The 72,089-nt window shown below is 43.4% G+C and overlaps 1 long non-coding RNA gene across 2 annotated transcripts; it reads left to right on the top strand.

The window, feature by feature from the left end:
* The first annotated feature begins 19,555 nt into the window (after positions 1 to 19,555).
* LOC123367364 lies at positions 19,556 to 34,511 on the top strand. 2 transcript variants are annotated; one of them, XR_006578426.1, is made up of 5 exons: positions 19,556 to 19,667; positions 31,279 to 31,398; positions 32,511 to 32,689; positions 33,248 to 33,418; positions 33,901 to 34,511. It is a non-coding gene; the product is annotated as an uncharacterized LOC123367364 (long non-coding RNA). The 2 variants fall into 2 exon arrangements; XR_006578425.1 differs by having other exon boundaries at positions 33,245 to 33,418.
* Positions 34,512 to 72,089: the final 37,578 nt, after the last annotated feature.

Here is a 72,089-nt window from a genome sequence, read left to right as displayed (position 1 = left end):
CATCACAGTGTTCACTCTGTTTGTGTGTTCTCCATCCCCTTCCCCTCCCCCACACTCTGGGTCTGTCTTGTATATTTAGATTGTATGCTTTTGGGGGCAGGGACCGTCTACTACTGCCTGTACAGTGCCTAGCGCTCTGGGGCTCAGCTCTTGGTTGGCCCTCAGGCACAACTGTAATAAACATGGTTATTAATAATATGGGGAGTCTGGGTATTTGGTTATTCGGCCTGCCCCAAGCAGCCATTTTCTCTCACTTGTGGAAGCTGTGTCCCTGAGAGCAAAACTATGGGAGCAAAGTTGCTGGATGGTGCATGATGATTGAGGCTGTCACTCCTAAACTGCACCCTCTGGGGCATACATGCAGTGGAATCTGACTTCTATACCGCTGCTACAGTAACGTTTCAAGTGGCTGGGAAGTTCAGCTTAAGCACAACTATGAAGTTCAAGGTGGCCATGTAAATATGTAAAAAGACTATTACTGCTCTAATAGGAAATTTAAAAATGCAAGATGTTCAACAAATGTTAGAAGCAGCAAAGAATCCTGTGGCACCTTATAGACTAACAGACGTTTTGCAGCATGAGCTTTCGTGGGTGAATACCCACTTCTTCGGATGCCAAACAGAAGTGGGTATTCACCCACGAAAGCTCATGCTGCAAAACGTCTGTTAGTCTATAAGGTGCCACAGGATTCTTTGCTGCTTCTACAGAACCAGACTAACACGGCTACCCCTCTGATACTTGACAACAAATGTTAGGGATCTTAAAGAGCTATTTTGCCATCATTTTGGTATTGCTACAGCAGTAATGCAAGAAATACAGTAAATACAGCTCTGATGAAGAGCTACTCTCAGTTGCTGAATTTTTTGGTTGCAAAATTTCATGTAGATTTACTTTGCCTTTTGGCAAAGGCTGAGAATTGAAATGCCAAATCCAAACTCTCCTCCCCACAAACATTTCCAAACTCATGGGTTGTTTCAGTAGCAACTTCTATGTATCTAAGGGACTGCAATTTGCTCTGTCTATCCATCTCTCTGCTATGTAACATGGAGAGGGTAATACATCCTGTCAAGCTGTCCTGCTGTGCCATAAGAGCCTAGGTACCAACCTCAGGGCAGACAGTTAGGAAACAGGGCACAAACCTCAAATTGATTGTGACTTCTATACTTAGATTTCACCAACCAACCATCAAATATGAACGCCTCACGCACTATAATAGCCTTAACATGGAGTCACAGACAGTCCCCATATTGGTACTCCAATCTGTCTTGCCACCCAGGCAAGCTTGCCTTTGTGATAGATGGTCCCTTATACCAAAGATCTCAGCAGTGTTCAGGTTACTCCCAGTCCCAAAAGACTAGTCACTTACCCCAGGTCAACTGCATCTTAGATTTCAAACCAAAGACAACACTTGCAGCCAATCCTGTAATAAACTATCTAAAGATTTATTTTATAGGAAAAGGAAACGAGTTATTTACAAAGTTAAAGGTAGACGTATACACACAGAAAGGAGTTCCAATCTTAAGTTTCAAAAAGTAGTAGAAGCTTCTATGATAAGCAAGCTCTATATGTCCTTTAGGACTGTGATACATGGGGCAGGGGGAGGAGTAGCTTCCTTTGATTGACACACAGCCAGCCAGTGAGGTGTAAAATCCCTCTTGGTCTGCCCAAACAAGCAGAGAACAGACCAAGAGGGATTTTACAGCTAACTGGCTGGCTGGGTGTCCATCAAAGGGAGCTACTCTCCCCACCCCACCCCAAATCATTTATCACCAGGGCTAACCCAGGCTAAGCACTGGGAATCTTTTGATTATGCTCAGTAATCCTTGCCCCTCTGATATTCCACAAGGTTCATCTGGTGTTGATGGGCCTTCTTTGTTGGGCAGGACATAACTAGTATTTCACATTTGTTAATGCTTCTTCCATATCTAGTGATTTACATAGTTACAGAGGCTTACAATGCAAACGCTCAAATATTACCTTGCAGTATGGGATACAGATGTTATAACTGAGATTAATGCATGCAGTAACTTACAAGCATTCAGTAACGCCTAACCACTAAGCACATTTTTATAACTCTAATACCTATTTTACCAATACTAACACACAGGTGAACCAGATTGATTCCAGCTATGTCAGGGGTTCCCAAACTTGGTTCACAGCTTGTTCAGGGTAAGCTCCTGGTGGGCCGCGAGACGCTTTGTTTACCTGAGCGTCCACAGGTAAGGCTGCAGTTCGCCATTCCAGGCCAATGGGAGCTGCGGGAAGCGGCGCAGGCTGGGCCACCACTTTCCACAGGTCCCATTGGCTGGGAATGGCAAATTGAGTTTGAGAACCCCTGAGCTATATGTTTGTCAGTATCCAAATGAGACATGGGGAACCTTGGCATAAACTAGCACCTGGTTTTTCAGCATCACACACCCTTCAAAAGCAGTGAATTTTCACAAGCTGGCGAGGACATATAATCTTATTTTTATACATATAAAATTGCTCCTTTTCCATCAAATGTCAGACATACCAAAACAAACACATTAAGTGTTATGGATTATGGGCATTATTTTATTCAGGAGTCTCCTCCTTTTGTTCCATCCAGGGTGAGGTACAGATCTTTTACATTTCCTTGATAAACTCCATACATAGGGTATTCACAGGCTATTAAGCAACTCTACAAACATACGTCTGAGTAGCGCAAACCCTGGCAAAAGGATGCTTAATGGGCAGGGTTGAGTTTGTAGTTCCTTGTGAATTGTACAGATTATGGTGATGTTTTTTACTGAACTCACTCAATTACATGTTATGCAATGGAGGAAAAAAATAGTCACAGCTGGAGCTCGGTGCACTGTACAAAATGTAACACTGGAGATTTTGTTATCTGTATACATCTTGTAAACACATCACACAACTCTCTCTCCTGCCTACAATTCCAGTTATTGCCAACGTTAGTAGAGGGACATAAATCATTTCACCTTGTTTACACTAAGCTCGAGACAGAGCATCTGTTGTATTTTAGATTATGTCAGCACTGTGGTGAGATGGGGTCTCTCTCCAAGCATCTCTCAGCAGACATTGAGAACTATGATGTATTTCTTTTTATAAACAGCCACAGCTTCCAGAGTCTAATGAATGTCTTACTAGAATCACAGGCTTTTCAATGATTGCTCTAAAGGACCTGTAATTTGTTTAATGCAGTAGCCCCTCCTACTCTTGCCCAAGAGCATCTTGTGGGCTCGAACCCACCAGGGGATTTCCTAATTGGGAGTGTCCCTTAAAGAAGGCCTCGGTGTCCTCCACAATGGATAGATCAAGCAGTGGCAGCTCTCAGCTGTGGGAGGAGGATGGGGCTGACTAGCCAAGTGTTTCCTGCTCCCAAACTCTGTAAAGCTAGGATTTTAGGGCTATGTGCCTCTCCCCACAGCAAGTAGTGTTTTGGACAGTGCCTTCACATTCTTGGAAGCCCTAGTGATGTCAGCAGTTCCAAACTCTGAGAGCTGTTTTGTAAGATGGTGGGGTAGCTGAGTTTCTAGGGTTGCCAACCATCCAGGATTGTCTTGGAGTCTCCATGAATTAAAGATTAATCTTTAATTAAAGATAATGTCATGTGATGAAACCTCCAGGAATTTGTCCAACCAAAGATGGTAACTTTAACTGAGTCAGGAATAGGTGATGGGAAGGGCAGAGTGGTGCCTTCACAGCCCAGAACTCTATGACATAAATATTGTCCTGCTAGGAGTGCAGGGGATTGGACTAGATGACGTCTCAAGGTCCCTTCCAGTTCTATGATTAAGATATTAGACATGCACATTCTTAAGGGCTAGTTCTGAAGTCACACTGGCTTTTCATTGACTTCAGTGGGATTACTCCTGATGTACACCACCGTGAGAGCAGAATCAAATCTGTAGATGTCCAAACTACCCCTATTACATTAACTGGAAGTAAATCCTAACGTTTGTTATGCTGATCACAAACAAAAACACAGAGTGAGCAATTCCTTTAGGGATCATAGCTTTGTAACATTGGAGCTAGGGAACCATGGATCCCTTACCTGGAGGGAAAAGGAAAGATAGCAGCAGAGAGGCTGAGGCTTTGCTGGTAGAACTGGGTGGGAAATTGTTTTCTTGTCCCATGAAAATACTGATACATTGAAAAAAAAATCCTGAATTGGAATGAATAGTAAAAGCTTAATTTTTTGCTCACCAAAAATTCCAAAACTTTTTTTGGTTTGAATCAGTCAAAATGTTTTTGCTTTGATCATTTTGAAGAGTTTTGTTTTAATTTTGACCATCTTTAATCTTTTGTGAAGTCTAAATTTACTAATGCTTTCAAACTAAAAATTATTGACTCAGAAAATACAGAAACTTTGTTTTGAAAAGGTTGAACAAGGCATTTCCCCCATTCTGACACACTCCACCCATCTCCCTCCCCCAACCCTGAAAGAATTTTTTTAGTCTGGAGATTTAGTCGTTGCAACAGGCCCTGTTTTGTGAACAGTTTTGGTTTTGACCAAATCAGTATTTTTGGCCAAACCAAAAACCCTCCAAAAAAACAAAAAACAGTTTGTCAAAAAAATCACGCCCAGCTGTGGTTGATAGGTGTTTCCACGATGGGAAGGGGCAGCCTAAGCATCCCTGCAGCTTTGGGGGAGGAGATGGGAGCAGAACAGCACATATCCTCCTTTCCCTTTAACAGGAGGGGAGAAAGGAACAGAGCTGTGGCACCAACACTCTCCTTTTCTGAAGGGGAGCAGGATCAAGGAGCAGAGCAGCCCAGGTGGAGAAGAGTTGTTGCAAGGCCAAGGGCTGGAGGACATTGAAATATAGCCCTAGTGTGCAGCTGCAGTGACACCTTTCCTTGATGCGCTCTTTATCTTGTTTACAGCAATTTTCATTACACTCAGCACTGGCATGAACAGATGCATGGTGGAAATTTCCCAAGAAGCTGAGGATTTGTAAAGCTAGCAGGGCCCCTTTTCACACCGTGTTTTACAGACAGAGGGCCAGATTCTCTGTGCTGCTACACCAGCTTTATGCTGCTGTAACTCCACTGAAACGTGATGTAACTACACTCAACCCTATTTTACACCCACCGCAGGTGTGGGGTAGGGTGGCGGCTGATTGGTACCAGGAGCACTGCCCAATGGTGTGTTTTCGGACTGAAAGAGAAGGATGTACCCAAACTGAAGTCACATAGGGGACGTGAGTTAGGAAAGCAGAATACAAGTGCCTGAGTTAGAATTTAGCCAGGCTATAAGGGCTACTACTTCTATTTTAAATATCTTCTGGTAACAAGGTAATTTCTTTTAAAAAGTGGGCGTTAGTGAGTATTTTGAATGTTAAATCCAACAGCAGTCTGTTGGTCTCTGAAATCTCACTCTGATTTGAAAGCCAAATTCAAAAATTGTAATGACTCAGTAAAATGTGACAGAGAATTCTGTAGCCATTCTCGGGCAATGTTAGACACCCGACCATTTCATAATTCCTTTTTATGCATTTTATTCACATAGCTATTCGCTTTGGGGCATCGTTAATCAAGCAGCTGGAATTCATGCAAGGTGGAATGGGAAAAGAGGTGAATTAAAAAAGAAAAAAGGCTTATTCTGGAATAATAAAAGAACTCCTTTTATATCTCCAAGAAGATGCCTCACAAACTGCCTTTGTGTTGTCAGTGTTAAGATAATACAGATGGTTTTGTTTTCCAGATGTCAGCCCTGGTGCTTGCATTCCCTGAGTAAGTAGGAGAGAGTTCAGATGGTTTGTTTTTGCCAAATAGCTGGCAAATTTCAGGTACCGTGTGAATGAGCCTTTCACAAGTGTTTGCTTAGATGGCCAGGAGTTGCAGGCAGTTACAGTGCAGGGGATGGAGGGTCTGTGAAATTTCTCCACCATTGGACATATTTGTGGCTCCTTATATCATGGTCCCCATGTCAGTCACATAGGCTTTTACTGCTGCCAGCTGTGCACATTCTGCTGCAGAATGTAGGGGGGCACCAGACCTGTTGTAGAATATTATCAAGAGGTTATCGCCTCGTGGGCCAAGATGACTTGACCTCCACAGAATTGAGGGTAAGGGACGAATGGAAGTCAGAGAATGCAGCAGTTCTGAAAATACAGGTGCATTGGTATTTATTTTACCACAATTTTACACCCATTCTACTTTTAGTCCCAGATTCTATAAGATCTGCATGCTCCATGTTTCTCAAGTGCCATTAGAGTCTCTTTTCTTCCAGGAACCCAAAGTTCAAGTTGTTAAAGGGAGGCAGATCCAGTATATGCCCAAATTCTCCCTTGGTCAGTACCTTCCTTTCCAAGGGTCTGCCCTGCTCCTGGGCCCCTTTCTAGCCTTCCTGGTTTACTGGCCAGTCTCCACCCAACCAGCTTTCACCAGGCCATTCTTCAGAAAACAACAACAGCACCCTTCTAGAAGCAGAAATCTCCCTCTATCCCCTTTGGAATAAGATGGGTCTTCCTTATAGAGGCCCCAGACCACTCCCCCCAGTCTGAGGGGATTTTGGTTGATTAAAGCCAGCTGGACCACCTACAGATGCTTGGTTTTCTCCTGCCCTTGTGTGACAATTCAGTCTGTCACAAAACACTCTCTAACTCCTAGCTACTCATGTCATGTTCACAACAAAACTAGCTGACTCTTATGGGAAATTACTATGGCTATAGTTAACTCACACAATTAACTAAAAAAAATTAATCATGATTAATTGCACTGTTAAACCATAGAATACAAATTGAAATTTATTAAATATTTTTGGATGTTTTCAAATATATTGATTTATATTACAACACAGAATACAAAATGTACAATGCTCACTTTATATTATTATTTTTTATTACAAATATTTGCACTGTAAAACAAAAGAAATAGTATTTTTCAATTCACCTCATACAAGTACTGTAGTGCAATCTCTTTATTGTGAAAGTATAACTTTAAAATGTAGATTTTTTTTGGTTACATAACTGTGCTCAATACTTTAGAGCCTACAAGTCCATTCAGTCCTACTTCTTGTTCAGCCTGTCGCTAAGACAAACAAATTTGTTTATATTTATTGGAGATACTGCTGCCTGCTTCTTATTTACAATGTCACCTGAAAGTGAGAACAGGTATTCACATGGCACTTTTGTAGCTGGTACTGCAAGGTATTTATGTGCCAGATAAGCTAAACATTCGCATGCCCCTTCACGCGTTGGCCACCATTCCAGAGGACATGCTTCCATGCTGATGATGCTTGTTAAAAAAAAAAGTGTTAATTAAATTTGTGACTGAACTCTTTGGGGGAGAATTGTTTGTCTCCTGTTCTATTTTACCCGCATTCTGCCATATATTTCGTGTTACAGCAGTCTGGGATGATGACCCAACACATGTTTGTTTTAAGAACATTTTCACATCAGATTTGACAAAATGCAATGTGAGATTTCTAAAAATAGCTACAGGACTCAACCCAAAGTTTAAGAATCAGAAATGCCTTCCAGAATCTAAGGGACAAGGTGTGGAACATGCTTTCAGAAGTCTTAAAAGAGCAACACTCCAGTGCGGAAACTACAGAACCCAAACCACCAAAAAGAAAATCAACCTTCTGCTGGTGGCATTTGACTCTGATGATGAAAATGAACATGACTCAGTTCGCTCTGCTTTGGATCATTATCAAGCAGAATCCGTCATTAAAATGGACATATATCCTCTGGAATGATGGTTAAAGCACGAAGGGGCATATGAATCTTTACCGCATCTGGCTCGTAAATATCTTGCGATGCCAGTTACAACAGTGCCATGTGAATGCCTGTTCTCACTTTCAGGTGACATTGTAAACAAGAAGCGGGCAGCATTACCTCCTGCAAATTATAACCAAACTTGTTCTGAGTGACTGGCTGAAGAAGAAGTAGGACTGAGAGGACTTGTAGGCTCAAAAGTTTTACATTGTTCTATTTTTGAATGCAGGTTTTTTTTACATAATTCTACATTTGTAAGTTCAACTTTCATGATAAAGAGATTGCACTGCAGTACTTGTATTAGGTTAATTGAAAAATACTATTTCTTTTGTTTTTTACAGTGCAAAAATATGTAATAAAAATAATAATATAAAGTGAGCACTGTACATTTTGTATTCTGTGTAGTAATAGAAATCAATATATTTGAAAATGGAAAAACATCTAAAAATATTTAAATAAATGGTATTCTATTGTTTAACAGCACGATTAATCGTGATTGATTTTTTTAATCGCGTGATTAATCATGATTAATTTTTTTAATCTCTTGACAGCCCTAGAAATTACTAATGCTTTTTCAGCTTGAGACTTGCTCATCTCCGAAGTTCTCATATAATGCCCTTTGCTGACCGATATTCACCTTTTCAGGCATAAAGTATGTAGCACTGATAACCCTGCATGAGCTGTCAGCAGTCCCTCTAAGCCTCTACTGACTGAGCTAAAAGACCCACTTCTTTTAGCCAACGCTGTAACAGGCTCTTCAGCCTCTCTCTGGCCTAGCCACCACTACAAGGCAACAGAGTACCTCATCCAGTGGGCATGGCTTACACAATCCCCCTGACCAGAGGAGTGAAGAATTTGTTTTTCTATTACATATGAAATGGCTGCAATGAACTGGGTGTGATATGAAGTGTGTTCATTGTTCATACTGTAGTTACTAACATTCTAGCTAAAGGCAAACAGTGGTGTTGGCAATGATGGGCAAGGTAGCATCCATGGATCTGAGCCATGGCTTATTAGAGTATTTCAAATATCTCCCTTGTACTGTTTTTAACAAACTAATGAAGCAGACATAGGCGATGCATAATGGAGGCTGGAGGAGGCTAGCCAGCCAGCCGGGGTGGCTCGGGCGGACAGGCCAGGGCTTCTTTGGCGAGAGTGGAGGGTGGTGGTGAAGTGGGGCTAAGGGCAGGGGTTCAAGCGGAGGGATGGGGCAGGGGGCTAGCCTTCCCGTATGGGGGGTTCACATGCCGCCCGTGATAGCAGAGATTGTGCTATATCAGCACTAGGGGAAAAAATCAGTGTGAAGGAAAACAGTCTTTTTCCTCTCTTACATGGGATGTTTCAAGGACAGATGATTATTTCCATTGAGCAGATGAGACAGGTGCATGCAATTTAGGCATGTAGGCTTGGTCTACACTAGGAATTTATGTCAGTGTAACTATGTCACTCAGGGGCAGGGAAAATCCACACCCTGAGTGACATAATTATACTGCCTACAGTGCTGTTTCAATACGAGGGCTTCTCCTGTCGACATAGCTACTCCCTCTCAGGGAGGTGGAGTAACTACATTGATGGGAGAAGCTCTCCTGTCAGCGCAGGTAGCATCTTCACTAAGCACTACAGTGGTACAGCTGCAGCTCTGTAAGTGTTGACAAGCCCAGAGTGAGGTGTCCATTGTAATGTACAAATCTGTTCATGTCTTGGTTTCTTTTTCCACCCAAATTATAATGGGGTATTATTTTAATGACTGTACATGTTTGTTCCATGAGGCTTCAGTACTCCTCAACTGCTCCTCAACGTCCTGTTTAGAAATGTTCTGGGTGAATAGTTTATTCTTTGAAAAATGCAGTTTCAGTCAACCCAAAACTATTCATGAAGTTGACATGAATTTGCCCACCCATTTCCTCAGCAGGAAACAGTTGGAAGTGCCATAACACTAAGGTAGACCCCAGAGTGCTAAATCAAACACAGTCGGCTTCATTTCTTTGAAATGACATCTAGTTTGTGGGACAATCTGTATAAGAGGATGTACAGTGTTTATTTTAAGTGGTCACTCATGCAGAAACTGTTCTGAGACTAGGAATACATAATCCTAACCACATGACATTTAACAATTCCACATGGAAGATGCACTACATTCCCTCCAAATGCATCACTGAAAGCTTGTACTGAACCATATGGGTTCAGTAATATGTCCACATACACATACAGAATGAACCTGTTTCCTTTTGCCAAGGGTGTTTATAATGGTCTTTTTTGCATTAGTGATCCCAAAGCTAACAAGTATATGACAATTATAACTGATTGAGAGAGAACCCATTCTTCTCTCTCTGAAACTATGTCCATACTATATGGCAAAATAAGATCATTATCAGATTACTTTTAATGTAACACAACCAAAGAAGGGTCAGCCACATATTTCTTCTTAACTTTATTCTTAACTCCTATTCTCTCTATTGGACATGATTTTCTCCTGAACTGAGATCTTCTCATCAGGGAGCAGGTGAAGGTCTCCCTGAATCACAAGCCATATCTACTCCAGCCCTGGCATAAGTTAAAATAACCTAATGGTGCTCCACCTCGGAGTTCACTCACATCGGTGTAAATGTGGAGTAAACCACTTACATTACTATAAGTGAGCTCAGCATTTGGTTCCATCTTTTCAGCTAATTACCATAACATCCCCTGTCTTTTTTGTGTGTGTGTTTCTAAATCACAGTAGTGTTGTAGCTGTGTTGGTTCCAGGATACGAGAGAGACAAATTGGGTGGGTAATATCTTTTACTGGACCAACTTTTGTTGGTGAAAGAGACAAGCTTTGGACTGGGTACATGTCACCTCAGGACGGGATGCAGAAATAAAAGGTTTCTTGACACTGTAAATTATTGCTTATTGGAGCAGCTAGTCCTGGAGAGGAGAGAGGCAATTCTTGATTTAGTCCTGAGTGGAGAACAGGATCTGGTCCAAGAGGTGATTATAGCTGGATCGTTAGGTAATAGTGACCATAATATAATTAAATATAATATCCCTCTGCAGGGAAAAAACACCACAGCAGCCCAACACTGTAGCATTCAATTTCACAAAAATGAGGAAGTTAAACAGAAATTAAAATGGTTCAGTTCCAAAAGTGAAATCCCTGCAAGCTGCATGGAAACTTTTTAAAGACACCATAATAGAGGCTCAACTTAAATGTATACCACAAATTAAAAAAACACAGTAAGAAAACAAAAAAAGTGCCACTGTGGCTACACAACAAAGTAAAAGAAGCAGTCAGAGACAAAAAGGCATCCTTTGAGAAGTGAAAGTTAAATCCTAGTGAGGAAAATAGAAAGGAGCATAAACTCTGGCAAATGAAGTGTAAAAATATAATTAGGAAGTCCAAAAAAGAATTTGAAGAACAACTAGCCAAAGACTCAAACAGTAGTAGCAAAAAAATTTTTTTTTAAAGTTCATCAGATGTAGGAAGCCTGCTAAACAACCAGTGGGGCCACTAGAGGATTGAACTGCTAAAGGAGCACTCAAGAACAATAAGGCCATTGCAGAGAAACTAAATGAATTCTTTGCATCGGTCTTCATGGCTGAGGATGTGAGGGAGATTCCCAAACCTCAGCCATTCTATTTAGGTGACAAATCTGAGGAACTGTCCCATGTTGAGGTGTCATTAGAGGAGGTTTTGGAACAAATTGATAAACTAAACAGTAATAAGTCACCAGGACCAGATGGCATTCACCCAAGAATTCTGAAGGAACTCAAATATGAAATTGCAGAACTACTAACTGTAGTTTGTAACCTATCATTTAAATCAGCTTCTGTACCAAATGACTGGAGGATTGCTAATGTGACACAATTTTTAAAAAAAGGGCTCCAGGGGTGATCCTGGCAATTATAGGCCAGTAAGCCTGATTTCAGTACCGGGCAAACGGGTTGAAACTATAGTAAAGAAAAAAATTGTCAGACACATAAATGAACATAATTTGTTGGGGAATAGTCAACATGTTTTTTAAAAAAGGGAAATCATGCCTCACCAATCTACTACAATTCTTTGAGGGGGTCAACAAGCATGTGGAAAAGGAGGATCCAAGGGATATAATGTACTTAGATTTTTAGAAAGCCTTTGACAAGGTCCCTCACCAAAGGCTCGTAACCAAAGTAAGCTCTCGTGGGATAAGAGGGAAGGTCCTCTCATGCATTGGTAACTGGTTAAAAGATAGGAAACAAAGAGTAGGAATAAATGGTCAGTTTTCAGAATGGAGAGAGGTAAAATAGTGGTGTTCCCCAGGGGTCCGTACTGGGCCCAGTCCATTCAACATAGTCAACATAAATTATCTGGAAAAAGGGGTAAACAGTGAGGTGGCAAAATTTGCAGATGATACAAAATTACTCAAGATAGTTAAGTCCCAGGCAGACAGCAAAGAGCTGCAAAAGGATCTCACAAAACTGGGCTACTGGGCAACAAAATGGCAAATTAAATTCAATGTTGATAAATGCAATGTAATTCCTATTGGAAAACATAATCCCAACTATACATATAAAATGATGGGGTCTAAATTAGCTGCTACCACTCAAGAAAGAGATCTTGGAGTCATTGTGGATAGTTCTCTGAAAACATCCACTCAATGTGCAGCGGCAGTCAAAAAAGCTAACACAATGTTGGGAATCATTAAGAAAGGGATAGATAATAAGACAGAAAATATCCTATTGCCTCTATATAAATCCACATATTGAATACTGCGTGAGCTCTAGCCGAAGTTGTAGAATCCCCTGAGCCATCAAGCATAAAGCCAGAGGTGAAAGTAAGCTGGTACGGACCGGCATAGTGTACCAGCAAGAGCCAGTGCGCCATACCAGATCGGCTTCCCCAGGCCGGTGATTTAAACGGCCTGGGGCTCCCTGCAGTGGCCGGAGCCCCGGGCCCTTTAAATTGCTGCCAGAGTCCCGCTGCCGGAGCCCCTGGGTAGCAGAGGCAGCCAGGAGCCCCGGGTCTCGGGCGGTGATTTAAAGGGCCCAGGACTCCACTGCAGTAGTGGCGGCCAGGAACCCCAGGCCCTGCTGCCGGAGCCCTGGGGTAGCGGCAGTGGTCCACAGCTCCGGCCGCCACTACCGCAGTGGAGCCCTTTAAATTGCCGCCAGAGCACCCGGCTGCCGCTGCTACCCCGGAGCTCTAGCAGCGAGGCTCCAGTGGTGATTTAAAGGGCCCGGGGCTCCACTGTGGTAGCGGCGGCTGGAGGCCCAGGCCCCTTTAAATTGCCCCTGAGCCCTGGGGCTCCCAGCTGCCTTTGAAGCTGGTAGCTCTGGTGGTGATATAAAGAGCACGGGGCTCCCAGCCACCGCTACTGCAGCCAGAGGCCCGGGCCCTTTAAATCGAGCCTGGGCCCTTTAAATATCGATTTAAAGGGCCTGGGATTTAAAGGCCCACCTCTTCCAGTTGAGGCCATGGCCCCTCTGGTTGAGGCCCCGCCCCACACTCAGGACTCCAGTGTACTGATAAGTCTTTTAAGTTACTTTCACCCTTGCATAAAGCTCATATGAGGGGCTGTATCTAGGGCAGAGGTGGGCCAACTATGGCCTGCAGGCCACATCCGGCCTGTGGGACCCTCCTGCCCGGCCCCTGAGCTCCTGGCCCGAGAGGCTAGCCCCTGGCTCCTCCCCCACTGTTCCCCTTCCCCTGCAGCCTCAGTCCACCGCGCAGCTGGCGCAATGCTCTGGGCAGCCTGGCAGCGCAGCTGCAGGGCCTGGCCTGACCCGGTGCTCTGTGCTGCGGCGTGGCATGGCTGGCTCCAGCTGGGCGGCGCAGCTGTAGCACTGCCAGCCACCGGTGCTCCAGGCAGCGTGGAAAGGGGGCAGAGAACAGGGTGGGGTTGATAGAGGGCAGGGGAGTTTGGGGTGTGGATAGGGGTCAGGGGTCTTATGTTGGGACGAATTTGTATATAAACAGAGTCCAAAGCACAATCCTACTAAGCAGGCTGGGTAATCTGCATCCCCTGGGTATTTTAGTAGGTCCTGCAGGAACCCTCAGGAAAAATGGGTGTTTTGATTGTGTGACCACCCTTCACTAGTTAGGAATTTTTTGTGTGCTTTGTTTTTACACATGGATCTACTCATCTGTGCATCTGGTGATGAGTTTACTCCCAAGAATGTGAAGTAATTGTTGGCCTCCAAACTCAAGACATGAAATTTTGCTTTTTAACTCCTTGATGCTTCAGGATGTACAGCACAGCATGAACAGAATTACATCAGCAGTAATAAAGGCTCTGAAAGGTTCCCTCTCTGCTCTGCTGCTATCCATAAAAGTGGTGTCTCTGACAGAGTGGGATATATGGCTCTAGGGTATGTCTACAAAGCATTTTGAAATGAGCCTCCCAGGCCAGGTTGACGGACACGGGCTAGTGGGGCTCATGCAAATACTCCAAAGTGCTATCTATAGGGCTGTTTTTAAAATCTCAGCTCAGGCTGGAGCTCGGTCTCCCCATCCTGCTCTCTAGGCTTCAGAGCCTGAGCTGCAACTTCAAAGCACTGTCCATACAGCTATTTTGAGAGTTCTATCATGATCCCCGCTAACTCATGTTTGTATACCTGGGCTGGGCGATTTGCTTCTAAAAGCTGTGTAGACGTACCCTTAGAGGTTTAACTTAATTTTGGAAAGGCATTTTCATTGTAATGAATGTTAGAAGTGAACATATCACTATCATGCATGTCATCTGAGTTAAAATAGACAGGACAGGATTCTGGATATACTAGAGAGAGAGAGTTGCCTGTTGCATTACTGGAGATGCAGAAGCTAGATCTATTTTGGGGTTATGTTTTCATACATTTTTTTCAGGAAAGGAATTTTTAGTTCCACCATCTTTGCTTTTCTAACTTTGGCTTACTGGCCTGTGATTTATGCCATCTAAAAATGCTTTATTACGGTAGATGCTCAAGTCCAAGAAAGTCCTATTGGTCAATGTTGAAGACTTGTTTCAAAGCTGCATCTGGATTTATTACTGTAAACCCCATGATCTAGCTCTCCTAAGATATGTAGCTTTTCTCTTGCTGAGAAACATGAGGTGATCAAACTTCATATCAACAGCAGAAAAAAGCATATTAAATCCTTATGTGCATGTGTGCATGTGCGCGCATGCACACGCACACACACGTATGTGAGCCAAATAATTGAAATTTGGGTGGGAAAATAGTTTGAATGTTCCTTTCATGTTCCAATGCTGCCCTTTGGGGCTATGGTATAAAGAGGAAGCACAATATAATTTGGTCTCAACTGAGCTAATTTATGGACTAGACAAAGAGAAACAGGCAGAAAAGAAAAACAATTAATTTCTTATATTGTGTTAATATGAAGCACAAGAAAAGATCAGTGTGCACTCAGCTTTATTTTCTTCAGAAATGCCCATTTATGAGTGAGTGCAGTAATAAATCCTCAAACTGCAAATAAATACAGGCAGGAAACAATGTGTGTAGAGTGACTGATTGTGCCACTGACTCTGTCCGCATTTCCACTTCCAAAAATTTGATTGTGTACAGATTTTTGAGTTGACACCTAGTACCTACCCTAAATTAAATCAGAAAAAATATAAAAATGAGAGCAAAGTAACATCTAGTATTTAAGACACATGACTAGGAACTGGGGTTGTGGGTTCTAGTCTTACATCTGTCCTTGACTTGCTGTGTACCTTGTACAAATGACTTAACATCTCTGTGCCTTCGTTTCTCTATCTGTAAAAGCAGGAGGGGAAAATGACACTTCCCTCCATCACAAGGCTATAGTGTCACTTCTGGCCTCACTGAGAGCAGGCAGTTCCTGATCTTGCAAGATTTCCAGTTCACCTTTCTAGACTCAGAAGTTTAGAGGAGATTTGGAAAAACATCTGATCGTGTCAAAGAAGCTGGTTCTCCTTCACTTCACAAAGGGAAAAGGCTGTTTTAGAGCTAGTCTTCTGGGCAGCACTCACAATGAACCAAACAGTGCCAATCATAATGCCTTTGCATTTACACAGAGGGTGTGATTTTGCACTATTGAAGTCAACAGGAACTTTGCCATTAACTCCAATGGTAGCAGGACAAAGCCCCTAGATGTGAAGATCCATAGCAGCAGGAGTATGTTCTTGATGAAAGTGACTGGTTTGAAAGCAACTTCCTCTTGGCTTTGATTTAGGTATGAAAATATACAGGCGAACCTTGGAGACTTCTGGGCCACTGTCCTGGCACTACAGCCTTTCTGTACTGATGTAAATATCATATGTTTGTTCTCTAGGCTGGAGAGGCCCTTTTAGTGTGGTACCTTCTGGGTGCCTCAAGCCCAGGATGAGGTAAATAGGCCCTTAGAACACCCACAGTGAGAATAAGAGACCATTTCCCAGCTTCACTTCTGCTGATGACTGGGTGCTGGGTAGGCTGGACAGTGCCCTGAAAATATTGCCTTTAGATCAGGGGAGAGTAGCCTTACCTTGCTTGCCCCAAAGACTGAAGATGATAGGAACAAGCCATCGAGCCTCCAGCTGAAGATGTGGAAGGTAGCTAGTCAGCTGACTCTTGAATGTAGCAGGAGAGGAGAGGAGCTTGAATACTCCCTGATGCCAATCTAACCAAAGAGGGGTTTCCTGGGATGGAAGGGAAAATGCACATCTTCTCGAAGATTTGCTGAACCTCAGTAAGTTTTGGGTTCATGCTGAAACTAGGCCAACCATGCTTGGTTGGGGAAGTCAGTGTGTACGTTTTTCACAGCCCTGTAGAGGGAAAGACTTTACTCTCCTGGCAAGGACTCATTTGTCATGCAGGGAAGTCAGGCCATCTTGAGGGAGGATGCACAAGGCAGGAAATGGAGCCCAGTATGAATGAGAGTGTTGTTCTTGGGTGTTTTTCTCTGGAGGAGGAGGAGAAGCTGGGCTGCCAGAGCATCCGGAGCGCTGAGGGGTTGGCTTATGGGCTCATTTTTAAAGCACAAAACACTAACTATGAATGGTAACAATAGCCCTTCTTTAACACATTTGGCTTCTTCCAAATACAGTCGCGAGCAGGAATAAACAAAACATTAACACTGTCATGGCCGCAGTCCAGCCTCCAGCATATTCCCATGGGCTCTCATTGATGAAGTCCCATTATTTTCAACACAGAAACATAGAGGGAGTGTCCAGCATATAACTGGACAAGTGCTTCTTGATGGGACTTGTGTATAAAGTGCACTTAGTGCGTCAAAGCCTTCGGGGCTGCATGTGTCTGGACAGTAACACAGAGCATTCATTTAGATCAATAGACCAGCAGGGCTCTGCTCCAGCAGCACACACTATTCCAGCTAAGACTTGGAGGAACCTGCCTTTAAAAGAAATGCAACAGCATCTAAGGCCTTGGTCCAGAACACTATCCCACTGCTAACGCAGGCGGTGAGCAGCCAGCATCAGCTACAGCCGAGAGTGCAAGGGGTATACGCACCTTTCTGTCGCAATGGGATTGTTCAGGGCACTGAGCCCATGGGCCTGCCTCTCTGCCCCCTGCACATGGGAACCATCAATAGTTGGAAGAAGCTTGCACAGATGGACCAGGAAAACATCCATGCATTTCGGGTTCCTTCCACACAGCATCACTACAGCAGATGTCACAGGCAGTAAATCACAGCTTTCCAACCCAAATGATAAGCCAGAGGCCTTTCATCTCCCTCTCCAGGAAGGGAACAGCAGCAGCAGCAGCAGCAGCAGCAGCATCTAGGGTGGCGGGGGGAGAGGAGGGCCTGGCTGGCCTCATCATTCACTCAGCTCTGAAACATAGATGTTGGATTTTTTTTCTCATTTGCGCTATTGCCATTGTTTGCCAGTCCTCCTTAACCCTGCCCAGCTCCTTCCACTGCAATTCCCCAGCCCCACATCATCACTGTCTCTGCCCATTGTGCTTTTCAGTCTCCTCCCCTGCACTCTCTCCTTCCCCTCTCAACCTCCCTGCCCCTCATTCTCCATCCCCCTTTACCTTCCTCTCACAACCCACTGCCAGGCTCCCTCAGGAGTTCTTCTAGGGAAAGCAGCTTTCCTTTCAGGTAAAGGCTCCACTAAAGCCCCATTGGTGGATGTTGCACCAGGGATGCACTAGATGCCATCATTCCCCAGATGTCCTAGCCACATTCCCCTAGCCAGTGCCACTCATTTTTTGGGTAGAACAGACCACACATGAACCCCTGGGGGAAGAGAGGTTGCAGCTTCTTTTGGCCACCACAGTCTTAACTCCCAGTGGTCCTCCATTGGGGCTGTGCGTCTGGGTTGGCCATCGGAAGACAGCACAGACCTGAAAGTGAATCTGGCCTGAGATGTTTCTACTGATACACAAATGTCTGGGCACTCTGCCATGGCTGAGAAGGAAATGCAGGCACAGAATATAAAAGTGAAGTGGGCTACTGAAGAAATACTGTTTACAGTTTTCCAGGTAAGACTGTGGAGCCACAACAAATGTTAAAGGATGGAAGATGATTCCTAGAGCATTGCAGGTCTTCCCAAGCATCCTGGTGTGGTTGATTATTCCTTTCTCACTATGCAGGGACCTTCTGGGGTGGAAAGTGATGGAGCCATCAGTTTTGTATTATTAGCATCTGTGTAAATTTCAAAAGTTCATGTCATGATTCCTACATGTTATCCAGATCCACCCTGGGGAAGCTATTCAAATCTTGAGAAATCATTGGTGGTTGTGCCTCAGTGTTATTATGAAACATAAATGTATTATTTAAAATACAATCTCTGTAATAAAGTGTTTCCTATTGTTCAGGCCTGCATAGCATTTTGTAGCTGGGCTCGTATGTGCTCACAGGCTGGAAAATAAGTGTAATAACAATATGCTGCTGTTCTGTTTTGTCAATATTCATCCAGCTTTTACCTTGGGATAATACAAAAGTTACTGCCATATGTGTAATGTGGAAAAAAAGACAGCAGCTAGTAATATACATTTAAACTTAAACCTCTTAATATTTTGTATTTCAAAATATTGTGTGTTGCTCTCTATAGCTTTGCTGAGCTGCATGTGACGGTTCTGTATCCCGCTGTATGGACGATACATGGACAATATACTGGGGTCCGAATCCACATACCACAGACACAGTAATTTCCTATTGGATCCAATCTTGCTCACCACTGGTGGGTTCATGGTACTTGAAGGACAGCAGATTTGATGTTGTTTTGCCAGGTAAGTGTGGGGATGATTTGCAGGGGAGGTGCTGGCATTATCTGCATGTGGTGATGTACTGCTTGATGGGGACTAAAATCAACAGCACTAGTGGGCCAATGAATCCATGCAGATCCCCTGGCCAACTCCCAACGTGGGATGGAGGATATAAGTGACCTTCTGGAGCTATTGCTTCATCTCGTGGGTTACCATGGCTGCTTCATTGCTTGTGGGGGAGGTAATTCCATTAAACAAACCCCAACAAAACTCTCCATGCACAAAGTCCATTTATTCGGGCCCTGCAAAAGGTGAGAAGATTTAACTCACAGACAGAATGTATCACTGTGATGGGGCATACACTTCCCACCCTGCACAACAAGGGGTTAAGGAGCTGCTCTGGGCTCAGCCAACTCCACCCTGCCACAGCTGCCAGGAATCTACAGGCTGGAGGAGAAGTTTAAAAGGGAAGCAGAGCAGCTCACTTGTGGGCAGACCAGGGAAGAGAACAGATCTTCAACCTTCAGCTCCTGAGGAGAGGGCTGGTTGAAGGCAGGCGCTTCCCTAACAACTCCTGCCTGAAGGCCAGATCGTGATATGCCCTGAGAGGGAGGCATTCCGCCCCCCTAGCCCTGCTCAGTTTATTTGTGTTAGTTCCCCTTGCTTTTTGTTCATAGACTACCCTGGAAGGGGAGAGGTTTTGAAGTGACATAGCCAGTGGGCCAAGTCACAGGAAGAGGCAGGCCACTGCAGATGTGGAGCACTCAATAGCAGCAGACCCCAGTGCTGAGACAGCTGCTACGCCACAGCTATTGTTGAGGAGATGCCATTGGTGAGTTGATCCTTTCACAGTAGTATGTAGTAATATCAGCATATTGTGTATGGCAGTCCTCTTTTCTATCTGCCTAAGGCACTTTTGTGGCTCCGTTTACCTGAGTGATTCACAAATGCCAATGTATTTATCCTCCCAACACCACTGTGAGGTTGGGCAGTGCTGTTGTCACCATTTTACATAGGGGGAGCTGAGGCACAGAGAGGCTAAATGCCTCGCCCATAGTCACACAAGAAGTCTGTGGTAGAGCAGGGAATAGAACTCAGATCTCTTAAGTCTCAGGCTAGTATCAACAGACCAGCTTTCACGACTAGAATAGGATTTTTTTTTAATGTCACTTGTATGCCAGGTATTGTTAGCAGCAACACATGGCCAGTTCAAATACCTAAGGGTTCTTGTACAACAAACACCATTGGCTTGAGCCACCACCTAGAATTTCTGGGATCACTAAACCTGAGTGCCCTTACTAGTTGCCCACTTGTGAGCACTAAGTCTGTATGAAATTAGGAAAATTTTATGGGGGGTAAAGGAACACTGCATCAACTTGGGAGACCACAGCAACAATCCATCTATAATAATGATAAATAAAACACTCTCCCATAGTAACTTCAGCAATTGTCTGTTAACTTGGTTCCCCACTCACCAGTGTGAATGTCCAGTAGACATATATCCTTTTACCATATCACTTTCCCCTTTGTTGAGCCTTTGTTTGACACTCACAATTTGGTGTCAGTCGGTATTGTGCTCCCAGAATGCTGAGCTATGCAGAGTCCCTGGATAGGCATGTCTCCAGTCTCTTGGGAAGTGCTTCCTGGTCCTGTCTTGAGGCTCCACCACCTAAGACAGTTAGGGTGACTTCAGCTTTATTTAATTTGTGGCTAGAAGGAGCCTCACCAGATTTCACACACAGCTGAAGCTGTAGGGCACAGCAGCAGAGATAACAGCCATCTCTATATTGCATCCAATTAAAGAGCCTTCTCTGAATCATCTCCTCTCAAATAGTCCTTCCATCAGTAGATCATTAGTGGAAGGGAACTTGCAGCCTACAAGACCTTCAAGCGGAGTCATTGCCACCAAAGATGCATGCTTTGCCAAAAACTAGGAACTCTTCACCTTTTCCCCTCTTCGGTTCCACTACCCAATCAATTCTGTGTTTGCATAAAGTTATGCAGACTCCCACATTCCCTGGAGGAATTCTGGGTAGAAACCACAGGCAGATGAAGCAGCAGTGATGCCATTTCCCCCACATTCATCAACAGATGGGGACAGAGAGTTCCTTATCCTCTGAAGCTTTAGGCCACAGAACTTACATTAAATTAAACAATTCTGGTAAATTAAAAAAAGTTCTTTGGAAAGGTTGGTCTATTTTAGCTCTGAGTCTCATTTACATTAAGGCCCCTTTACATCACTCCTGAAGGGTAAATGGGCCTTAATGTTGCAGGGTAATGCCCATCTATAGTTATGCTACATTTTTCAGAGTTTTTCCCTGCAGGTGGCAGGCTTTTCCTATTAAAATCCTACCTTATATGACTCCAGTAGGCAGGACTCCAATTTGGGCACAATCTGGTCTCCAAAGGAAACAGAGGAGATCAATCTAATCTAACTTATTTCAGAAGGATGGATCTTAGTATTGTGTCCATAGTTAAAAATGAAGTCCTATATTCCACAATGAATAAAGTTTGTTCAAACGTTTGCAAACTGTAATGTTTATAAAGCACTTTAAATGCTCAGATGGAAGCCACTATAGCAACAAAAAGTATTATTATTGTTATGATTTGCCTATGAGGGTTTGTTGATTTATAAGAACCCGAGATAAAACTTTCTATAAAAAGAGTTGAAGTCTCCATGCAGTAATCACAGCCAGAATCATTACTGTGTAGGTTTAAATGCTTTCCTTGGTTTGATAGTTAAAGCTGTGAGGTTCCTTTTGTTCAGAAGCTCTGCAGTACGAAATGAGGGAGATGCCCAGGTTTAACTTTCCAGGCTGCGCGATCTCCATGAGCCGTCTTGGACTACAGGTTTCCAATCTGAAAAACTCAGGACTGTGGCATGAAAGGGCAAGACTGGTGTTAAGCTGTGAGACTTGTTAGGCTCCTAACAAGACAGCTGCTTCTGTGGGAAGGGTAGTGGTGCCTGACCTGAGCAGGGAGTTGCCTGTAGGCAGCCTGTTGGCACCTCTGTTTTAAGGAGCAGGACTTGTATGTTTTGTAAATAAGCAAATGACAGTAAGAAAATACCTAACCTTGTGTCACTGACTTCTGCTCCAAACAGGAAGCTGGCTTGCAAGGCCCCAAATTCTGCTACTCCTTGGCAAAGGGGCAACTGTATTATTTATTTCATATAGATTGTATAGATTTCTTCAGGACAGGGACTGTCATTAACTAGATGTTTGTACACAATGTACACCCTACACAATGGGTCCCAGTACTGACTGAGGCCTCAAGATACTACTGCAATAATAATAGAAACTGGAGATATTTGTTGCAAATGGCTAGACAGCTGTGGCCCTGTAATATACTAAATTTACATTTGACCACCTTTTGAAATGCTGGTTGGTTTGTGTGTCTGATGGCAAATTACAGTGCAGTATCCCAGAGGTGATAGGAATATTCTTTGAGGAATTTAAAACTCATGTTAAATGTCTTGGCTGCTGATGTTTCCTGATGAAACCAGACCTTCTGAAGTTTAGGTCTGTTTAAGCCTGTGCAAGGAGCAGATTAAATGAGAGCTCACTCACTGATCTCTGCTTCTAGTCAAGCTTTTGCAACTTGGCTGAGAGGTGCAAGAAGAAGGAGGAGGAGGAGGGGTGGTAACAAGGAGAAGAGTTAAACAAAAATACAACCCTAACAGGATATGAACAAACAGCCTTGGAACTATGGTGCAGACATTTATCCAGCAGGCTACAGTCTTTTGTTGGCATCCCTGGAGTTTAATGGTATGACTTTGTTCACTTTTAGGGTTCTCATATTTTTCCTATTAAAGACATATTCAGTACTACAAGGAAAAACTCAACGTGCAGAGCGTAAAGTTCAAAGAAAGAATGTTCCCAATCCACATGCATGCAAAATTTCACAAAAATGAGACTTCATGCTGCATATGTTTTGCTCGTTGAACAAAAAGGGCTCCGTCATAAGTGTTTGCAGCATTGAGCCCCTCAGCCCACCTCCATTTAAACCCCTTTGTCAAGCAAATCGAAAAATGAAAACCTATTTTAGCAGAAAAATTTAACGGGTTTTTGTTTCAAAGCTGACTTGCTTCTTAGAGATTTTTCAACATTTTTATCATAGACACTATTGAAATTCAACACTTTTCACTAATCAGAAATGAAACCATTTGCTAGTAATGTTTTTATGATTTTTTTCGGGGGTGGGGTGGGGAATAAACATGGAACTTTTCATGGATTTTTTTTTTTGAAAAACAGGTAACTTTTTGATTATATATATATTTTAAAAAATAGGTCTACTGAGTGCTTTTGAAATATAAGGCAATATATCCACTTGGATAGATAATCTTATCATTGGTGGGACTGTAGAGAGATTGGACTAAATCCAACCTTGGTATAATCATGTGCAACACCCATTGAAATCGATGGGTGAGATGAATCTATTGATGCCTGGGCTAAATATGGTCCATTATTTTGACCTCCAGAAATCTGCCATAGGAAATCTAGGTTAGATATTAGGAAAACCTTTCTAACTTCGAAGATAGGTAAGCACTGGAATAGGCTTCCAGGGGAGGTTGTGGAATCCCCATATGACACTAAACACCCCTGTATTCATATCCCCCATACCATAGCAATGTTTGTACAAAATATGCCTTGTAAGATATCATTTGAAAAGTAACAACAGTCTGGTTGTTAATAGAAGGATAACATGCATTTTACAATATGAATTCCCTCTGTCTAATGTCACTAGGACCTGTTTAAAAGGATGGCCTAGCCTAGGTAAAGATGATAAACAGGTCTGTCCCAGACACAGGAATGTGGGTTTATATCAGTTTTCATATTAACCATAAATGAAGCTATCAGGCAGACCAGCAGGGTTTGTCTTGAGACAGAACAGAGACAGAGAATTGACTTTGTTCCTGCACCCCAGAGACAGGGCCGGCTCCAGAGCCCAGCGGGGCAAGCTCCTGCCTGGGGCGGCCCTTTCCCGGGGGGGCGGCAGGCTGGGCCGGTGGACCTGCCGCAGTCATGCCTGCGGGAGGTCCACCGGAGCCCCGGGAGCAGCGGACCTGCCGCAGGCATGACTGCGGAGGGGACACTCGGCCGGCGGCTCCAGTGGACCTCCCGCAGGCATGACTGCGGACGGTTCGCTGGTCCCGCGGCTCGGCTGGACCTCCTGCAGGCATGCCTGCGGCAGCTCAACCAGAGCCGCCGGACCTGCGAACCGCCCGCAGCTGCGGGAGGTCCAGCCGAGCCGCGCGACCAGCGGACCCTCTGCAGTCATGCCCGCGGGAGGTCCGCTGCTCCCGCGGCTCGGGGGCGCCTCCCGGGCATGACTGCTTGGGGCGGCCCAAAACCTAGAGCCGCCCCTGCCCAGAGATACGCAGGAGACTGAATCCCCAGGAGGCCTTTCTAACTTGGAGAACAAAGACAATTTTTTGGGAATATAAGGGACAGAGAGACTCCATCTTGCACTTAAGAAGACTAGAGAAACCAGCACCTCCATAGTTCTGTGGAAGGTCCTGACCAAGAGAATGTCAGCCCTGCTGGGCAAAGAATATTGGTAAGAGGAGCCATCTTAAATAACTTAGTTTTAGACTTTCTGATGCATCTTTTCACTTTTATTTGCTTATAACCATCTATACTTCTATTTCTGTTACTTAGTACGACTTAACCTATGTCCTTTGAACAGGGGGTTGGCTGACATTCTATGATTCTATGATTCTATTGTTAATAAAAATTGTTTTATTTTTAATCTAAACCACCCCAGTGCTGTGTTTGAATTGAAGTAATTACTAAGTGCAGTTAATATGGCAAGCTGCTCGGTACTGACTCTTTGAAGGAGCAAACAAACCTTACTATTTTTTGAGTGATCAAGGAAAGGGTTGGACATTTCAGAGAACATGGATTTAGGGAAATTTAGGACTGAAGGTGTATTAGGGTCACTTGGCTAGCAGTAACCCAGGCTGGTGGAGACCAGAGAGTGGCTGTGGTGTAACATGCAGGTTGCTGTAGTCACAGTTCCTGAACCAGGGCTGCTTATCACACCGACGCTCAGTAGATGCTTGTATGCTGGCTGTGAGCATCCAGACAGGAAGTTACAGCAGCAAAGCATTTTAAGGCACTCAGGGTGACAGGACAAGTGGTGAAGCAATCTCTCACTGGTCTGGGTTGCATCCCAGAATGTGACACCCCATCACTTCTTAAGAACAGGTTAGACAAGCACCTGTTAGGGATGAATCATAGAAATGTAGGGCTGATGGGATGGTCTAGGTATACTTGGTCCTGCCTCAGCATGGAAGTCCAGACTAGATGACCTCTTAAGGTCCCTTCCAGCCCTGCATGTCTATGATTCTGCTTTTTTTTTCCAATTAATGTACTAAAACAGTGTTTCTCAAACTGGGGTCGCTGCTCGTGTAGGGAAAGCCCCTGGCTGGCCGGGCCAATTTGTTTACCTGCCGCATCCGCAGGTCCGGCGGATCATGGCCACTTGGGATTTCAGAAAACTAGAAGGGATAACATTCAGTTCCTTTGGCCACAAGAGCACATGCCCTCCCATTTGAGCTATAGCAGTCAATGCTACCAGTAAAGAGCTCCAGCTCTATCCAAGATAGTGCACTGCGATGCACACATACTAGCCAACTCACTCCACTCCTATTTACTGTAATTACTTTACTCAAAATCGACATCAGTATAGCACTGGAAGTTGGAATCTATGCTTCAATTCTTGTGTACATGGTGGAGTAATGTGCTCTACATGGGTATGATTTCTAAAGCACACTTATGTATTGCTCACTAACTGGTCCGGGTAGACCCTGCCGGTGCACTTTAAAATAGTGCTGTTTGAAACAGAATTATGTTAAAATACTCTAGGGCAGTGGCTCTTAATCTTTCCAGACTACTGTACCCCTTTCAGGAATCTGATTTGTCTTGAGTACCCCAAGCTTTTCCTCACTTAAAAACTACTTGTTTACAAAATCAGACATAAAAATACAAAGTGTCACCGCAGACTAAGACTGAAAAATTGCTTACTTCTCATTTTTACCATATAATTATAAATCAATCGGAATATAAATATTGTACTTATAGTTCAGTGTATAGTATATAGAGCAGTGTAAACAAGTCATTGTCTGTATGAAATTTTAGTCTGTGCTGACTTTGCTAATGATTTTTATGTAGCCTGTTGTAAAACTAGGCGAATATCTAGATGAGTTGATGTACCCTCTGGAAGACCTCTGCATACCCTCAGGGGTACGTGTACCCCTGGTTGAGAACCACTGCTCTAGGGAGCCTCTAGTGTGAAACAGCAGGGGCTATGCCTACCGATTAATGCACAACATGTTAGTACGCTTTAGAAATCACCCCCGCCCCCACCCCCAGAGTGACATTATTCCACCATGGAGACATGCCCGAGTCACTTCTAGAAGTCCTTTAAGCGATATGACGTGCACCTATCACATTCAGTTCTTTCCTTCTTTGTCCCTTCCTCTTCCAAGGGGAAAATTAGGGGATCTGAAGGTTTAAAAAGAATTACAAAATGCCTCATACATTGTGCTATGTGTTGTCTTTTTTTAATTAGTGAAGGATGGGTTAAAGAAATATGCCTTCCACTTAGAGTGGGAAAGGTCTCACTGGCAGCTGTGTGACTTGCCCTTTTACCACAATGCATTATTTAGTCAAAATAGCCTATTTAGATCCTATTATGCAAACATTGCCATTATTTGCTCATGTTGTTCCCTGATGCCAAGATCTTGTTTGTCTCATCCAGTTAAGTCTTTCTGCAGGGCTACTTGCAAGGCTTCACTTAGTGCTCATTCAGGTCATCATATAAACAAGCTCAGCTCCCAGATTAGACATTCAGATCACATTACTTCAGTTGGGTATCGTAATGAGTGATGATGTAGAAATTGTTTTAATTTGTTTGATTTCTAAGACACTGTGTGGTCTTAGGTTCTGTTTACCCAGCAGATGCATTGACTCTGTAGATCAGTGTGCTATTTGCATACTTTTGAGAGGACTGTTTGTTGTTTAGGCATTCGACATGTTAACAATGCGTAATAACTTAGGAGGACGTCGCTTTTTATGAAACTCAAACTTGTTTACGAAATTTCAGCATGTCTGTCTCTTTGTGAAGTGCCACTAAGCATTTTAAAGGATACTCTGCACCTATATTTATTATTAACTAGTGAAAGTAACAACTCCCACAGAGGAAAAATACATGGAATGAAGCTGGATGTTAGATGTTTCTCTTGGGTAAACAGACTGGGTCTAGATGAAGGCAAACCAAATTAATTCTACATGATTAAAATATCATTTACATTTTGTATACCAACTTTCATTCTAAATGAGCCCAAAGTGCCATACAGACTGCTGCATATATAAGGAGCAATTTATCCACTCCACAATAGTAGCTTCTTGACTGGAACATAGCATCCATTGAACAGCACACAGCAGCACTAGAAAACAGATCAGTTTTCAGAGAAGAAATTATCCAGTTGAAACTACAGGGTGAATTTGTGGAGGAAGTATAAATATTCATCTAGAAGTCAGATGAAATAGGACAAGGGGAAGAAGAAGAAATCAGGAAAATTACAGATTTTAAAACTACCTGGATAATGTTCTCAAGACCTATATGTCACTGAGAAATCCCACGGCTCTTTTTGGGTACGTCCACACTACCTGCCGGATCAGCGGGTTGCGGTCGATCTATCGGTGATCGATTTATCACGTCTCGTATAGATGCGATAAATCAATCCCCGAACGCGCTCTCCGTCGACTCCGGAACTCCACCAGGGCGAGAGGTAGAAGCGGAGTCGATGGGGGAGCCACGGCCGTCGATCCCGCGCCGTGAGGACGGGAGATAAGTCAAAATAAGATACGTCGACTTCAGCTACGCTATTCTCATAGCTGAAGTTGCATATCTTACATTGACCCCCCCCCGCCAGTGTAGACTGTGTCTGAGGAGCATAGAGGAGCACACGGGCGAGGATGGGACTGCTGGAGAAATGGGACAGCAGGACTGCAACTTGGACAGGAAAATCAGGTTCCTTCTCCTTTTCTTCTACCAGAGAGACCTATTGCATATGTTCTGCTTGGCTGTTGTCCTGCCTCCTGGTGGCCCTTAGGAGCTAGTGCAGAGTTCTTTACAAGCTGCTCCATAATGCATGATCATCTTTGATTAGGTCTTTTTAGGGTGACCAGATGTCCTGATTTTATAGGGACAGTCCTGATTTTTGGGTCTTTTTCTTATATAGGTTCCTATTACCTCCCACCCCCGTCCTGATTTTTCACACTTGCTGTCTGGTCACCCTAGGTCCTTTGAGATTGACATGGCAAGAGTGCACAATTGGACAACCTGTATCTGCTCTTTGGGGAACAGCCTATTTCCTACAAAATATTCATCCAGTGCCTAAAACACTGGAGCTCCATTCTCTGCTGAAAACTGTAGTTGCTCTTGTAATACAAAAAATGATCATGCTAATAAATAGCTGAAGTGATCAGTTTGTGATAATCGGTAGCTTGACATTTGTTCATGCAAAGTGTTTGAATAAATATATAGGGATTTGCGAAAATCAATTTTTATTAAAAAATGATAGCTCAGGAATAGGAAAAAAATAACCCTAAAAAAATGAGGCTCCATGAAAAGCACTTAATACAGGCTTATTATCATTAACCTTCCACTTAAATCCCAGCTTCAGTGCTGTCCAGAATAGCCATGCTTTCCTGAATCAAAAGATCTAAATTAACAAAGCATATTGTTTATAACAAATAATTAACTACCATAGATTTACTCCTAAGTACAGTATCTTCTTTACAAATGAGAAGTCTGACGGTAAGCTGGTCTGGAGGTTGAGGTTGCAGTTGTGTGTAGAACACAAAGGTAAATGGTTTTTGTCTTTTAATTGACATCTTGGTTCCCCTGGACTAGCCCAGAAAGAAAACTGTCTGCACTGAATTTACATTAATGCCATTTGGAATAAGGTACAGTCCTGATGTGAAGTATACTGCAAACTGTTCATGAGTGTGATTCAGACATTAGGTTTGCCGAAAAAAAATCTCTAGGGTTTTGGAGGTTTTTTGTTAAGGAAAACAAGCCACTGGAAATGAACATACTGTAGAAACGGAAATATTTCTTTCATGAGTGAAAAGCGAAACAAATGAGTTCAGGAAAAAAGAGGATTTTATGATCCCAATTTTCCATGCTGCACTACTGTAGGAATGAAACTGAACACAAGCAAATGAGAAATGGAAAAGTTCACTGCTGCTAACACTGAAGGGATATTGTTGCATGTTTAAAAATTAAGACTATTTCCATTCTGCCATTATTCCATTTTTTCTTTTTCTGAACTTTGGGGAATAGAGCTGTAAATATCCTTATTTATTTGATTGCTGAGCAAATGAAAGCAAATAATTATGACCATTATGATTGGTTCTTATCTGCTCTCACTCTTCCTCCTTGTTCCAGTGATGTGTTTTCAATATTTGAACAAGGACTCATAAAAATTTCCTCCTTAACCTGTGATGACAACATGGGCCTGTGTGCTCACAGGTCTCTATTCAGCAAAGCACTGACACATAGTCTTAACTTTGATCACATATCATAAGTTCCATTGTCTTTAATGGTATTTAAACATCCATTTAAAGTTAGGCACATGCTCATGTGTTTTGCTGAATAGGGATTGTTTGAGTCAGGATTACAGGGAGTATGGGTGATTGGGTCACCTGTTAATTTTTCTCATTATAGCAGAAATGCTTTTAAAACTCATAACAATAAGCAAGAAGGGGAGTCAATCTCACTTGGAAAACCTATGTATATTAATGCAAATATTTATACTTTTTTTCTGAAAAATATATGGAGTGAATTGATGGTGTAGTACAGTGCTCAGTTTGTGTAATTTGTAGAGGGGATGGAGGCAAAAACCTTGTGGAAGGCCTGGAGGTAGCCTCTCTAAGGAAATGCCTACCATTTTGTGCAACCTGATCCATTCCCAAGGCAAAAAAATAAATAATAATTACCGTATTTATCGGCGTATAACACGCACAGGCGTATAACACGCACCTTCATTTTAAGGGGGAAATTTCAGGAAAAAAACTTACCGGTAAATTTCAAATAAAGCTCCGGGCCCAGCAGAGGCAGCTGACCTGAGCCTGGAGTTTGCGGCCCCTCTCGGGTGCCGGGTCTCGGGGGGTGGGGGCTCGGGCCGCGCCGCTCGGGTCTCGGGGGGTGGGGGCTCGGGCCGCGGGCCGGGTCTCGGGGGATGGGGGCTCGGGCCGCGGGCCGGGTCTCGGGGGGTGGGGGCTCGGGCCGCGGGCCGGGTCTCGGGGGGTGGGGGCTCGGGCCCGCGCCGCTCGGGTCTCGGGGGGTGGGGGCTCGGGCCGCGGGCCGGGTCTCGGGGGAGGGGGGCGCGGGCCGCGGGCCGGGAGTCGGGGGGTGGGCGCTCGGGACGCGCCGCTCGGGAGTCGGGGGGTGGGGGCTCGGGCCGCGGGCCGGGTCTGGGTCTCGGGGGGTGGGGGCTCGGGCCGCGCCGCTCGGGTCTCGGGGGGTGGGGGCTCGGGCCGCGGGCCGGGTCTCGGGGGGTGGGGGCTTGGGCCGCGCCGCTGGGGGGGACGGGGGCTAGGGCCGCGCTGCTCGGGAGCCTAGAGCCGGCCCTGGGTACATGGTTATATCGGCGTATAACACGCACACATCATTTGCCCCCTATTTTCAGGGGGAAAAAGTGCGTGTTATACGCCGATAAATACGGTAAAAAAAAATTTGTTAGTCAGAAGTATTTCCAGTGCTTCCCGGAGTAAGTATTCCTTAACAAGCAGGACTTTGTAGTATCCACACCAGTGGTGAATGCCAATGGGAACAGGGTAATCACTCACATGGTATTTTCAGATTGGTGGCAAATTTTTAATGAAGGGCTCCTGCAAACTTCCTCCAGAACATCACTGATACATGCATGGGACTAGATCCTCAGCTGGTATAAAAAGGAATGGTTCCATTAATGTCAGTGAACATTCTTTTGTAGTCAGCAGAGCTGTGGAAATGTACAGTAGCTGAGGAGATAGCTAGAGATGTTGGTCAGGTTTAAAAGGCATGGGAGGTGTCTTTGGGTGCAAAAGTAGACCTATTTGCATGGCTAAAATACTGCATATACATTTCAGCAGAATTCATTAAATACAGCATAGTGGAAGGAGTTCGTACTCAAGCTGAAAGAGGGGGAAATTGCCTACTGGTTGCAAACACAAACAGAGTCCAAAGAAAACAGTTCTTACAAAAAGGTTACCATAAAGTTTCTCTTCACCGTTTGACCCATGCTGTGAGTCACTCCAAGATAAGACTGAGCAGAGGACAGTCATGTGGGAAACTGAGCAAAGGGAATTTCTTCTAAAAACAAACAAACTTTACTCAGGAGAATTATGAAAAAGCAACCCCGATTTTTTTGTTTTTCTTTTCAACAGAAAAGAAGTCATGGAAGAGAAGAGATGTGTATAATAGCGACTAGGTCACCCAACTTGCTTCCATCAAAGAGAGAATTCACAGCACTGCAGAGACAAGTACATGGCCCTCCTGGTACTGATGTAGGTGCTTGTGCTATCATCTGGAGAAACACTTTCTTCATTGGCTTAGCAAATCCTGCATTCAGCGTTAAGTACTCTAGTTCAAAATATAAACCCACCACTTTTAAATGTGCAGGAAATGTATTTTTAACTTTTGCGATCACCCTTGTTCCCTTTGGGGCTCACTGAAAGCCTGCTGAATTCAATGGAAAGACTCCTATTGACTTCAGTAAGCTTTGTATCAGGCCCCGTGGGATCAATGGCAATCCTCCATTGACCTCAGGGGTGTAGGATCAGGCCATATGCTATTACTGAATAGGGGGCTATTCTGCTGGAAGATGCTAATGGCTGCCATCAAATGCATCTTTGATCCTAAAACAATCACAGAAGTCCCTTTAAAGCCAATAGGTGTGCCAAGAACTCTTTCAGGTTCAGTGGAAGGAGCAATTAGGCTCCTTCTACATAGTAAAGGCAGCTGGAAACAGTGGAAGGACAGCAGGTGGCAGGATAAAGTCAGGTGGGCTGAGGGGTTTGGCCTGGTGGAAAATGCAGGGGCTAGTAGTTTGGGTTTGTAGGCTGTGGAGACTAGAGGCATAAAGTCTGAAGAAGCAGTTGTAAGCAGGAAACAGAGAGATGGAGCTTCTTATGCAGAGCTTGCTGGAGTGGCGGACATGGGGATTTCTGAGTATGGGAACTCCCTGCTGCTGTTAGAGTTTCTATGGTGTTCAGTGAAACAGAACTTTGTGTACATTTTTGGTAAATAAACAAGACAATGCCAAGAATATTGCAGGCTTGTATCATGGATTCCTGCTCCTGAAGTAAACAACCTTGCTAGGCCCCAAGTATGAGGTAACTGATTAGGCCAAAGGTCACAAGGAGTGTAGGTGGGTTTTAAATAAGGCTGTCAAATGATTAATCGCAAGATTAAAAAAATAGTCACGAATAATCACAGTTTTAAATCGCACTGTTAAACAATAATAGAATAGCATTTGTTTAAATATTTTTGGATGGGGGGGAAGTGTGTGTGTGTGTTGAGGGAGTGTGAGACAGGGCACTTGTGTGTTGGGGGGAATGAGTCTGTCAGTGCACTGTCTCTTTAAGCAGAGCATTCACCAGCCTGAACACTTTTTCAGACAGCAGCAGCCACCGGCAACTCCCACTATGACCCAGAGGCAGCACAGTCCTGTTCCCTGACCTCCACCCCAGCTCAGCAGAGACCGGGTACACAGGACACCCCAACATGAGCCATCCCTTCACTCTGCACAGAAGATGAGAGGCTCCTGGTCCTGAGTAGCTTGCCCAGGGTGGTGAGGTAGGAGCAGCAGTGGTTGCAGATAGCAGTAGAGCAGAGCAGTGGGAGGAGGAGGGGAATCCCTGCTCCAGGAGGCACCTCCCTGAGCACAGCACCCTGGTGGTGGCCCAGCCTGCCCACCCCTAAGGCTGGCCCTGCTCCTGAGCCAGCAGAAGCAGCAGACAGGATCCCCCTGTTCCCCGATCCCAGCTCAGCAGCATCCAGGTACATGGGCAGGGGGAGGGAGGACACCCTGCCATCAGCCCCCTGCCCACTCTGTGCAGCAAACAGGGGGCAGGGTCCTGGTCCGGAGTAGCATGGCCAGGGGCAGCTCCTTGGGGGTGGGCTGGGGTGGAGAAGAGGCAGGTGGAGCAGGGTGGGAGGTGGAGGGGCACCCCTGCCCCAGAGGCACACAGTGGTGCCCCCCAGAGCACGGCATCCTCATATGTGATCAATGCTCATTTAAAAAAAAAGCAGGTACATTTGTTTTGAGATAATCACATGTGTTAATCGTGATTAATTGACAGCCCCAGTTTTAAAGCGTTTTTGTAACAAAAGCGTTGTGGTTTCTTTAAGCAGCAGGCAGGAATAATTGCATACCGAGGCCCAAGTCCTCACTTTTGTGTTATGTCGTGTAAGGAGTTCTGCAATCCCTCACTGACATGGACCAGGGAGCCTGATCCTGAGGACCTTTGGGCACAGTGCTTGAGAGGGCAATGTTTTCATCCTCCACTTCCCAGGCAGCCCCAGGTAAGACAGGAATGAAGTCAGAGGCTCCAAAGGCCACATTCAATATACATGGCTGCTTCAGAAAGGTTGGCTTCCTTCAGGATTTGCTTAGGCTCCTTCAGATACAGGCAGCTTTGCTGTTTATAGGCTCTATCTCACAAACAGGTAGGGCCAGAACTTGCCCCAGTATTTTAAGTGCACTAGGTTGGTTTGTCATGTTCCAGTGCAGCTGAGCCCTATATGAGAGAGCCAGGTCACTCTCTGCTGAAATGATCACTTGCCAGCTAACAGTAGGGCCAGCCTTCCAAAGGCCATTGTTAAGATTTCATAGCTAGCTATCGGAGGGGAATGATAGCAGCTCATACCTCTTAGAGAGCCCAATCCAAAGCCCCTTGAAATCAATGGAAAAACTCCCCACTGACTTCAATAGTAGACATGAGAGATAGTAAATTAATGAGAAAATTCACTGACAATTTTTTTGATCAGCACCTTTATAAAAACAGGAAAGAAAAAATAAATATCCAGGAATCGCAAATCTGCTCACAAGAGAAGAGAAGGACCCTTTGGATCTGTTAAGCAGAATTTCAGCTGAAGAAAAAGAAGCTGTCACTTGCTGACTGTCAGCACGGAGCTTTCAAGCAGCTACACAGCCTCTTAGTAGAGTAGGTGGGAGGTATTAATAAAGGAGCATAGCTCCCCATTGTCTGTTCTGCTCATGTGTGCATAACTTGTGTACCCATGTGTAGTAAGATTAAACACCTGTGTGCTCACCTTTGGAGGAATCTGAAGTCTTTATGACTGTTTAACTGTAGCATTTCCCAGTGCCATTACCTACTGGTACAACCACTGCTACATTCTTTATTAGGACAGAGCAGAGAATTCAGAAAAACCTTTGGCACATGAGATTTTTACAATCAGTTGAATGTTAGGGTTTGTGCCTTCTCTACAGAGTAAAGCTTCTTGGTTGCACTGATTCATAGATCCAGAGTGGAACCCCCTTCTAATCAACTCTTATGGTGAAGATCTGTTTAAAGTGGAATAAAAAGTCTCAAACATTTTCAGTTGATTGCAATGTGCAGACTTCAGTTCCAGTTAGTGCAAGCCCTTAGCTATAGTGACTTTATGATTATTTTTCATGTAGAATGTGTATATATATTATCTTTCATTTAAGGATCTCAATATGTCTTACAAGGGTTAGTATTTAAGCCATACAAGACCCCTGTGAAGTAAATATTATTTATTACCAGTTAATATGGTACACATCACCACATTATCATCTCCATTTTACTGACAAATGTACTCCAACCAAGAGAAATGACATGACTTGTCCCAGGTCACACAAGTCAGGGGCAAAGCAGGGACTTGCACCATAGTGTTCTGACCTACAGACCCCGCCTGCGCGCTGTAGCCAATATCCCCGAGCTCTATGGTGGTGGTGGTGGGGAATGTCACTATGCATTGACTCTGCAGGATTTCTTTTGTCAAACTATAATTTGATTTTCTAGTCTTCACAAATTCTGCCACTACGGTTGCTCAAGACATATTGCCTCTCACAAAGAGACAATGCTGGGCTCACTTATACAGAGCACAGAGTGTGCTCTGTTTCCAGAGATGGCATCTGAAATAAGGAATGATTGTGATATTTCCTTGCATTTCTGAACTCCCATCAGCAGCCGCAAAAATAGTTTTCAAACAGCCTTCATCTTCCCATGGCAAAGGTAACTCCCAAACTCCTACCTCATTCCTTCCTTAAAAATGAGCACCAGCATTCCATGCTTCTAATGGGGGAAACTCTGGGTTTAGCCAATGGGAACAGACGGTTCAATTCCACCTTCCCCTCACACACATTCTCTCTCAAAGTGGCCAATTCCTGTAGACTCAACCTGGCAAGACTCCCAGTGAAGCCAATAAAAATTTTGCCTAAATAGAGGCCAGCCAATATTTTTATCTCCCATCATTTATAAATGGTCAAATCAACATTCACTTCTAGGTGGACTTTTTAAAGTGATACAGTAAGATATGAACCCCTGAAAAACAGGGATTTACAAAGGAAAAGGGAACAGCAGCCACCCTGTATTGTTGGGTCCAGTTATGAGAAGTCTACATCTGCTGCACTAACAACTAAATCCATATGGTTATCATTGTTCCTCTATACAGAGATTTAATTTATATTGTACTTGGCTTCTCCTCATTGGCCTATTCCTTAAAAATGTTGTGAAGTTTCTCTAGTGTAACATCCCACAATAAAATACATTATCTCAAGCGCATTGTGATGATATTGTCTCCTTAACAGACTGCCTGAGATTCATCATATTAGCTGACTGGACAATTACAGTCCAAGCAGATCTCAATAGACGTTTCACCTTGATTTAAGGAGGCACTGCTACTGTAAAATGGTACATGTCCCACTCCTAGCCCCCAAATCTCCTCAAGTATATGCAGTGGAGAAGAGCATTTATTATTCTGTGGGGCATGACAAGCTTAATTTCAGCATTAACTATTTTGTAATCAAAATTTCTCCTGCCAAAGTTTCATCCCAAGTGAGACAAAACTCTAACTTGATGGCAAGTGAATCCGTGCTATTGGGAACCAACGTAGAGTGACAAAGGTTATCGTGGCCCTACTGAGAGCTCCCATAGCACATGTGTAAAAGCAAATTGAAAAGTGACCTCCTACACTGTAACTTTCAAGTCCAGAGCTGCTGCTGACATTGTCATTTTTATTCCCTCTAAAAGCCAGTTTTAAAATAGGCCACCATTCTTGCACAGGGCATAGTGTCTTTCCAAGACAAAAACAAATGGTAATCACTAAGTGTGAAACTCACCTTCTTGCCAAGTGGTTTGGATGCTTTTCGAATGTTTTCCTTGACTCTTGTCACCTTCCATGTTGACATGACCATGGGGTGCAACAGGAACAAAAAGATGTGTCAAGCTGCCAAAGGGATGTTGACTTGGAGGATTATCAACAGACGAATTAACTGAGAGACTTATCAGTTCTGTATAAGCCTGGCCCTACTGGGCAGCAGATGAGACCTATGTGTGAACACTTTCATAATAAATTCATCATCAGTAAATGAAAATGTGTAGATAAAGGTGAAACGATATTTTTAATTCAAGAATCAGTTACCTTTATTGTGTGTAAACTGCATTTAATGAGTAGCAATCCCTGTATTTTAGGGGTCTATTACCTTCTTATTTTTGAAGCAAGAGAAGATCAATGATTCTCAAAGCCGTAATACCTGGAGCAATTCATCAAAGTTAAGATACGGAGTTGAGAAAATATATCTATTTAAAAACACCCTGCGCTGTTTGAACAATACCTGTTGAAGCTGTCCTGTCTATTACTAGAATCTCTAAAATTTATCATACTAGGGCTACCTAGTAGATGAAATTACTATAAATTGGATGCACAACTGGTTGAAAGACTGTACTTGGAGGATATAGTGGATCACAGATTGAATAGAGTAAACAATGTGATGCAGCTGTGAAATGGCGAATATTCTGGGATGTATTAATAGGACTGTCATATATAAGATATTGTAGGTAACTACTGCTCTACTCAGCACTGGGAAGGCCTCAGCTGGAGTACTATATCCAGTTCTGGGTGCCACCCTTTAGGAAAGATGTGGACAAATCGGAGAGAATCTAGAAGAGGCGCAACAAAAAGGATAAACATTGTAGAAAACCTGACCTATGAGGAAATGTTAAAAAAACCTGGGCATATTTAGTCCTCAGAAAAGAAGAGTGAAGGGGGATCAGATAACGGTCTTCAACTCTATTAAGGGCTGTTATAAAGAGGATGATGATCAATTGTTCTTCATGTCCACTAAAGGTAGGACAAGAAAGAATGGGCTTAATCTTCAGCTAGGACAATTTAAGTTAAATATTAGGGAAAAACTTTCTATCCATAAGGGTAGTTAAGCTCTGGAATATGCTTCCAAGGGAGGTTGTGGAATCTCCATTGTTGAAAGTTTTAAAAAACAGATTGGACAAACACTTGTCAGAGATGGTGTAGGTTTACTTGGTCATGCGACAGTGCAGGGGATTGGATTTGATGACTTCTTGAGATCCCTTCCAGGCCTACATTTCTGTTATTTATGGGATCTTCAGAGAGTTACCATTTAGTATGATGTTAGCTCTCACTTATTGCTTGATTGCACAGCAGTCGGCTCTATCCTTCATATAATCATAGATCAAAATTACTCTAAATCTTAGACATGGAAAGAGCTGCAGTATAATAGGCAAATTAAACAAACAACTTTTGATTGTAGCAACCATAAATGCTACAGAATCATTTCCTCTCTCTCTGGTCCAGTGACAAAGTATTTGAAGCTGTTCCACTGTGTATATAAAATTAAGTCATTGGATCAGAAAGAGAAAGGGAAGGACTTTGAAGTCTTGTGGCTAGGCCACCCACATATCTGGTGAGTACTCTAACCACTAAGCTAAAAGTATAAGATGGGCACCACCACCATTATCTCTTCCTGTGGCCAGATTTTAAATGGGGCTTGATCCATTGGGTGTGCTCAGAGGCTGGCTACAGGTTCAGGTATCACTGATGACTTAGGGTACATCTACACTACGGGATTATTCCGAATTTACATAAACCGGTTTAACAAAACAGATTGTATAAAATCGAGTGTGCGCGGCCACACGAAACACATTAAATCGGTGGTGTGCGTCCACAGTCCGAGGCTAGCGTCGATTTCTGGAGCATTGCACCGTGGGTAGCTACTCCGTAGCTATCCCATAGTTCCCGCAGCCTCCCCCGCCCCTTTGAATTTCCGGGTTGAGATACCAGTGCCTGATGCGGCAAAAATCATTGTCGCGGGTGGTTCTGGGTAAATGTCGTCAGTCACTCCTTCCGCTGGGAAAGCAACGGCAGACAAGCATTTCATGCCTTTTTTCCCTGGATTGCCCTGGAAGATGCCATAGCATGGCAATCATGGAGCCTGTTTCGCCTTTTGTGACTGTCACCGTATGTGTACTAGATGCCGCTCACAGAGGCGATTCAGCAGCGCGACACAGCAGCATGCTTTTGCTTTTGCATGATAGCAGAGATGGTTATCAGCCATATTGTACCATCTACCATACCATAAATTGGTAATAAGATGATCGTGGCTACCAGTCCTTTTGCACTGTTCCATTTGCTGCTGTCATAAGTGCCCCTGGCTGCTCTTAGCCAGGGGCACAAAAGCCAAAATTGGGAATGACTCCCTGAGTCAATCCCTCCTTTTTGGTATCTAAAAATAGAATCAGTCCTGCCTAGAATATGGGCAAGTGTACTAGAGAACCACTGTATCAGAGAACCAGAGAGCACAGCTGCTCTGTGTGAGATCCTGCAGAAATTATGAGCTGTATTCTATTCACAGGGGGTGCTCCTGCAACAACCCCACCTGTTGATTCCGTTCTTCCCTCAGCCTTCCTGGGCTACCATAGCATTGTCCCCCCACTTGTGTGATGAAATAATAAAGAATGCAGGAATACTTGTTAGTGAGAAATGAGTGGAAGGCAGCCTCCAGTTGCTATGATAGTCCACATAGGACATTAAGGAGTGTGGAGGAGAGGAGCCCAGCATCCTGCTGCTAGTCCAGGGGCAATTGAATCTTTTCTTTACACATGAAGGGTGGGGGCTGATGAAGCTCAGCCCCCTGTTGCTATGATGATGATGGTTATCAGCCATATTGTACCATCTACCAGGAAAAATTAGGGCCAGGCGCCCTTGATTGACCTGACGGATGCTAGTCAGCATGGTTACCAGTCCTTTTGCACTGCCCCATGTGCCAATAGGCTGATGATGACGATGGGTATCAGTCTTATTGTACCATCAGCCACCCATGGCGGGGGGGGGGAGCAAGGATGTTGGTGTTGAGTGCTGCACCATCGCGTCTATCTGCAGCATTCAGTAAAGATAGGGTGACATGTAAAAGAGTCAAGAGAGGATTGTTTTCCCTTTCACTTCTGGGGGTGGGTGGGTGTGTGCGTAAATTGCCTAGCTATGCCCTGACCCACCGCGGACACTGTTTTTGACCCTAGAAGCATTTGGAGCTCAGCCAAGAATGCAAATGCTTTTCAGAGACTGCAGGAACTATGGGATAGCTTGAGTCCTCCAGTCCATGAGCGTCCATTTGATTCTTTGGCTTTCCGTTACGCTTGTCACGCAGCAGTGCGCTGAGTCCCTGCTATGGCATCTGTCTGGAGATATTTAAAAAATGATTTTGAATTTCGTCTTCTGTAACGGAGCGCTGATAGAACAGATTTGCCTGCCCTTACAGCGATCACGTCCGCATCGTCCATGCGGGAGCTCTTTCTTTATTTTGATTTTTAACTGCATCACCACCCGTGCTGATTGGAGCTCCACGCTGGGCAAACAGGAAATATTCAAAAGTTCGCGGGGCTTTTCCTGTCTACCTGGCCACTGCATCCGAGTTCAGATTGCTGTCCAGAGCGGTCAGTGGTGCACTGTGGGATACCGCCCGGAGGCCAATACCGTCGATCTGCGGCCACACTAACCCCAATCCGATATGGTAATACCGATATTAGCCCTACTCCTCTCGTTAGGGAGGAGTACAGAAACCGGTTTAAAGAGCCCTTTATACCGATATAAAGGGCCTCTTAGTGTGGACGGGTGTGGCGTTAAATCAGTTTTACGCTCCTAAAACCGGTTTAAACGCGTAGTGTAGACCAGGCTTAAGGCAGACAAATGCCTTTCATTTCTGGTTTGTGAATTGCTCTGGGGCTTAGGCAAGAGATAGGCAGCTAGATGCATAGAGTGAGGCAGCAATGTACGTGCCCAGAGGCAGATGTTTAGGCACCAAGGGAAATTTTACCCTGAAAATTTAGGTGCCAAGTGAGTTTAGGCACCTACAGGGTTTGGCAGGAATTTGTGGATCATAGTGGAGCCTAAAACTGGGATTTAGCTGCCTAAGTACCATTGTAGATCTGGGCCTAAATAGCTACAAAAATATAACATTAAATATAATCCAGTTAGATTGTTATAATTTGTTACCATTGTAGATCTGGGCCTAAATAGCTACAAAAATATAACATTAAATATAATCCAGTTAGATTGATATAATTGTTAGAGCTCAGATTTTGTAAAGAGGGACCTGGGGATAGAAACATAGGACTGGAAGGGACACAGAGAGGTCATCTAATCCAGTCCCCTGCACTCATGGCAGCACTAAGTATTATCTAGACCATCTCTGACAGGTGTTTGTCCAACCTGCTCTTAAAACTCTCCAGTGATGGAGATTCCACAACCTCAACCTTTTTTAGAGAAAGGCATTAGAATAGGTGTCCTGGAAATAAGGACTGACATAAGATTGCCTACATCTACACCATCTCTTTGATAGGTATCCATGGAACATTTTTACTAACAAAAGTCTAAATATATTTGTGACACTGGCAGACCAGATGCCAGCTCATTTCAAGGCCCCTCGGCCTCACTGTACACAGACAAATGCACAATTGGAAACCAGTCTGGCTCACCTGTGTGTTAGTGATTTTAATACAGGTATTAGATTTATAGAGATGTGTTCAGTATTTGGACTTTATGAAATGCTTGTGAGTTGCTGCATGCATTCATCTCACTTATAATATCTCTCTCATGTTATAAGGTAATATTTAAGCGTTTGTTCTGTAACTATAAAAGTGTTTGCCACGGAACTGTAAACCCCTGCAGTCAGGAGAAAAGCATTACCCAAATGTGAGCTACTAGTTTACCACAAGAGATGTTATCTGCTGTCCAGCCAGAAAAGGCCTATAGACACCAGACAAACCATTCTGGAACATAAGTAGACAAAAGACTTTGTTGATTGTTTTCCCCAAACCCCTGAAGAGGAGAAGTGCACAGAGGCTCATCCCATCACAGCTTGCACTCTGGGGGAAGGGAATAAAACTCCCTGACCAGAAGGAACTGTATCATTACGCTGCTTGGAGTTCGGAGAGGACAATATTTCTAAGCATAAGCAAGCTGCTTAGATTGGGTTAGCCCTAGAGGACATATAGAGCTTGCACATCACAGCAGCTTCTATTACTTTTTGGAGCCTAAGACTGTCACTCATTTGTGTGTTTATAAAAACAACGATGAGTCCGGTGGCACCTTAAAGACTAACAGATTTATTTGGGCATAAAGGATACAGACTAACACGGCTACCCCTCTAATACTTGTGTTTATGTTTGCCTGCGTTAACCTTATACATAACTCTTGTTTCCTTTTCTTAATTAATAAATCTTTAGTTGGTTTATTACAGGTTTGGCTGCAAGCACTGTCTTTGGTGTGTGAGCTGAGGTGCAATGAGGGTGTCCAGATGTCCCGATTTTATAGGGACAGTCCTGATATTTGGGGCTTCTTCTTATATAGGCACCTATTACCCCCCACTCCCTGTCCCGATTTTTTCACACTTGCTATCTGGTCACCCTAGGTGCAATTGACCTGGGGTAAACAACCAGTCCTTTGGGACTGGGAGTAACCTGAATATTGCTGTGATTTTTGGAGTAAGGGACCATCTAACACAAAGGCAGGCTTGCCTGGGTGGCAAGTACACCAGAGTACCCAAGGAGACTGTCTGTGACTCCATGTTGCTGCTGTTATAATGCTTGAGTGGTTCACACTCGATCCTTGGTTGGTGAAATCTAATTATAGAAACACACAACCAATGTGGGGTTTGTGCCCTGGTTTGTAACAGTCGGCCCTGAGGTTGGCACTAACGGTCGTGAGTGTCTCCCCACAGCTTGACGCTTTGATGAAGGGCATTGGAACAGGTATTCTGCAAAGAAGGACTGACATAGGAATGCAGCCGTTTCCTTTGTGGGCATCCACAGAACATTTTACTAACAGAAGTCTAAAGGTATTTTAGTGATCCCTTGCATTTTTTACATATCTGGTGTCATTTTGATTTGCTTAGTCTGACTGATTAGGTTGTGTGTGTGTCTTACAATGAATGATCTCTGTGTCTTTTACATTTCCCCAATTCTTTCCAGACACGTTAAGACTTTCATTAAGTTTGCCGAACTACTGCATATTTATGTAGGATAATAGCTATCAATCCAAGCGAAAGGCCCCAGAAGGGTGCTATCGGTAACAATGAGATCACTGTGATGAATTTGGCTTTTCTGCAATGTAACAGTACAAAGTGCTTTGTGTGGAATAAAAAGCAATTCATTTCTGCCTTTAGCATTATATTACTAAATAATAGAAGACTGAAAGAGGCTTTCAGTCCTAGTGAACCTACGCGTTTGGCTTTTCATTAAAAGAAGGTGAACAAAGGCAAACGCCGCAGTGGGTTAGATCACATGTCCAGTTTTATTGCAAAGACATGCGGTGATATTGCAATGGGGTGTGCCCCAAGCATCAAAGGAACTGTATGGATTAAAGGAAGTCAAAGAAATAATGAGTGTTCCACGGTGAATGTTATTCTCAAAGAAAATTTCACTGAGCATCCTAACAAATGGTTCGGGATGCACAGTGGCAATGCAACATCCTCTTAACCAACATCCTCTTAACCAAGCAAGATGCATTTATTCTAGGGATTGCACCCAACTGCACCTGCCAAAGGGGATTATCTGTTTATGAAGCTAATACTCGCTGTAGAGTACAACAGCTGTTGAACACTGCAACCCTCTGTTGTCATCCCCATGCTTAAATTAGAGGATGGGAGGGGTGTAAGGCTTGGGTCCAGCAAAGCACTTAAGCACATTCTTACTTTTAAGCAAGGGAATGGTCCCACTGACTCCCATGTGGATACCAGTAAGCACATACTTCAGTGCTGACTAGATAGGGCCTAATGCGATTATGTCGTACCCCCACACTCAGCACTGCCTGCTGGGTGGAACAAGTGGGTAGGTGAGGGAGCAACATATCGCTTTTCCTTGCTTGTCCAAGCAGTAGGTCATCCCTGGTTAAAATACTACAGACAGTAGCGTACATCAATAAAAGATTGTTATGACAAGCTCTCCAAAATTTAACTCTTCTGTCAAGTACAGTTGGCAGCAAGAGGGGCCAGGTTCAATATCTAGGCATTCCTCTTAACATCACACAACAGAACTATCTCAAGTCCCCACCCAGTAATCTGGGAGAATTATAACACCACCCCTTGGAGATATCTGCATTAATGTTAAAAAATGTTAACTCTGGACTTGGTTATTGTGGTGTGGTTGGTTCAATGGAACCTGAAGGGTTAATTCCAGCTGCAGCTCTCCCCAGAAATGCAGCATAGACTTGAATTCAATTGCCTGGTTCTCAAATGGACGATACAATGAATCCTCTGCTGAAAGCTTGCCTCATATCTACCTGGAGGGATGCGTAAACCAGTTTGCCCAGGTGTAGAAGCCCCACTTGAAAGCTCAGGGGGGTCTTTTGTTGGGAACTCTTGAACAAAGGAACATTGAAATAAGATTGTTTGCATCATGAGGGACTCTGACACACATTGACAGGAGTGGTCAGAAAAGCAGCAGCTGTAGGGGTGCAGCCTTGTCTCTCCAAATCCTCCAATGCCAGGGATGCCTGGGAACCTATTTAAACTATTAAGGAAAGGCTAAGTTTAGGTAAGACAATATGTGTGTAAGCTTTTGTTATTTTAACCTTTATCTCTTCATGTTCCTGTGGACAAATAATAACTTGTTTTGAAAAAGCTGTCCTGAGTCACTGTATTTTTTACCCTGGTCACAAGCTCCCAGAGAGAAGTCTATAGCAGGGCTGAAATCCAATGGGACCTGCTGAGATGATACTGTTGGTAAGCAGAGGGTGCTGTAGGCTGGTGATCCAGTCTGCAAATGGGATAAATCGCTGGATTCCACTTTGAGTGAAGTGCAGGTATAGTCCTGTCTGTTGAAAAGAGAGAAAGGCAAAAGCTACAGCTCAACCCTCAACTGTAAGATAGGCCAACGGCGATGGTTTTGCAAAACCTTAGTTATACTTTGGCTTTGCAAAATCCAGCTTGAAGGTGATTTAGCTGCAGGTTCCAATTAATCGGAAACACCAAAATTCAGGGGGTGTAGATAAAAGGTTTTGGTTTTTGTCCTATATCTACAGTGATCAAGTCAGGGTGGTTTGGATTTTTGGTTTGCCAAGTCTTATCAGATTTTGGTTCTGCAAATTCAAAGCTAGTTGTGGTTCAATATGTATCCTAACCACTAAAGTTATTTTTGGGGGGGGGGGTGGGTTTCAGATAAATTGTTCTGGTTTTGGCCTATCTAGTTCTCTAGTCCTCATTAAGGCTCAGAATAACTATATTTTATTTGTGTTGCACGAGTCTGGAATTTATAGTCTTAACCCGATAGAAATAGAGGCTATTCAGACTCATATGACATGTGTCCCCAAGCTAGAGCAACATTTTACCTACCTGCTAGAAAACACCTGTTTTGAACATTCATAGCTTTAATTTTTTGAGCCTATATTCTCCAGACTTGGTTCATTTCTTAATCTCAATGAGATATACAACACTAGCCAAATATGATGATTCTTTTACCTTCCCCTAAAAGTTTTTCAGTTTTCAATGTGCAAATCTCTTGATTGCAACATTGGAGGAAGACTGTTTCTTTTCATGCCTGCATTACTCAAAATCAGCTCCAACAATTTTGCTCAAACTATTCAGGAGAAATTACCTCTCTCTGGGCCAAGCCAAGGATGGAAAATTTCATCTCAAAGGAATTTGTTTGAGAAAGTTCTGAGAAAAGGAAATGAGATTTGAATGGAATTTGGCACACAAAATTAATTATGGTATCTGCTTCCTGTGCCCAATAGAATTATTAATGGCCTCATGCTCCCCTCCATGTCTGTGTCTGTACAAGGAGGGAACTCCACCTCTGCAGCATTCTTCCCTCTTCCACCTGACCCTAGAACAAACTGGCCATGAATACATTTAGCCTGGAAACTAGAAGGTTTCCAACCATCAGAGGAGTGAAATTCTGGAACAGCCTCCCAATAGGAGTAGTGGGGACAGACAACCTAATTGGTTTTAAGATGCAGCTTGATAAGCTCATGAACAGCATTATGGGATGGGATTGCCTGCAATAGCAGGGGACTGGACTCAGTGATCCAGTCCTACGTTCCTATAAGTCCTGCATCACTGAAGTCAATGGAGGGACCCATAGTGAGTATAACAGGAGCTGCGGGATACTCAGCACTTAGGAAAATGAGGTCCTTTATTTAGATGCTTAAATATGGATTTGGGTCCCACTTACGCACTGTAAATAGTTCCAGTGATTTCTACTACTCATGAGTGCTGAAGGACATGTTTATGTCTTTGCAGGAATGGGGCCTCAGGAGCCAAACTTTTAGCACCCATTTTTGAAAACTTTGGCTGAAGGTTTTGTAAGTGTTTTTCACTGCCACACTAGTTTCAGTCTGCCACAGAATTCAGTGCAGTGCTGCTTCATTACTCAGGGCCCCTGATGCATATTTTAGACTTAAAGTGCTGCATGTTACAGGGCCCTTCATCATAACTTGCAAAAAACTGTAACCATTTTAAACAAGTGCAAACTCCAGCATGTTTCTGTAAGTGTGCAAACGCCCCCCGCTGGTCCTGCGTCCAACTGCAACATACATACAGCCTGCCCCGTGTTATTCACAGCCTTTTTAAAATCTCAGATTCATAAACTTGTAAACATAGAAGAATGGAAAACCAAACAATGTCATTTCAGGTACCAGATAGTTTGCAAATATGCTGTACAGAAGAATTCAAGATCTATAACTTCTACCTAAAAGCTTACTGGACCTTAATTTACTAGAGAGAACTCTTGTTGTATTTACTACTTTCTATAAGTAGATGCAGTTTCCTGAAAACAAGAGGATTATATGTGTTGTGAACTACGTTCCTCAGTTTGTGTCTAGTTTCCAACAGCCAAATTATAAAGTTAACAGAGGTCTAACAGACCCTGGCACATGACTTAGTCTCTCTTTCTTCTTTGCTCTCAATCAGAAGCATCTGTAAGTGCCTGGTTTTGAGCCATTGGTCATTGCGCACAAAAGGTTCTCACAGTGGTAAGCCTTGTTTGATTGAACAAAGCATTTGTGCCTGTTGCCTGTGTGCTTTTCATGAAAACAAATAGCTAGATGAACTGTACTATGAGTGAAATGGACTTGGGGATTAATTAATATTTAAAACCACATTTTGTAAGAACACACAACAGTAAATATTTGGGGAAGATGTTTATAGATGTAAAAATTAAATAAGTATGTTAGTAGAGGCTATTACATTTGCAATGGGCCAGCTGCCCACTAAATCCAGCACAACTCACACAGCCCTGATGGTAACTGTTGTCTGGCATAATATTGATACTGGACAGAGGGTGACCAGATGTCCCAATTTTATAGGGACAGTCCCAATTTTTGGGGCTTTTTCTTATATAGGCACCTATTACCCCCCACCTCCTGTTGCAATATCTGGTCATCCTAACTGGCCACTACCCCAAACAATTGTGGTTCCAGCTGCAAATGTAGTGTTAGAGATTAGAATTGACTTGTAAATATACGTAAACAACATATTAACAGTTCCCACTGTGATGGGATATTGCAAACCTGGCATCATGCACAAAGATTACATGTCCATTCAGAAAACAAGGGCTATATTCTGTTCTCATTTACATCTCCTGCAGTTCCACTGAAGTCAGGGAGGCTGCACGGAGTAGCTGGGTGAAATCCTGGCCCCACTGAAGTTAATGGCAAAATTCCCATTGACTTCTATAGGGCCAGGATTGCCCCCCAATTTGTACCTATCTTGAGTAACCTTGTTTTCCCATGTATAGCCAAGATGGATAGTGTGGTCAGAGCAGCCACATGTTCTGACAAGAGTCGTAGCTTTTGCTGGAGGAGCAATTTTAGTCGCAATTTGCAAAACTGGAAACGTTCGAATTAAAAATAAGAAGACAGGTGCACGATTTTCTGTGATCCTGGGGTAAAGCGGAGGGAGATATTGCAGTACTTTATTACAGACAAGCTATTTGTTCGGAATTGGAATACTGAGGCTGGTATAGAAAGAGCAAGGCTTGCATCTCACATAGCCCAAGCACTACAGATACAGGTTACAGAGAATAGCCGGCAGTGCCAAAATTAAAGTATGCCTGGTCTGAAGCAAACATCACAAGACTAAAGATGGGCTAAAATGGGTTTCCATTCTGAAACCACATTCGTGGTCTGTGGAGGTCATATTCACATCCCCAGATCCAACCCTACCCCTTCAGTTCTGGATTCAGCTTGGATCTAAAATCAAAAGATGCCTGATCCTCCGTTCTGGCTCAGATGCAGCTGAAATCTCAGAACAGCAGCCTCTCTGGTGAGATTTCAAAGCAAAATGGAGGACGTCTCTGGAGAGAACTCCAGTTTTAAGATGAGCTGTCAATGGTTGGCTCTCATCTTGTGCAATTTCTTTATTTTGGGCTAAAGCAGTCACAGCCCCATCTGATGTGATTTCAATGCAGAGCAGTAGGCCTATTTCAACCTCAGATCCAATCCCTGCGCCCTAGCCATAAACACAGCTCAGAGTTAAAAAACAGTCTCTCACAAATTGGCCCATCTCAACTCAAAATATTATCACTGATCCCCTCTGAAAATGGAACGAATATAAAACAGATTCAAAACAAGGGCAGTTTGTTTCATATATGTATTTATTAATTTCACTGTTTTAGTCTTCCTGGCTGCTTTCCAGTGCCTTCAAATACACAAGCATAGCACTGCCACTGGATAGCTAACAGGATGCAAACCATTTGTTTCCTAATTAAAAGGATAGTATATCCATGTAGTTAAAAAAAAAGAGTGTTTTTGTTCTTCCCTCTTGGGAGCCAACATTATACTCCAGTTCGTCTAGCTGATAAGAAATGCAATTAAGGTTTTGACTTTTTTCTCTGAGCATAGCGATAAGCTAAATAAAAGCAAGCTGGTTTTCTGCTACGATTTACACCCCCACGTGGGTGGAGTTCCTTATTTAGATGCTTAAATATGGACTTGGGCCCCACTTACACACTGTAACTAGTTCCACTGACTTCTACTAGAGTAGTAGAGTAGCAAATACTTTTTCACTGACATGGACTGTTCTCATTTGTTGTACTTCTGTAATTGCACCAGGTGACAGGATCATTCATTATACACAGAACACCTTAAAAACCCATTCTTCATAATGTCAAGTATCAGAGAGGTAGCCGTGTTAGTCTGGATCTGTAAAAGCAGCAACGAGTCCTGTGGCACCTTACAGACTAACAGACGTTTTGCAGCATGAGCTTTCGTGGGTGAATACCCACTTCGTCGGATGCTCATGCTCCAATATGTCTGTTAGTCTATAAGGTGCCACAGGACTCTTTGCTGCTTATACTTCATAATGTGTGAAAGATTCCCATTTGGAGTTTGCCAGCTCCTGGAACTCTGGACCACAAGCGCCAGCTTCCAGTTTTCCCTGGGGGTGCTCAATCCCCACTCAGCCTCAGGCGCTACCTGCCTATTCCACCCCTTCCCCCAAGCACTCACCCCCACCTCTTTCCACCCCACTCTGCCTCTGGCCCCTCCCCCACTCCACCCCTTTTTCCAAAGCCCCACCCCCACCCCGCTCCACTCCCATCCCACCTCTTTCCACCCCTCCCCTGCGCAGGTCCCCTCCCCACTCATCCCCCTCCCTCCCTCCCAGCACCTCCTGCCTGCCATGGAACAGCTGATTCATGGCAGGCAGGCAGGAGGTGCTGGGAAGGAACTGATCGGCGGGGCTGCCAGTGGGCAGGAGGTGCTGGAGGTAGGGAGGGGGGAGGGAGGGAGCTTGGCTGCCAGTGGGTGCTAAGCACCTGCTAATTTTTTTCTCTGGCTGCTCTAGGGCTGGAGCACCCATGGAGCCAGTGCCTATTCTCTGGACTGAGCCTTGATTGGGGGTGGTGGGGAGGTGCCAGGGCCCACTCGCTCCTGCCTCTGCTCAAGTCCACAGACAGCTCAGATACCTTTATACTGGTAAAACACCTGGTGCAGTTTATTTACAGTGTTGGTTCCCACCACCCTTGCACACGATACAGCCTTACTCCTATTGTTTTAGGGAGCCCACAGCTCCTGAGGGAAGAGCAATCACAACCTCTCTCTGCTTCCTCACTTCCTTCCTGTGCCTCTTGTATCCTCTGCCTAATGGCTTAATTAGCCTCCCAGCTCTCCTCCGTCCCTCTGTTAGGCACAGCCCTTCTTAACAAGGTCTGTTCTGCAGTGACCAGCGGGCTGGCTGAGCTGTTGTTACCCAGCACTTTGTTACAGGGGGGCTATAACAATAATGGCTACCAGAGCCCACTTTGACACCACCTCCTAGTATGCTTGGAGCCAGCGGTGGGGACAGAATGGACTAGAAACCCCTGCTGAGGCCAGCAGGGAGGCTTCTGCATGGGGTCATAAGGACAGGCAGTTTGCTGGGCCACTGATGAGCCAGGACTGGGCTTAGCCCCTCAGAGGGAGGGGACAGCCTGACTCGGAGACAAAAAGACTCAGTTTAGTTTCAGTGAGGGAGCTGACAGAGAAGCAGAATAGCTTAGGGGCTCTCTGATTAACTCCACCCCATGTCCCCAAAGGGAGACTTTCAACTGCTGTGGGATCCAGTGCATGGGTCAGAGGCAGTGCCAGCCTTGCAGAGGCCAGTGCCCAGAGACCTGATCTGGGGCCGGCAACTGAGACACAAACAAGACCTCCCACAGGACAGAATCTATGAAGAAGCTGTAAGAGGACTCCATTTTGTTTAAACTGGCCAACATTCCCAGCACGTGTCTCTGGATTCATCCATAGTGTACCGCCTGCCTGGGAAAGTGCAAGGGAGGGAGTTGGTATAAATTGTAAGTGTTGGGATGTGGAAAATGTGTTGATGCATTAATACTTATTAGTTAACCCTAACCCTTTCCTTCCCCAGATCCTATTTTCCTGCTCCCAATAAAGTCCCCCTTTGTTATATTGTTATAATTTGGATGCCACTTCTTTGTGTTGATACATTTTATTATTTCTTGTGTATTAGGTTTCATTCTTCTAGTCAGCAGTGGTATTAGTCATTTTTCCAAGGGACAGCACCCCCTGCATCAAGGGTGGAAACACCAGGCATCACAAGAAAGGAACATAGGACCCAACCCACGTGAGGAGAAGGGAGAAGCCACTTCAAGTAGCAAGTACCAAGAAGGAGGCTTGAGCCACATCTGGGGGAAGAGCTACATGGGTACGTCTGGGGACAGGATGTGGGAAGCTGATATGCTGTTCTGCATACTTCATCACTACACAAAAGGTTCCTTCACCAAATCATTGACAAATGATGCACTTAAATGTCTCTCTTGCCCAGTGGGACTAATTGTGCATGTCTCTAAGTCTCATCATGCATTGTTTTGTCACAAAGAAGTGAAAAACAAAGAAGCCCCAAATAATCTGTGACACATCATAGTTTATAAGCGAGAGAAGCTCAGATCTCTCATTCAGCACATCTCTTTTATGCACACACTGGCTTCAATGAGATGGCTTCCCATCTGCTTTTTAAGTCAACAGTACTATGGAGTTAGCGATAGACTGTAGCATAGTATGTGACTTGTATGCTGATTACTGTACTGAACCTATTTTGTACTTTGCTGGCTATCTAGAGGCATGATTATTTGAAAGTAATGAGGCAGGAGCATTAAGTGGAGCTTCCTTTTATCAAGAGACGGATTATGTTACCAAAACCAACAACCACCCTTCCATAAATATTTTCATTTTAACTGAGTGAAGTCATCTAAAAAATCATTGCCTAACTCACATTATCAAATGTCAAGGAATTACAGGCTAGGCTGAAAGTTGCTGCCCATCAGTGATGGAATCCTAAGCTAATATTTTTCTTCATACTCATTGGGTTAGAAGTGCTTGTCTACTAAACTAAATAAAACTGGAGTCTTCTGTGTGATATAATTTGCACTTTACACAACAAAGTAATATGTAGAAACCACATAAGTACAATGTGTCACGGAGTCCCCGGGCGATGCTCTGGAACTGCTCCCCACAAAGCCAGTCAGGACTCTGGGGAGCCTCCTCTCCCTTGGAGCAGACTGTCTTCAGGGCAAGAAGCTCACATGGCTTCACTTCCTGGGTCTCTCCTTGGAGCATTCAGCATATGCCCCTCCGTGCACTTCCCACAGCAAGTCCACCCAGGCGGGGTCCTGGGGAAGCCAGAGGGTCCTGCACCCCCACTTCACACTCAGACGTGACTCTTAGCCAGCCAGTAAAACAGAGGTTTATTAGATGACAGGGACATGGACTAAAACAGAGCTTGTAGGTACAGAGAACGGGACCCCTCAGCTGGATCCATCCTGGGGGGCAGCGAGTCAGACCCACGTCTGCACTTACTCCATGTCCCCAGCCAGCTCCAAACTGAAACCCACTCCAGCCTCTCCGTCTCTGCTGAGTTCCTTTCCTGGGCCAGGAGGTCATCTGACCTCTTTGTTCTCCCACACCTTTAGCGTCCCCTTGCAGGAGGGGAGGGGCTCAGGCCATTAGTTGCCAGGAGACACAGTGTCAGCCAGAAACTGAGGCACCCAAACAGTTACACATTCAGATACACATTCAGAGGAAACATTAAGAACAGTCCCACTTCATCACATAATGGTTTCCACATTATTGTGTTTTCTCCTATGTACATATATACACAACTGCTCTGGGAGGCTTCTAAATCATAGAATGCAGTGAGTGCCACTAGCAGGCTCACAAACTATTTAAAGTGATACTACCCTATTTCTATATGCTACAACCTAGAAGGGCTCAATTCCTTAAAATGTTGTGTCTTTCACTTCCCACTAAAGTCCATAGGAGATGAGGACACTCAGAGCCTCACAGGACTCAAATCACAAGATTTTTGTAGGTTCAGCCTAAGAATCAAATGCTGATAAAGCTGTTAGGAACTCTTGTGAATTCTTCTTGGAACTGAGGCATGGAAAGCATAGGGGTATATCACTGTGACAGCGTCCCTGGGGTGCAACCTGGATTGTGGGACTGCTGAGCCTCTGTTCCACCAATGTGGACTGCTTCTCTCTCTGTGATGCTGATTTCAAGCTACAAACCTCTGACAGGCACTGCACTTACACAGACACCCACAGGCAGGGACACACTCAACCGTGTTACGTGCACAGTCTCTAGCCACTCATGAACCATCAATAGAGAGGCTCCAGCCAATTCCCCCCAGCTCCCCAGTCTTGCACCCCAGAACTGTACCACCTTGCACTGGTCAGAAGCCTGGCCAGTGTAAGCTCATCACTTAGTTTGCCACTGCTTCATAGGAAACTGGGCATGCACCAGCCTTTGTAGCCTGAGCTGAGATTTCCCAAGCATTTCAACCAAAGCACACTATTAAGGATAAAATATTAAAATAAGTTTATTAACTATAGAAAGATAGATTTTTAAGTCATTATAAGTGGTAGGCGTAAAGGTCAGAGATAGTTACCTTACGAAAATAAAAAGTAAACATGCATGCTAAATCTTAAACTTTTATACTAAGCAAGAGTTGAATCGAACAGCTTTTCTCACCCTAACAGATGGTACAAGCAGCTTACAGTTCTTCAATACACAGACTGGACCCCTTTCAAGCCCAGGACCAAACTCCCCAGTTCAGAGCCTTTGTCTTCCAGACAGTTTTCCAGGTGTTGAGTTTGGGGTGAGGGGTGGGGGGGGAGCCAGGGGAGAGGCCCTGGCCTTACATTGCAGTGTAGACATACCCAAAGTGATTTGACCAAAGTCCCACAGCAAGTCTGGCAAAGCCAGAAATAAAACCCAAGTTTCCTGAGTTAAAGTCCTCAAAACAAGACTTTATGCCTCCTCGTCTCGTGCCCTGTACTCTGCCAACTTGGTGTACTGTATTGTAGCTCAGTCTTCTTGTCCCATAGGTGATTCAGCGCCTTTCCCATACCAGCCCTATGCCTGGAATACTCTTTCTCTTTGTGTGTGCCATGCCGTTCAGTACCAGTCTCCATTTTGGTCCTGCACAACACAGTTCCTGCCTTCTTGACTAACAGATTTGTTCACTCAGTGTGTAGCAGTCATAAAGCACCTTATGAAAACTTGAAAATGACCCAACATTTGCACAGTACATAAGTATCTCTCTGATCTGTTACTGTTATAACCCAGGCAGAACAGAGAATTGGGGGAGGCATAGTGGCACTGCACAGCTAGGGAGCTGGGGGATGGTAAGAACTGTTCAGCTAAGGAACCATAAGTTTATGGAATGTGCCCCTCTCTTATTTGCCAGTAGACAGTCCTCTTTGTGTGTCCTTACTAGCTACACACCCACATACTTACACACTGCACTTTTGATATGGAGCTCTCATAATGGGAGAAGCCTTACCTGAGGCCATAGCCAATATGGAGGCACAAGGCCTGTACAAATGCTTTCTGTAGCTCACAGGGGAGCCATTAAGTATGGAAATGGGCCCATACCCTTGTGTAGAGGGTCAAACCTGCTCCTCTGGGTATTGACAGACATGTGATAGTGGTGGTGTTGCTGGAGGGTGTTCTATGACTCATTTGGGATTTCCTCCCCGTGAGCCTCCTGTTTTTAATGTGGGACGGACCATCTGACCTACTATTCATTCACCAAAAGTAAGGAAACCTGTACTGACTTATTTTCCCCAGAAAGAGCTAGGGATTTGGGTTGTAAAAGCTCTGAAGGCAAAAGTTCCATAGGGATATGCAGGCTACACATTGTTCGAAATTTTTGGGCCTTATTTTTAGACAAATTTTTAATAAACCTAAAACAAACAAATCCATTTGGAATTTTCTAAGAGGATTAAAAAATGTAAGCACGTGGGAATGAATCAGATTTTAACAATAATGAATCAGATTACACCTGTAACAGATGCTCAGATAAGGAGAGAAATGTGAATGAATTCTTATATTTTGTACTGATTCAAACCACTGAAATCCATGAGATCTTTCCACTGATTTCAGTTGGCATCAGATCAGGCCACTGATGTCTCCAGCATTGTAACTTCTGGCATAGTTAAATCAGCATGACCATTATAAAACAGGAGACAAGAGCTGCTCTGTGTTCTCTCTCTCTTTTCTCTGTCCAAAGTTTGATTTCATCCAACCATCCATTTTCTCAACTGTTGCACCAGTTTCTTCTTGTTCAAGTGAAAACAGTTTTTATTTGAACTCCTTGTGAGTGCTGCTCTTTCTGGAAAAAAGTGTCTGGGCCCAGAGATTCTGATAATTTTGAACATTCTCTGTAATCTTTTAACATAAGGCACAGTTCAGTTATGTGCAGAAGCTCTTCAGAGAAAAATCAGACAAACTGGTTCTATTCCTTGTTATAGATAAGTGTAGAAACATGCTCCACATGAAGTTCACGAACTCTTTCTAATGTTTCTATCTAGGATCCACTAAGAGTAGAAATTAAACTGCATGAACTGTTTGTAATTAAACTGCATGCAACTTGCTTGGTCACAATACAAACTCAAAATCTAACATTCACAATTTTAAACACATATGCGCTCAGCTAACTCCAGGAATGGACTAGAATGGAATGGAATAGAAAGAAGATTTCCAAAAGATGCTTTGAGTAATTTAGTACTTACACATGTATGCACCATGCTATTGGAATTTGGGAAAATTAAAATTTTAAATAAAACTACCCTCAAAGCTATTAAAAATAAGGGCATATGTGCATTACAATTTGGCCAAATAAAAATGGATTTTCACTAGAGCTCCAAAAGGCACATGTCTGACTTAAGGCCTATCTTCTTGAAAAATTTCAAGAATCTACTTCTTCCCACTCAGGTGCTATACCTGCTCAAAAACGGCCCCTAAGTGCTTTTATAGCAGTGAAAAGCCCTTTTTTCACTGCCTGAGTCCTCAAAAACGGTTGGCCTGGTTTTGCTCAAACATGTCTCAAAAATTCACACTTTGTCAGAGAGCAGACCTGCAAATTCTCATCCTGTAAGACAAAAGAGAAAATTATAAGCAACTGAAAAAGGCTCATTAGAATGGAAAAAGCTTAGAGAACCTTAACTAATACAATGTGTCTTAACTTGGATTTCAATGAGCTTTGTATCAGGCCATATTCCAGGCATTGCAAGCTCCAGCTATAATAAATATTAATATTAAGCATTTCATGTAACATTTTCTGGGTAAGAACATGAAAGGACGCCAAGCTTGTAAAACTAAACTGTCCCTTTATTAAGAGAACTCTTTAGAGATGCTGCTATTATAAATTCTACATTGCTGCTGCATAGAAAGGCCACACCCTCCTCACCACCCAGCCACATGTACCTGAACTCCCAGAGTGAGATTTCCACTGACCTTCCTCAGCCTCAGGAACAAATGGGAAGAGGTCTACTTGCTAGCATTCTAGCTATATGCATGCAGACTGACTTCCTAGTGACTCCTCCAAGCTCTTCCCTCCTGCAATCTGTGCCCCTCCCTCCAAGTTCCATGTAGGTTGCTACATTAGAAGTGTGCAAAAATCAGAACTTTGAATTTAAATGTCTTTCTATTTTAGGAAGATTTGCATTCCAGTCCCTTGATTTGAACCTGTTCCTGTGGTTTTGTTTTGGATTCTACTTGGCATTCTGGATATATCAACTGGAAAAGGGGGCGGGGGGTCTGAGATAGAATAAAGATTTGACAGGGTTCAGACAGACAGTACAAAAATGATCTGAGTAATCATCTTACTTTCTCCCAAGTATGTACATAAATCCTTGCTGACTTCATAGCTGTGAAAATATGCCTGAAGAGAGCATAGTGGGGCTGATGCCTAAGTAAATAAGTGTCTTTAATATTTAAGTCACTCAGTTTCTTGGGATGGCTTCGTTTCAGCAACTGCAATGGGCAGCTTCATAGCCATTTTGTGGGGGAGAATAATTAAACACTCTCCTTTTGGCAGTGTAGCCCACGTCACTCAAACTAATGAAGGACGTTTGTGCCAGATGGGAGAGCACATGGGACGTGCTGCATTTATGAACACTCCCCCCTGGAATGTACAGTTGCTGTACATCCCTTTCAGGGTATGGAATGTACCCTTCGTGCAGCTCACTCCTTTCCTCTTCTCCCGACAGACAGTGAGAAGGAAGCAGGTGCTGGGCTATAGAGAGGCTGAAAGCATATAACATACGCTCACACACTATTCCAACTGTCTGGGAAACAGCTCTGTGCAACTACACTTTTGGCACTGGTCTTCATTCTCTCAATTATTTTGTATCTTTTAGACGATATCATTCTTCATAATTGTGACTGGAGAGTTTTTGTTTCAGAGGCTTTTGGATGGACTAAAAAATGTGAATCTGTTTTCCAAGTGCCGATGTTTCATTCCTAGCTGTGAACTGCCTCTCCTGGAATGGCTTTCCAATGGGCTAAGTCATACCATCTGTATATGGGGATGTCTATGCTGGAGGTGCAATTTCCAGCTCGAGGAGAAATAGCCATACTAGGGCTGATTGAGCTAGTGTGCTATAAATACCAGCATAGCTGCAGCTGCACAGGTGGCAAGGTGGGCTAGCTACCCTGGGTATGTATGTAGGGGCTCAGATGGGATTGTACTCAGGGAGGCTAACCCATCCCGCTGCCCATACAGCTGCAGCTACACTACTATTTTTAGCACACTAGTTCGATCAAATCTAGCACAGGTATGTCTACCCGAGCTGGAAATTACACCTCTAGCTCTCGTGTCACCTTATTGTTCTGATGGCTATACGAACCAATACATAGATATGATGTTGATGTCTGGTTAATATACTTATGGGACCCCAATCCTGCAATGAGATTCCCTGGGGCTCTGTGTGGGTGCAGGATGTTACCTGCCTGTATCTCATTGCTGGATTGGAGCAGAAGTCTGCATGGGCTCCATTTATTCCTGCCACGACCTATCCCCATGATGTTAATACTGACAGACTCTTTCAGGATTTTCCCATGAAAATTCTATACTGCTGTGCCACTGCATGGAAAGGCCAACCCTACTCTCCACCCAGCCATATTTACCTGAACTCGCAGAGCTACAACTTCCACTGAGCTTCCGCAGATTCAGGAACAGACACAATCTTCCTCCTTCATTTGCACTGTAGTCAACACCAGCTCAGCTGCACTCATGGTGACACCCATTGTCAGCAAATGGATTTGACTGAACCAGGCATTTGGTTTTTCTCCCCTTCCACAAATAATTTGAGGCTTTTCACAGTTCATAGTTCTTGTTCCAAACCCAAGTGTTCAAAAATCATAAATCAGATTACTTTATGCAGTCACGAGATTGTTAAAACAACAAATGTTGGGTTCACTTTATTTGCCTTCTGGTTTTTGAGCCTTTAGGGCTCATGTTTTCAAATCTTCTCCACATCCAGGACAGCTAAAAACTTTTTTAAAAAAGCTAAAATTCTCACCTCGTCACAGGACTTCAGGGGCTGGGTATTTAGGAAATGACATCAAATATTGCAAGACTCGTGATAAAGTCAAGCGAGTTAGTAGCACTAGGTTTGATCTCTGCTACTTCACTCTGTGAAGCAGAGGGAATTGTCTGTGGGAATTTATGTGTGTTATTCTGGCCACTAGAAGGCTGTCATATTTTTTTCATTAGTGCAACAGAAACTCTGAATAAAGTTCACACACAGTGTGTTCCTTAGTCTAGGTCATAGCAAAGTCTATGTCCAGGCAAATCTCCTTAATTCACTGTGTGTTGCTTCTTCTATTAAAGTGAAAGATGAAGGAGTTTCCAGCATTTCAGTAATAAATTTACCCACAAAGAGAACACCAATTAATTTTTATTGTATAAGTTGTTAGAGTGTTCACGGCTAGACAAAAACAAATTAAACTCTAATGTTCCAGTGCTCTGTACTGTCTGGTCAACACTCCAGATTCCCAAATGAGTTTAATCCTCTTGTAGTGGAAATGCTATTTTTCTAGCTTGGCTCCAGTCACTGACTGTGGTTCTATATGCATTTAAACATTTGGATTTTTTTTTAGTGTTAATGTTTTCCAAAGATTGTCCATATATAAGCTGCAATTAAATGTGGCAATTTTCAAATGTCTTGCTCACTCCAGTATAAGATACACTTGAAACAACAATTTTGCTTAGAAAGGAACCGTGACTTTGATATTTAGCAGTGGAGCATTCTGAATGTATTTCCCCTGTTGCTAAGACCACCAGTAAAACCAAATGGTAGTGCAACCCATTTCTACTACAGACACAGAATGGCTGATGGAACTGTTTCAAAACAAAAATGGTAGCTCCTTGCAGCAAAGGCCATCCATTCATGTATGTCTGGAAAGTGCAGAGCTCATCATGAGTGCCAACACCAAAAAAACCCACATGGTTGTTAAATGTGCGCCCCCTCCCCCCAGTGCCAGGCTATCTGAGCATTTCACAATCTGTAACACAGTTATCCTTACAACAGCCCTATGAGGTAGAGCAGTGCTATTAGCCCCATTTTGCAGATGGGGAACTGAGGCACCAAGAACTGAAGGTCACACGGAATCTGTGGCCAAGGAGGTGACTGAACTTGGGACTCTAACCACTGGACCATCCTTGTCTACAGACTGAAAAATAGATCCTCTTCACACAGCGATGGAGCAGAACTGAGCGGCACAGGCGCCTTGCTGTGTGTGCTCTGAGAGGAAAATAGATTAGACGGCTACATTTACTTTTGGTATCCCCACTTTTCTCCTTCCCAGTTTGTAATACTAAGTAAACCAAAACAGTAATTGAGATTCAGCCTCACACTCTGGCTATGTCTACACTGCACAGAAAAGCCAGGTGTTGGCACCTGGGATAGTCTAGCCTGGGTATGAGCATCCCCACTGCAAAGTCCTACCTGTGTTACTGTGTCCTCACTGTTCCTGCACTCACCCATGTGTGTCTGGGAGCATATCCCATGGTTCTTTGTGCTGAGACATTCCAGGGTTCTGTCCCAGGCAGATGTGTCAACTGAAGGAGAATGTGTTTGTCCTTCAGGAGGAATTGTGGGAAGGGCATTGGAGGCTGTCAGCACTCAAATGATTTAGCCTGCATCCTTACTGAAAAGTGGATGGGTTCCAACCTAAAGTAAAGCAGAACCTGGGTTGTAATTCACCTTCCTATCTGGGTAAGCCAGTCTGGGCTTAAAGCACAGCCAAACTTGGGTCAGAGATTCAGTGTGGACAGGAAGGGGTTAAAGTTAAAACCCAGGTAAAAGCCCAGGCTAACTGTCTAGCATATAGATACTTGCTGTATTACGCTCTGACTGTAAACTATTTTAGTTCATTCTGTAGAAATTGTATCCATAGTCACAATTAAATGTAGCTAACCCGCTAGTTTACTTTTTTATTCGGCACTCATTGTCCTGGGCTACTGTAATTATTCAAACTACAATACATTTGCATAATGTGATGGTTGGGTTTTGGGGACAGGGAACAAAACCATCCCAAACTAGCAGTGCTTCAGATCATGGTGAGCAGGCAGCTTGCTGTGGGATTTGGCTGCCAGTCACTATTGTGTTATGCGCTTTACTGACGTGAGGGAACACTGTGACCTTCACAGTAGCCCCTCTTGTTGCATCCTGACAGACAGTCAGTAGGATCAAAGTGGATCCTTTATTTAATGTGGCTCACACAAGTAACAGCCCTGGCAACCTTGCAATGGCAGTTAGGAAGGACAATCTGCAAGATGTCGAGATTTTTTTGTGCCCAGTAAATACTTGGGACTCAGTTCAACTTGTTGGTGCAGGGAAATGCATACTGTGATTGAGTGCTGTCCTTAAGAAGGATTCACCACTGGGGAAGGTATGATGGTGGTTACATTGCCAACCTTTCGCCTGGGTGATAATGACAGCAGTAATTACTGCTCTGGTCACTTTCCTCTGGCCCTGACTATAGGCTCAGCCCATATCTGAGCTGACTCTCCGAAAAAAAATGATGATCCCATGTCCAGACCTCTCCAAGGGCTTCTCATGTTGTAGAGTGGGCAGGAACATTGAAAGCACATTGCCTTCTGCATTTAGGGTGTGATCCAAAGCCCATTGACATTAACTGAAAGACCAACATTGATGGCAATGTGCTTTGTATCAGACCCTTGGCACCCAAACAGCCATGGGATGGTGGCTGCAGCCTATCCCTGCCAAGTGGTTACAGGAGACATGGGCTCATCCTCCCCATCCAGCACCAGCAGCAGAGAGTTTGGACTAAAGTACCCGGGAGAGAGAGGGAAGTAAAGAACGGGGGGAGGCTGTGTGAGCCTTGGCAAAGAGGTCCATTGAAGAGTCCAGTTCTGAATGAATTGGCTTTTTGGAAGTAAAAGGCTATGAAGGGACATGCATTAGCTTTGTATGTACGTTTCACGGTTTAAAAATGTGCCCATCCAGTGCTCTTTGCGCAAGTATATGTCTTGTACGCAGATACCACACCACTGCAGGGCCAATGGCCACAGAACAAGCCTTCCAGAACGCACTCCCCATTGCTCTCACCCACAGCCTCCTGGGAAAAGCAGAAGGCTGGGATTTCAGAAGCACTTAGCACTGGCCTAGCTCTGGTCCCCTTGAAGTCAGTGATAAAACTCCCCATTCAGTGACTTCAGGGGGAGCAGAGCTAAGCCAGTGCTACATAGTTTTGAAAATCCTACCTTAGAAGAAGACACAGGCCTTGCAGTGCGCAGGTGGTGATGTCAGGGGAAATAGAGTCTCCCTTGCCAAGTGGGTCCTAGCCTAAGGATCTGTCAGTTAGCAACAACAGGGCTGAGGAAAAATTTGATTATCTACATAATTCCCCTCCCTCAATCTCTAAACTGAATCATCCAACATGTAAATGCATCAGGGTTAGTTAGAACAGATTAAATTCATCCCTTGGTCCAAAGCACGTCTGACAGGGAACCACTTTGTTCCCAACTGTGAACTTCCTTACTTTGATGAGCTTAGGCTCGAACGTTAGCATTCTTTGAATATACTGCAATTTCCTGTATCGGTTAATTTCCTCTGTTTTGAAATGGGAGGATTAGAGACTTCACCAAAAAGCTGTCAGCAAGGACAGAAGGTTAGAGCAACAAAAGTAGCATTCTTACCACACCTATATTGTCTCTCTCAGCAACAGAAGTTGGTCCAGCAAAAGATATTACCTCACCCACCTTGTCTCTATGATATCTTCTGACGCACACAGCTACAACAACACTGCACACACATGTGTCTGTACAAAATTATACAGCCTCCCGCACAATTATTGATTCATCAGCAATAGTCTTATGGATTAAAGTTTTTGTATAAAAATACTAGAAGACTAAGAACTTTTGCATGGTTTCAGCTAGAGCTGGCAATTAATTCAAAATTAATATTTTAATTGATGAATGTAACCCTTTTTTGCATATCAGAAATTGCCTTTGAACAGACTGTGATTTTTATAAAATTACTTGTTATTTGAAATTAATTATTTTTTTGTGCAAACAAGTTCTGTCTATGGCTGGTTTGCAAATTGTCTGCCACACATATTCCTTCAAGTATGTATGATTTGATATTTGAACCACATGATTAGTTGTCTAAAGTCATGTGATATTGTTTCTTTTTTTGAAAATTTTCAGATAAACCCTTTTTCCACCAAAAAAAAATGCAGATTTGGGTTAACAAACAGATTTGCAGGGAATTCGCAGAATTGTTTTAGTCAGAAAACAAAACAAAACAATTCCAAGAAAGTCAAAATGAAATGTTTTCACTTTCCAGTTCAAAATGACTTTTTGTGTGAATTCTACTTCAATTATATTAAAAAACAAAAAAGGTAAAAAAAACCCAAAAAACCTTGAAAATTAAACAATATTCATTTTGTTCAATCCCAAACATTTTTCTTTTAAATTTTCAGTTCAGCTACTGAATGGAAAAAAATGATTATTCAGCTCTAATCAAGATGGCCACATGAGCAGTTCTGGCACAAATCTTTGTGCAAATACATATTGATACATTTATTCATGTCTCTTTCTTCCAATGGACACTTGTGGGAACATAAATAAATTAATAATCACTTACAAGAATCTATGAGGACAGTGGATCAAAAAATTGGCAAACGTAATAAAATCATATCTGATTTAGAATAGGCCACAATATTTGCAGAAGTAATCACTCAGCTCTAGTTTCTGCCTATTTCAGATCTAGTTTCAAACTAAAATGCTTCAACGTGGCATAAATAACCCCAAAAAAACAAGAATTAGAAATGGACCATTAAAAATAGACCATGTTGCCTATTGAGATTATGAATGATAAAACACAACAAAAACAAAACTATGAAAATGCCAATGGGTCATGACTAAATCTATTTATTTTGTCTGCTTCTGAATTTTCTTCTAAAACATCTGAAACTGTTTGTCATTCACAGTATTTGTAATGATTCACAATGTTAAAAAAAGGGCTGCCAACATTCTTTACATTTTATAATATCCCCCAAATCCCTATCTAGGCTGATAACTTGTTAAACAAGTTTCCACCCCATAAGATTTGAAACGGCTGTGTTATAAACCACTGAAAATCAGGACTTTTAATGAACCTGCCGAGAGACCTTTAACTGGAGCCTTATTCCCACTTCCTCAGTAATACTGTCATACGTTTCATAGGGGCTACAAGAAGAATCCCAAGGTATTCTTCCTAATGGGGCAGGGGCAGGGACCCCCCCTGCCTGGGCCAGATCTTCAGAATTCTGCTCTGTTTGAGAGATGGAGTGGAGGGGACAGTGTCAGGAACCGAGATGACTGCATGGAAAACCCTTGCCGTCTTGATGTGGTGCAAGTGGTCACGTAACAGAGCACTGATTACTTCCCTGAAAAACTGACATATTGGCCTCTCAAGCTGTTCTCACATGAAACATTCAGTCCACAATTAAAGTTCACATGTTCTGTTTGCCTTTCCCCCCACTCTGTTGTAAAAATATTTAAGATAATTGACTTGGATTTCTTTCCCTGTGTAATAGATTGGGACTTTTCACCACAATTTTCCCGCTGCTTGGCATAGAGCGCTTCTTGAACATATTTTTTCCTTTTTTAATGTTCAATTGAATAAGCTTCCATGACCCCCTTTAGATTTTTCATTAGGATCCCCATCAGTCTTCACATAAGTCTTATACCTCACGTGATCTTTCTTATTCTAAATCTATTTTTCAGCAATGGGACATTACTCTGCCTTATTATGAAGAGTCTAATCAGGAATACAGAGTTCCCTTCCTAGGTCCTCTTTTCACTGAATGAAAGTGTGTTGTGGGAGCAGAGGTGGATTATGCTTTTGTGGGCCCCTGAGCCAGAGAAAGTGGAGGCCTCTCCCCACCCCTTCCACCTGCAGACCCCCACCCCTGGTGCTCTTGCCAGGGAATGTGGTCACGGTGTGTGGGCTTTCCCTGCTCTCCCGCCTGCCTGGCACTCCTGCCCCTGGCAGGCAGGAGGAATGGGTCAGGGCATGGGGACACTCATTTTTCCGACCCCCTCCAACTGATCAGGGCCCCTGAGCATGGGCCCCATTGGCCCAATGGTTAATCCACCACAGTGTGGGAACTGATATGAGCTAAACACAGTTCCATTTTGCTGTATAGATAGGAACCAACTGTGTTTTAAGAATTATGCTAAAACTATGGGGCAAGATTTTCATGTGCCACAGTGAGCAACATCATGGAATGTGCTCTGCAGGATGTCGTCAAGAAGCAAACGGCCAGGCTCCCCTCCAACCAACATGTTGGCACCCAGCTAAGCGGCTCACTGGAAGGTGAATTTGGAAGAGACGGGGGAGACTTTGCTTCACTCTGGACTTGTTCTCATCTGCTATGCGATGACCGGAGAAGCCACTGGATGTGGTGCGAGGAACGCCAGGAGCTGGGAGTCCTGGTGCCACAGGTGAAGAATACAGATCATGCTATCATCACTTTGAGAGCTAGAACCACGCTGGAGAGGACCCTGAAGGATGCCATCTGCTGCCAATACGTGGAAAACCTGAAATGGAAGCCAGACCAGGGTAAGGCATTCAAGGTGATGTTCAAGTGGGATGGCCGCAACCACTTCCTCCCCGGGGGCAGCATCACCTGATTTGCCGACTGGAGGTTCATCTACCCGGCCCAGCTCAACTGCGTCCTGCTGAATGGACCTTTCTGCCACAGGAATCAGGACAAGTGATGCAGGAAGTGCAGCTACATCAATGAGACACTACCCCACGTCCTGTGTAACTGCAAGCCCCATTCCAGAGCCTGGAAGCTGGGACACAACCTCATCCAAGATCGCCTGGCCAGAGCCATCCCTCCACCCCGTAAACTCTGCCATACCTGAAACCGACAGCCAACTGCAACTGAAACTCATCATCACCAGCGAGGACTGGAAGAAGAGCATCATGGTGGACATCACAGTGCCCTTTAAGAACAGGACCCTAGCCTTCCATGATGCCTGAGCTTGAAAGATGGAGAAATACACCCCTCTGGCCGAAACCTTGAGAGCTAAGGGCTACCAGGTTCAGACACGCACTGATCATCAGAGCCTTTGACGCATGGGATCCCAGTAATGAGTGAGTGCTGAGAAAATGCGGAATTGGTCAACGCTACGCTCGGCTGATGCAACAACTCATGGTCTCGGACGCCATCAGGTGATCAAGGGATATCTACATAGAACACATCACCAGACATCGGCACTACTAGGAGGATGAGCTGGAGTGCTGATGAGAAGTGCAGTCGGAAAGTAACTGAAATACTTCCCTCATGGACTGTATTTTCTAAATGGACAACATACCTAATCCTCAATTACTAAGGGACAATCTCCACTCATTGATATATTTTGCTTTCCACAATCAAATCTCTGTACAACTTTTCATGAGTGATGTACTCAAGTATTTGGATTCTAATATCTAAACTATATTGTTAAATCTATTCACCTAAATTTGGATTATTGCTGATTATGTACTCTATGTGTCATACGACTTTTAAAAACAAACTTTGTATTTGTGGATAATCTAAACACTATACCCAGATGTGCAGACACTCTTTTCTCAACCTATGTATTATATAATTTTTTAACATTAGCTTTAATAAAATTCTTACATTTGTTTGTGCAAAGGAACCCCTCAGTGTAGATCTCCACCCTTCCCATGTGGTGGGAGGGACAAGTCAGCTACTATTTTCAGTAAGACTAAACTTGAATCACAAATTAACTATTTCCTTTGCAACCACGAGGTTGAGTTTTTACTGCTATGTTTTCGTTTGTCTGTTTTGATGCAAGCTTAAATGCAGCAGAACACTCCCAAAACCCAGTGCCAATTAATAGATTGCGGGATTTTTCAAAATCATTCAGCATTAGCCAATTCTGCTTTTCTTGAAGTTCACTGTAATCCTTGTGGGAGCAGAGTTAAGCCAATGCTACATGTTTTTGAGAATCTCACTTAGTGTTTTTGAAAATCCCACCCAGACTTTCTATGATGGTATTTCCAGGGGCCCTAGCTATCACTTTTCCACAAATTCAGATCAGTTTTTGGTAATTTCATGAATCAAAAATTATAACATATTCAAATTTCATTACATTAACAACAACTGCAAATGATAAAATAGCCTGATGAATTCTTCACTGTTAAACATTTCCTTCGAAGGTTTGCATATGCTTTTTTAATCTCTGCTCTCCCAAACTCTTGTCAGTGTGGCTGTTAAAAGTATTTGTTCCAAAAAAAATTAAGAAAATATACTTTAGAAATGTTTTAAAATATATGTATGGAATCGTTGAGCCATATACGCAATGTTTTGAGAGGTTATTGTGTTTTTTAGTGAGCCATAATTTCCTCTGCTTTTCTTGGATCTCTTCCTTTTGACTTCCTAGAATTTTGTCCATACCACAGACACAGTGGGTCATGCTTTAGACATTTGAAATTCTGCTATTCTTAACGCAGCAAAGTTTTATTTAATAATGGAGAGCCAAACAGTGCTCTTAGTTACACCTTTCAAACCCATTAATGGGACAGAATGGGTGTAACTAACAGCTTGGCCCAGAATCTAAATAGTTGATAAAAACTGCTCCAGGAAAAAAACCTGGTTATATAGTTTATGCATTATTTTCTGAAGAACAGTAAGATCAAACTGGCCCTGTAACCTTAGCAATTTCTAGGTGTGTTCAATTTAAAGTTGCATTGGAACCAGTAAATTCTGAATTTGAGTAAAGTCTGAAATTTGATTTATTGTAGAGTTGCTGCAGCAATGCCAAGGCTAAGGTTGTAAATAGCTCCAAATATAAACTCAGTTTTTGAGCCTTAGTTTCTAATTTTTCAAAACCAAACCATACTGGATTGAGTATTTGTAAAATAGAAGCATTTGAAAAATTAGAGGTATTTCACTTTTTAAGTTTCTCTAATTGTTTTTAAAAATGCATCTCAGAAAGATGGGGGGGGGGAATGTCACCTCTTATTAACAATGATGTAAAACTGGAGTAATTGCACCAAATTTAGTATATCTACATGGCATTATGATTGTCGGTGTAATCAAGAGCAGAATCTGGCACTTTATTTTATCTACAGATTCCTTATATGGTTTATTCTTTTGTTTCTTTTCCTGATGGTGGCATGTACTCTTCAGTACTTGGGGCAAGTCTGGATTGTTAACTGTGAAGTTATTAAATTGATTTATGTATGAACCTCTGAAAACTCTACCAGGTTGTAAGTGGAGTCTATAAACTCCACTGGAAACAGACAGCCACACAGGCTTTGGTCTTTGCTCAGCTTTGCAGGACCAGTGAGCCATGAGGGCAGTACATTCTTTGGCAGTTCTGAGAGCTACAGAGGAACAGACCATACATTGAGGGAAGGGAGCCTGTGGAGTTTGTAAACTACACATGAGTATGGAGCGTCACCAGAACCAAAAACCTCTTTAGTTCTGTGGAGCAGATAAACTTCCATAGACTTCCTGGTATCTCTCATGTGCATGGGTGATTAATCACAAATTTATAGGATCTCCAAGTGGACATACCCATGCTGCTAATTTCAGCAGCAGACACTGAGGTTTGCTGTGAGCACATGGGTACATAATGGCCACTGTATCATTCTTTCTGGTCTTAAGGAGAAAGTCCTGTTGTATTAATTTCAGTGGACTAAGTGGGATCAAAAAGTCAAAGGTGTTAACATGACCCTGTCACTGTCCAATATTAGACATTTAAACAAGGCTTGAGGTTTGGAATACAGATACCTTGGTTTGCTTTGTACCAAGGCAAACACACCATTAAAATATTTTCATCTTTTTATTAAAGATGCAGAAAAGAAGGAAAGACAGTTGAAAAATCTGAAATGTACAGTTTTAAATAAGACCTTCATTTTGCCCATATCCCTTGTTCATTTTCCCTTTAGCTGTACAGAATTTTTAAAAATAAAACCCCCTTGACTGGCAGTCTTTTAGATAGTGTTAAAGATAATAATAACTATCCTTTTTTTGGGGTGTGGAGGGAAGTTAATTGAGATGGGCTGGAGCTGTTGTTGTTAATGTCCAATCCAGTTTTCTTGCAGACAAAATAAGTCAAACATACACAAGAGGGAAGAGAAAAAAAGAGCAAAGATAGAAAATGCAGCTTTTATCACTGACTTTCCATGGCAATCTCACTGCTGGAAGAACACAGGTGTGGTGCACAGTCTTATTAGGCACTCCAAGACCTGGCAAACTTGTGCCAGCATTGGGTTACTTAGGGCATTGCTTTTATCTGCCTCTTTCTGATCACAGGCTTGCAGCAGTGTTGCAAAAAGATAGTCTTGGCCAGTGAAGCCAAACGCTGATTAAACAGAAGGCAAGTGGAAAGGGACAGAAAAGAGAAGAAACAAGGTGTGGAAGGAAAAGAACACTTGAGGAATAGGAATAACCCAGTCTCACACAGCAGGTCATGTTCAGGATTCAGCCAGTGGAGCTGGTGGGATCACCTGGGTCTCTATCTGTAGCCCAGTCTGGTCAGGACATCTGTCAAGATCAAGATGACGAACTCCCAATGGCATATCAGGCCCCAGGAGACAGTGGGAGTGGAAGCCATGATGGTGAAGCTTACTCCTTTTTGTTCTCCCATCTTTCAGACAGACAGCTGCTGCTAATTTTCCCCCCATGTTTATTTTTGAGGTTCCCAAAAACAGAGTGATGGGTGAAATAGCCCATCTGCTTCTTATTTTGTCCACGAATTAGTCCTAATTTCCAAAACACAAATTTTGGTCCATTGATTTCTGGTCCTATATCTCTCTTGATTACCAGGCACGATTTTAACACACTCCTTGAGTTTATATCCGTAGGACTATTTGCTTAGACAAATTTAGTTGGTCTCCCTCTTGTACCTTTTCCCATCACCATTTATTGTTATAGGTTATTGTGACATTTTGTGAGCTTTTATCCACTTTCCCACAGTTGAGCTTACAATTAGGGAACATTTTGTAGGCTCAGTTATTACATAGTCCTCTGTCTCTCTTTCTAAGATCAGACAGAAATTAAGCATCAATGTATGGACTAATTCTCTCACAGACGTGTTCCTCAATATCCAGTGGCTTTTTTTAAAACTAGTCCTCTCTGGTCCTCAGAAGCCCATCCTGGGCTTCTGCATGTGTCAGTACAGAAATAGAAAGCTTTCAGTGATGGACCTGGTAAGCACTGTGAGACATTGTTAAAACTGACATTCTTCTGTGGAAAGGTTTGTGGTCAGAAGGATGCTTTAGATAAATCTTGGATGTTGTACAAAATTATATTATTCTACGCTGTACTCCATTTCAGTCATGAGCCTGTGTTAAAGTGAGGAAGCAGGCAATCGCTGGGCTTTGTTAGTTCTCCAGAGCTGGGCAAGAACACCTGACCTCACACACTGTTTTGTCCCAGTCTTTTGTGAACACCTTTCACCTGAGCCCAGGAGCAATCCGGTCACCCTCATTAAAGAGAACAGCAATAGGCAAATGGTCACCTGCCCTTCTAATGGTTCAGTCATCCTCTTTTTCCAGCATGATATCCATAACCATTGATTCCCCAGATGCCAACAATCACAGAAGAGACAAAAGGTGGCCATTTTTCTTTTTGCACAATGAAAATTATACCTTCCTGATCTTTGTGAAAGCCTCAGTCCACCATCTTGGAGATATGCCATGCTTACAGCGTAAATAGGAAGTATGAGCTTTGACAATCAGCTAGGGGAGAGAGAGTCATGGCAAGGTCTTTCCTTAGTCTTCTCAAAAGCTGTTGAAGAATGATTTTTCTAGGGCGTGTGAAGTTGCGAACCTTCTTCTTTCTTCTCCATTACCACAGAACCCCACACCAGAGTGAAAGGAGCCATAACTGAATTCATTATTCATCAATGGCTAAAGAGTGAAGCTGTGAAAAGACCGACACAGTTCATTAGTTCGGTTATTGCATTTCCCACTTCTAACTGAGGCCTTGATGTTGTGGAAATCGCTAGGGGTACTTTTGGATGAGATTTTATTAGTCCTTTTTCAAATGCCTTTTGGGGTATGAAAAAGTTATTCAGTGGCATATATCCTGTGCCTGTTCCCCCAGATATATAGGATCTTGGAGAGGTAGAGGTACACCTGACAAAATATAGTTTGTGGCTTGTTTCAATGAAGGAGACTATCAAAGGAAGTATGGACTCTTTAGCAATGTGCATGTTACTCTTCTTAAAAAAGATACAAGTCCCTTTCATGCTTCAGATGCAGAATTTCAGTTACTGAGACAGAATGGAAAAAAAAGAGTGTGAACCCTGTTTGAAATCACCGTTGGATTTTCAGGACTGCCAGATGCCCATTAGCTCCAGCTGTTCTTTTGGGATGGGGAATTAGGGGCTTGGTGAAGACCATTGCCACCTAAATCCTAAAGGGCCTTTGGACGGGTCAAGAAGCAGGAGCAAAGAAAACACTCCCAATCCCACTGCTGCTGTTTTTTGGGCTGTGAAACCCCATAAACCTTAGTTGGCATGTTGGCTGTGAAGCTAGCTTGTGCTGAGGATTAAGGTGCCATGCAAGGTATATGCAGGATCAGACGCCACTATATTTGCTTGGGTGATGCAGGTAGGGGGCTAACTTTAACAGAGCTGTTTCGGGTCACATGATTCCAGTGGGGTACATCTCTCTCTTGAAGATGCAGCACCATTAACTCTTTCACAGACACTACAGCTCAATTATGCTGAAGAATGTAATATTTCTAATTCCAGGCCTTCATATTGACTGGCAATCCATGCTCAACTTTGCTTAACGTTAAAGGTAGGCCTTTGCTACTCAAGCTCACACTTGTATTATTGTAGGAAATCCTCAAAGGCACAGCCTTTCTTATCAATTCTTAGAGCTAATTAATTATGATTAGTATTTGAAGAAGAACGAAGAGAGGTATTCATTCTTCTTCCTCCCTGGGGCTCCCTTCAGGAGACATCCTTAGAGCTGGATTAGAATGGATCATAACTAAGTATTCAATATCTCACCAAGTTGTAGAAGTCAGACAGCATATATCCCCTCATGCAGAGTCCAATGTACAGTATGCAGTGTACAGTTTCTGCTAAGCAGAGAACCCAAATGGGAGGGCTTGTTTCACAAAAGTTGTGGATAGCCTGCAATGGTAAATAAGGAGTAACACATGTCATTTTTTGAAGAATTCCTTGTCCACCATGTGGTGTCATGAATGGCATGTTATACAGTGGCGTTGTAGCTGTGTTGGTCCCAGGATATGACAGTGACAAGGTGCGTGTGGTAATATCTTTTATTGGACCGATGTCAATTGATGTTGGTCCAATAAAAGATGTTACCACATGCACCTTGTCCCTCTTATGTTATGAAGTGTCAAGTGATTATATGAATACCATCTATGTACTGTAAAATGCCAAGTCACTGCTTCATTCAGTTTCACAACTTTCACTTGGCAGTAGGGTTTAGATCTGTGCAAAGCCCAAGAATTAAAGAAGGGGATTTTGAAGGAAGAATATAAAGCTAGGGAAGAGTAGCTGACTAGGGAGAGCTAAAGGGAAGGCTGTACTGTCTAAGCCTTTTCAGCAGTTGGCGTCCTGAGGGGAGAGGGGAACAGGAAAGAAGATTAGCTATAGAGCACAGTCACCATTGAAGTCTTTAAGTTCTTACAGTACAGAACTGAATAAATCTGTTTCTTCCTTAAGTGATCCCTGCCCTACAAGCCTGAGCAAACTATAACTAGAATTTTGGAATCCATTAATATGAATTTGTGTAATTTTGCTGCTTTAGTCATTACTGTGGAAACTAATCCCACATTTCTGAAAGTGTCAAGGTATAAGATCTCATAAAAACGAAGTAGTTAAGTCACTGTATGTGGGGGCAATGGAGACAGCATGCAAACCGCTTTTTAAGTTTATAGCATGAGTAAAAAAGCCTTTTGAAGTATTGTACATTCCTACACTTGGTCCGATGAACAACAAAAGCTTTACTGATACCATATAATTTTATGTATCCAGAATCCCTTCACTGTTAACCCTCCCCTACCTTCCTATATATGTGCAGAACTCCCATTGGAGTTTAAAAATTGAAGGCAAACTGAATTAAAGAATGTACCATACCAGAATTTAAACGTGAAAAACATTTCTAAATTCTAGAAGCGGGAAATTCTGAAAAACGCCAGTTACATTTTGCATCGCATCCATTCCTGTGACTCAAGCTACATTTCTTGTTCAAATCTGAGCTTTTTTAATTGACTAGCAGTTTGGCTTTATCTGAAAATTAACTGATTTTCCCAGTTTAGGTGGCATTTATTTTCTTCTCCTGCTTATCAGAAAGAGAAAAGAAACTGTCAATGAAAGGGGACATCCCAACACCTTGTCTGCAAGTGCCTGAATGGCTCAAGGGATTGATGATGT

The sequence above is a fragment of the Mauremys mutica genome, chromosome 3, assembly GCF_020497125.1.
Source record: "Mauremys mutica isolate MM-2020 ecotype Southern chromosome 3, ASM2049712v1, whole genome shotgun sequence".
NCBI classification, from domain to species: Eukaryota; Metazoa; Chordata; order Testudines; family Geoemydidae; genus Mauremys; species Mauremys mutica.
The sequence above is the reverse complement of the archived record's forward strand: the minus strand, read 5'-3'. Positions and strand labels throughout refer to the sequence as shown.